This window comes from Agelaius tricolor, unplaced genomic scaffold (genome assembly GCF_023055355.1).
Source record: "Agelaius tricolor isolate 1412-34295 unplaced genomic scaffold, bAgeTri1.0.p SCAF_11, whole genome shotgun sequence".
In the NCBI taxonomy this organism is placed as follows: Eukaryota; Metazoa; Chordata; class Aves; order Passeriformes; family Icteridae; genus Agelaius; species Agelaius tricolor.
The window spans coordinates 27944056-28005790 of NW_027269271.1; the positions used below are offsets into that span (position 1 = coordinate 27944056).

Here is a 61735-nt window from a genome sequence, read left to right on the forward strand (position 1 = left end):
AGGGTGATTGAAAATTGCTTCTCTTCTCTCAGAGTTTGTTGTTTGTTACTATTATTTATCGCTTTTTAAAAACAGTTGGTCGAGCTTCAGCTGACCTTTCTCGGCTTCAGCTGAGCTTTCTGTTGTGTCAGACATTGCAATTTAAAATGACCAAGACATGGCAGCAGAGATAGGTGAGGAGGGGGGGATGTAGGTCTCAAGCAGACCCACACAAGTGCTCTAAAGCTTAGCACAGTTTTGCAGTTAGAAAATTGTATGAGGGGTATTTACACCATACAACTCCCCAGCGCTGGTGTCTGTACCAGGCAGTGTTTAGTTTTGAGAATACACTCCTCTTCTATCACATTTGGGTGAGCTCCAAATGCAGATCTCTAAGACCCTTCTGTGGTGCTCATTTAGGCTTGTTTTGAGACAATAATGACACATATTGAATGACTAATGTCCCACATAATTAATTCTGTAGCTCCTTATTTATCAAAATTTCAAGGGGAGTGGAGCATTTTGATGGAAAGCAAGAAATTAGCAGTTAAACCTAACATAGAGAAAAATCCTTGGAGAGATGCTTCAGGGTTCAGGCTACCTGAGAGAGCAGGAGGAGTCCCTGGGTACTCCTGGTTGTTTGGGAGGGGAGCTGAGGTGGAGGTTAAGCATCCCCAGCATTGCACAGGCCTCTCTCCCCTGTCCCCTGAATCATCCCTTCCTGATTGCTACCAGGGGGAGCAGAGCTGGGTGGACATGAGCCCTGGTCTGGAAAGCCCTGCCAGCCTCCCTGGCAAAGGACAGAAAGTGTAAATTGATTTTAATTAGGGATCACTCATGTGGCCTCTGAAGTATCAGTTTAAATCAAACATTAGCAACTGTCAATTTCTTCTTTCACCCAAGACCCAAATCCTGTAAACACAAGGACCGTAACAAATCCCTGAAGCAGGCTTTAGTGCACATATATGGAAAACATACTAAACTATAAATACTCTATACCATATGGCAGCGAGATTATCTAATTTCACTTCATAACTGGTGATAAAATGACCAATCAACTGACGTGCAGAATGAAATGCCCAGCCAAGGATTCAGATACCCTTAAGATGGCTCTGAGGTTTCATTGTATCCCACTGCATCCCTAAAAGTAAGCACATACCTGTTTCGCTGACATGAGGCTGGACAGGAATATGTGCAATGCTGGGTCTGCCTTCAGAGCCAGAGTCTGTCCTCATTTCTCTGCAGCTAAATTAAAGGTGGGGAAGCTGGACTGGGAAAACATCAGCAGTGCCAGAGGAGAAATTTTGAACTGTCCATTTGTTTCTTTATAGGAAAGAAGTGTTTGGGGCAGGTTACACTCATTCCTCCACTTTTGCTGAGCCCAGAGGCTCATCGTTAAGACTTACAAGCTTTACTGCAATATAGAAAAACAATATTTACAAACAACAGAACTTCATTGTGTGCTTATTATTAACATACCTTAATCAATTTCTTTCCTCACTACTAAAAGCATTTAATCATTGCACATGCTCTAGCTCTACTGTTCTGCTCCCCACAACTGTACAGGGCTCCTACGTCAGCAGTGAGGTATCAGTTCTCAGAAATAAAGGGTCAACTCTTTTAAGACCAAATTCAAAGTGACTGATATATTCCTGAGTTATCAGGAAAGGAATTTCATTGTTTGCTGAATTCATGGTGACAAAGAGAGGAACCATCAGGGAACTATTGAAGGTTGCCTCTAACAGAATTCACAAAGTGATCTGCAATGATGCCTGAACATACACATGTTTGGAGAGAACGTAATGTATGTGTATAACCTTCTAGGCACTAGAAGTTAGATGAATCTTGGAGTAATGCAAGAGTTTTAAACCACACCAAGCTTTAAAAAGTAGACTAAATCTGAAATCAGTTTGTTTCAAAGTTAAACCACCAGTGTCATCAGCTCAGATTTTGTGGGGGCTTAGCCCCAGAAGCAGAAAGATCCATCAGTCCACAGATTCATTTCCCAGGAGATTGGTGGAAAATGGCTTTGTTGGCTCATTTAAAATTAGCTTGGGTACAGCAGTTATGAATATACTGTGCAGAAAATTGTGCACTGAATTATAAGCAAATAGGTTGCTATGATTTGATGCTATTTTAATAGCTGGTGATTAACCAAATGAATGCTATTTGGTCGGCCTGATTTGCCAAATGGTTCCTCTCTTCTACCATCCAGCCAGCTGTAAAGTAGTGCCCCATACAACCAGGCACTATTACCATATTAAGCTCTAATAAAATATTTTTTAGAGGAATAGTAGCATATTGTGGGGTATATACCTATCAATTTCAGCACTGATCTTCTTTAGCCAGCTGGGGGAAGAGCATTTTCTAGCAAGCTGTACTCAGGGTTTGCCTTTAATGTGAAGTTAAGGTTCTTGAGGTCTTCTTCAAAAACACGGAGATATTTCAACTGGATACATGGTTAATGTTCCTTATTCACCCCAAAAGCACCTGCTGAGACAAACCCACATTAATATGCCTCTAGTGTGGACAAACTTCTTCTGTGCCACAGTTATCAAGAATGTGCCATCTGACAAAGCCAAGAGCTTGCCCATACTCCCATAGCATCTTGGTTTTCTGTGCAGTGGTTTTCAGCTGGAGGACTGCTGAGTGTTTGGGGGTTTGTATTATTAAATTACCTGAAACTGAGCACCTACAAAGGACAATGCACTGCTAGTGTTTAGCTGGAAGTAAAATAGGAATTTCTGGATTCTTGTCCAGTCCAAAAGAGGTTTATTTGTGTCCACCATCAGTGTAGGCAGAGATCCTTTCCCAGACACCTCCATACTTTCTGCAGTGGTGGCCCTGAGAGGTTCATCCTTGCTCTCCAGTGGAGTTTGCTCCAAGGTGAATGATGTGAGAGCTTTCAGGTCTCAGAGCAGCTGGGGTAAATGAACTTAGCAAAGATGCTGCTGCCCAGCCCATCAATAAAACTTCTGCATTTCCACAACAGCAGCTACAGCAGAGCTCATCCTGCCTTGTATTAACAAACTGGGGAGATGCATTACTGAATCCACTTGATAATTTTATGGCTAAATCTTGTTTTATCTATATTACTTGGACTTCTGCCTTTTTGTTATTTTTTTAACATGGGTTATTTTTATGAGAGAACAGTAATTGGCACCTCAGTGCTGACAGAAGTATGTCTCAGGTGTACAGGGCCAATGCCTCATTGTGTCCCCTCAGGGTGCATTAATTAGCACTGCTGCACTGGCTCCTATCGCTGCCCAGTTCTAGCTAATGCCAGAGGTTAAACTGTCCCCTGCCTGTGTCACCAATTTAGACTCAGAATAGCTCTTCATATGCACAATGCACATTAGTATTGCTCTAATCAGGGTGCTGATACTGAACAAATGAATTTCTGAGTGATATTTCAAAGGTTTGTCTTTGCTCCAGCATTATTTTTCTTTTACTTTACTATTTTTTAACTAGTCATTTACTCCTTACTACACGTCCACAAAAAAACCTCCCAAAAAACTAACATTTAATGCAAAAATTTCTACTTCCTTGAAAAATGAATTTTAAAAGAAAGAATGTTTAAAATAGTTTCTTAATCAGTAATTTTTATATTTGCTGTTAAATTTGTCCAAGTCCTTTAAAAATTACTCAGACCCTGTGTAAATAATGCCTTAGCATGTATATTGTTCTGTACAGACAGCTGGGCAACTTCTTGTGTACCTTAAAAAAAAAGTCCAGGTTAAAATGCTTTGCTGAATTTCACAAAAGAGGAGAGTAACTTTTGTCCCTTTTCCATGAAAGATTAAATGGGGTCATGGAAGGTTTAACATTGATGTTATCAGAGGACAACCCAAGTTGTAGTTTCTTCCAATTTTTGTGACGGAATGGCAGAGGCAGTGGTCAATACCACCCTCTTCTGCTCCTGCAGCCAGACAGTGTTTCCTGCTCCCGCAGACAAGCCCCGTTCCTGCCTTATCAGAGAAATTTGCATTTCATTTCTCTGTTACACGAGATGCTGCATTGTGTGGCTGCACAGAGAGGGGCTTTGTCTCCTCACCAAAGGCAGGGAAATAACCAGCTATTGAAACTGGAAAGGAAAAGAGTAACGTGACGAAATGCCACGTTGCTGGAATGCTTCTGCTCAGGAGCGTGCTGGCACAGATGGAGCAGAGCCTTGTCACCAGTGACCTTGTTCACTCTTCCGCACCAGTTGCATTTTTCCAAGTTCCTTATTCCTACTGCAGCTCTGGACCTTCCCTTCTCTGTGGTATTGCAACTTGCCAGCACTCATCTCTGAAAGGGATGCCTTGAGCAAATCATTTAAAAGGAAACAAAACGTATCACAGAGGGAAATGGTAGCATGTTGATGTGCCAAATCAAGGTATCTCTGTGTTGTGGCAGTGTGATTGTGTCACCTGCCCTGCAAAGACTGGCAATTTCACCTGTCTCATAATTGCAGACAGGTGCTCCAGTGCCACCAAACCACCATATCGAATCACCTGGTCCTCTCCAGCAATAAAATCTGTCATTCATAACAGGATTTTCTAAATGTTATCTTTTTAAGAAATTGGGATTAGTTAACTATTTCATAATTTTTGAATCATTAACTACAGTAAGCCCAAATCCAAATGACAAAACAGATCATGACATGCAAACCATTGGGAGTTTATTGACATCTCCCAAAACCTCAAACACAGCAGCTAAGGGAGCTGCTTGGACCTGCACTGGCAGAAGAGACACAGTGAATGAGCTGACCAAGGTGTATGTATTTTCTGCTCATTAGCCTGTACTGATGCTTACACTGCCTCAACATTATCTGTGCTGACATTTGCAACCTCACCTGACTCACACCACTGCAACACTTAGTGCTTGCACTGATAAATCCTTTTGGTCCATTTCTATTCTCCTGTACATCCTCTCCCTTCTATTCCATCGTGCTTGGTGTCTGGGATCTGTGTTTGGCACTGACAGCAAGCCTGGATGATATTTCTTCCCGTTGGGTTGCAGCAGGGGAAGGGTGAGATGCCTTCACAGAGGGGTTTGTGACAAGTCCTCAGTTATGAGCACACCAGCAGAGGAAGGGGCTGCAGCCCGTGACCCCATCAGCTCTGGCACGCTCCAGTGCTACTGAGCCACCATTCATAATCACCTGTGCTCACCAGGGCACTTCCAGGGCTGCCCTACATCCCTGTGCTGTGCCTCACCTCTGGCAGGTAGCAATGAATACAAATAGCTCTGAATACACGGACTGAGCAGCCTTGCAGCAGGAGAGCATCTGCACGGGGAGCTCAGCACTCGGCCCCCTGCGCCCTGCCCAGCGAGGCAGGAGACACAACATGTCACACCAAGTCCCCAGTATGCCTCATTTTTGCTCCAAGAGCCTCTTTAAAAGTCAGATTAAAAAGCATCAAGACAGGAGAATTATTCTCTAACATCAAGCCCTTTCTTAACCAGGTAAACTACTTCAGCCTGCAGCATAATCAGAGGCCGTGGGATCACACAAATTGTAATTAACTTGCTGAAGTAGGTCAGGACTGTGTGTATTGCAGTGCAGGGGTACTCTGGCTTTAATGATTTCAAATATTTTGAGAAGCAAACTGAAAACACTTAGTCAAATTAAGTGTTTTCTTTAAGCTGTCAGCATTGCGAGCACTGCCAAGATGAACAGGATAAATTGGATTAGATGCAGTCTATATGCTTCGAATCCTAATGGCAAGGGATCCAAAATGTAAAGTAGTGCACAAAGGCAAAGCAAATATTACATTATTGTCTGTAAAGCAGAGATCTCAGTTTACTGATTAACCAGATAGTTTGAAAATAGCATGACTCATCTCCAGAGGAGCTGAGGGTTGCTGCTGGCTCCCATGCAACCCAGCTTGTGACAGTGTGACAGTCTCTGCCTGCTAAATGATGGATCTTACAACAGGACCAACAGCACGATTTGGTTCTACCCAGGGTAAATCCTATCACTGCAGTCTGGTCTGAAACAATTCAGGCTTAAACTCAAGCTTAAAAAATTACATGCAGGTAGTAATTTAGGTTAAATTTGAAGGTGAAATCTTGTTACACAAGGTGCCCTCAGGAATCTTGATCTATTGGTTATCAACAGGCACGGATGCAGCATTCAGGTAACAAATTGGGAGAGCAGTAGGAAGTGTTAGAGGTGGATGAAGACCTTCCTAAAAAGAGAAATCAGCCACTGCACTCATCCCTTTGTCAGAGACAGTGTGGAAGTGTCTGCACAGGACGTGCCTGAGGGAGGAGCAGAGAGACCAGCCCAGAAATCATCCTTAGGTGAACACACAAACTGATTTGAGAGCTGGAAACAGAAACTAATGCCTTCTGGGGGGTTCATTCCTGTGGGAGGGATAATCCCAGCGAAGGAAAGGGAGCACCCAGAGCTCAGAGCTGCTCAGAATACTTAACTGGATGGAAACCATCCTTTAATTGCTGGCCTGAATTTTCTCATGGTGGTTTCAATCTGTTTGGGGTTTTTGCCAATATCCCCTATTAGTGTAGATAATTTAGGTTTTATTTAGCCCCTATGTTTATTCCGTCAAGATACTCAGGGGTAACTTATCTCCATCTCAGCTTTGTTTTGCTGAGCTCAACCAGCCAAACTCCTGATCATCTCTGAGGATAGACCCTCCATTCTTCTGATGATGCTGTTATTTCATCTCTGTGCTTGGTTTGGTTTGATTTTGTCTTTCTGGATATTCTTGCATGCTTTTTTACAATGAGGGTGGTGAGACCCTGGCACAGGTTGCCCAGAGAAGCTGCCCCAGATCTGGAAGTGTTCAAGGCCAGGTTAGATGGGGCTCTGGGCCACCTGGGCTAGTGGAAGGTGTCCCTGCTCATTGCAGGGGCGTTAGATGACCTTTAAACCCAAACTGTTCTGTGACTCTATGTCCACATGTCTGCCCAGTACTCTGCAACAGGTAGGACTTAATTAATACTAAATGGAAATTCATGATTGATTGGAGATATGAGCACTAAGATCCTCAGAGTTAAGGCTAAAGGGTCTCCAGGTTGCCTTGCTTAATCCATTCCTCATCCTACAGCTCCTAAAATAAAGCAGAAAAAACCTGGCCAATATCTTGGAAGATGAGTCTATGGCAAAATCAGGAATAAATTCCAAATAAGCCATTTACTTCAGCCATATGAACACAAATATCAAACAAGAGTATCTAAAACATCAACAAATTATGATAAGTAGCTAAAACACAGAAGTTGTCATCACCATGTCTGGACAGAATTTTGACAAGTCCTCAGATAAATCTTCTCCATCTCCCTTTTCCACGGTATGTTGGTATTTTGAACAGAAATTCTCAAGTCAAAAGACATACATCAATTTTTAGTTCTAGCAAAAAAAAAAAAAAAAAAAAAAAAAAACCCAACCAAACTAGACATACAAAGCAGATGCTTTTCACTAAAGCTTTTTTACATTAAAGTCTATTCTCTTATCACAAAGTTGGTTCAATTTTCTGAACAGCTCTAAACAGTAGCAGTAAAAATGGTTCCCAGTGGAGATAGACTACAGGTGCATGTTACATCTGTTCATCTGACAGTATACAAATCCTTTAAAAATCATAAAAATCTTTTGTTTAGTTAGAGAGGGCCACCAAGTATTAGAGAGGGATCAGCTTCAGAGTTCAGCTGTAAAAATGTACTGTAGTAAAATAATACCAGTTATGTAAGGAAAGGTGTTTGCATGTAGGATTCAATCCTATAAACTCAACAGGTCTCAGTGCTGTACCAAAGTGACTTTTTGTCATGTTCCAAATCAACTCCACCTCCAAAAAAATTAATAAAAATTGCTCTAAAAAAGAAAAGGGATCTCATGGGATAGATTTTAGAGGATCCAAAGGGGAAAGACCCAGCTTCCAGAAATGCTCACTGCAGCAGATCTCAAGGTAGATTTATGTTATTCAACAGCAATTAGAAGGCAATCCAATTATAGAAGTCCTGGCAATAGGAGGAGTATTCAGAAGGAAATACAACACTGGCAGTGATTAAAAAGTCCACTCTGCCTACAAGATGAGCAACTTCTTCTGGGAGAAAGAGCAAACCAGCAAGGAAAATGTTTTCTTTTCTCAAAAGATGAGACCACTGGAGGTGGGGGGGGGATTGGTGAAGAAGGAGAGAAGCACAAGTTGAACTTGAAAAAAGATTGATATGTTGAAGTAGAGCTCTTGTCTATGCCAGTGACTTGAGCAATGATCTAAGTTTGATAATAAATTTGGTATCTGTGCTACAGCTGAGTAGTTGCTGTGATAGAGAACTGAATGATCAAAGGTCTGTGCATGGAGACATCTCCTAATACATCTCCAAAGACATCTCCAGAATGCCAACAAACAAGGTGCTCCTTTTTTTCCTCCCTTGTATAATGAATGCATTTTACAAGATGATTCTCTTTTAATGATCTTGCATTTCTCCAAGCATGCATGAGAAGAGGAGCAGGGAGAAACTGTGTCATGTTCCCCTGTGTGTTTTATCGTGAAGTAAAGCCAGGAAAGTTGCAGAGCAAAGAATTGCCCAGAAAAAGATAATATTTAAATAGTGGGACCACTTAAGAACAACAATTGGGCCACCTGAGTTGAAAGAAGAACTTATTCTAGGTAATTCAGTGCAGCAGAAGGCTCTAGAGTGTAGCACCAGAAATGTAAATGGTTTGAAATCCCTCCCAAAACAGACTATTTAGTATTTATTTAGAACATTTGTGCCATAAGTGGTGGCCTTATGTCATTGCACAGTTGTGTGTGCAAGCCCAGCAAAACCAAGGTGAGAAAATGCAACCACCTGACTCCCAGACAGGAGCACTTCTGCAACACAAATTCATGAGTTAAAAGTCTCAGACTAAAAGAATTCTTATTATGTTTTTAAATTACTGTGAGACTACTCAATGCTGTGTTTGTAGTAATGATCAAGGAAGAAACAGGATTAACATTTAAAAAGGCAGCTTGTATTCTGATTTTCCGTTCTAAATGGGTGCCAAAAGTCATAACTGAAATTAAGACAATCTTTCATTGAACTTACTTTAATAAATTTTTAAAAATAGTATTAAAGAAGTAACTTTAGGCTAAACTTTTATAGAAAGATCAGTTATTTAATAGGATGATGTGACCCAAAATACTGGTCTTTGAAGGGATAAAAATCAGCTTTTGACAACCATAGCTGCTTCTGCAGCTGCAGGGAGAACATTTTCTTCATGTCAATTTATATTTCATTTCCTTCAGCTCAATAGCTGATTCATTCAAGTTCAGACACTGATGAGGAGTTGAGACACAGGAATGTTTATTTTCTCTCTTGCAAATGATGAGAGCAGACCAGCACTAAAGCACGATCCACTACATCTAAATCCTCCAGGAACAAATGGTGGAAAAAACATCAGATTGATTAACTCAGGACATTTTTCCTTTCTTAATAATTTATCAAGATTTGAATACCAAGATATTTACCTTTATTTTCTGATACATCTAGGAAACTTCACACAGTTTGAGCTAGCAAATAAAATGCCTTCATAAAACATGTGTTTGTGATTTTCCTTGAATTACAATTTTCATCCAAAGCACTCTGTAATGAATCACAAATTAAAAACATCATCACTTTAACTGGAAAGACCAAGCAGCAAATCCTGAGATGATGCAGGGCAGACAGGGACATATAGAAGTCCTGATGACAATGGGAAAGGAACAGAGGCTCTCCATCTTTCACAGGTACCAGTGATTTAAATTGCAACCCTTTGCTCAATGCTCTTGGGTTTAACTGGGGTTTGAGTATTTTGGAGCAAAATATAAGATGATTTATTAAAGGGAATATTTTCTCTCCCGTATCTTTTCTACAGACCTGGAGAGCTTCTTAATATGTTTTAAGTTCTATTATTATGTGTAAATGCAGTTGCTTACCCACCTGTTTCTCACAAACGGGTACCAAATGTGCTGTCCTGCTGGTGAAAAATGAGACTGAACCTTTCCCAAGCAACACAACTCTGTGCTACAAATGCAGAACAAGTTTTAAAAGACACTATTTAAATCAAAACTGAGACACCTGAAAATTTAAGTAATTTTTGATTCAACTACTTCTCATAAGCAAGGAAGGAAAAAAAAAACAAACCAGAGAAGGAGAATTCAAACATTGCCAGTAAGATGAAAAGTCCATCCTACCAGTTTGCACATGGAGAAATATCTCCAAATTGGAAAATGAAGGCATCATGACTCATGTCCTTTGTGTCACCTCTCAAATTCGTCAGCTCCGTGCAACACCTTCAGCTTCCTCTGCACAGAGCTCAGGGCGGTCGTGGCTGATCCCCCTGCGCTCACCCATCCCTGCCTGCACTCAGCCATCCCTGCCTGCACATTCCATCCCTGCCTGCACTCACCATCCCTGCCTGCACTCACCCATCCCTGCATGCACTCACCCATCCCTGCCTGTACACACCATCCCTGCCTGTACACTCCATCCCTGCCTGCACTCAGCCATCCCTGCCTGCACACACCAGCCTTGCCTGCACTCACCATCCCTGCCTGCACTCACCCATCCCTGCCTGCACATACCCATCCCTGCCTGCACACACCCATCCCTGCCTGCACACACCATCCCTGCCTGTACACTCCATCCCTGCCTGCACTCACCCATCCCTGCCTGCACTCAGCCATCCCTGCCTGCACACACCCATCCCTGCCTGCACTCACCCATCCCTGCCTGCATACACCATCCCTGCCTGTACACTCCATCCCTGCCTGCACTCACCCATCCCTGCCTGCACACACCCCATCCCTGCCTGCACACACCCCATCCCTGCCTGCATACACCATCCCTGCCTGCACTCAGCCATCCCTGCCTGCACTCAGCCATCCCTGCCTGCACACACCATCCCTGCCTGCACTCACCCATCCCTGCCTGCACACACCCATCCCTGCCTGCACTCACCCATCCCTGCCTGCACACACCCATCCCTGCCTGCACTCACCATCCCTGCCTGCACACACCCATCCCTGCCTGCACACACCCATCCCTGCCTGCACACACCCATCCCTGCCTGCACTCACCATCCCTGCCTGCACACACCCATCCCTGCCTGCACTCACCCATCCCTGCCTGCACTCACCATCCCTGCCTGCACACACCCATCCCTGCCTGCACACACCCATCCCTGCCTGCACTCACCCATCCCTGCCTGCACACACCCATCCCTGCCTGCACTCACCATCCCTGCCTTCACTCACCCCATCCCTGACTGCAGACACCCATCCCTGCCTGCACACACCCATCCCTGCCTGCACACAGCATCCCTGCCTGCACTCACCATCCCTGCATGCACTCACCATCCCTACATGCACTCACCATCCCTGCCTGCACACAGCATCCCTGCCTGCATTCACCCATCCCTGCCTGCACTCACCCATCCCTGCCTGCACACACCCATCCCTGCCTGCACTCACCATCCCTGCATGCACTCACCATCCCTACATGCACTCACCATCCCTGCCTGCACACAGCATCCCTGCCTGCATTCACCCATCCCTGCCTGCACACACCCATCCCTGCCTGCACACACCCATCCCTGCCTGCACACACCCATCCCTGCCTGCACACCCTGCTGCAGCTCTGGGGCTCTCTGCTCACCCATGGAATAGGGAAGGGAAGGGAAGGGAAGGGAAGGGAAGGGAAGGGAAGGGAAGGGAAGGGAAGGGAAGGGAAGGGAAGGGAAGGGAAGGGAAGGGAAGGGAAGGGAAGGGAAGGGAAGGTTTATTTCAAGGTATAAGTGAAAATTAAACAGGGCTTGTTGCTATCTTTACAGTCTAACAACAAGCTCCCTCCTCCCCAGAAGAGCAGTGTGGGACCTGAGTTACAAACCACTCATCTCGACTGGAGACACCATATTTAGAGCCATTTATACTCACAGCTTTATTTGATTACCATGGTCAATCGATCAGTACCTGTTTGTATCTCTGTGGAGTACAAAAGCCTGTCAGGAAGTAGACAGCACACTCATTTCACATCATTAAACACACTCACCTGTGGTTTCTAGTCATGCTCAATTTTATTTCCAGTCATGTTGAATTTCATTACCCGATCTTTTTTTTTCTTATCAGCCAAGATGAAGATACTGTATTGTCAAGTGAGAGTCAATTTTCCAGAGAGAATTCCAGTTTTTCATTACATTTTCAGGATTCATGGATAGCTAAAAAACTAAATAGTTCAGCAAAAGACTGCAACATTTGAGCAAAGTATTTTGTGGGACTTAAAACTTAGGTGTTGAATGCTTATGTTGTTGTTTACAACAGTCCATCTGGTCAGTCCATGGTCATCATGGAACACCATGGCTGTGCACTCCCACCAGGGAAAGAAAACCTCATAAGGAAATCAGTGGAGTTACAGCCTTACCAAATGCCTGAACCCACAGAAAAGAATGTGAACATAAACCATCCACAAAAAAACATACACGAAAGAATAATGTTTCTGTTGTCACCAAAACCCTGTTTTATATTCCTGGTCTAAAATAGATTTTTTCAAGAGCTGGAATTGTGCCCTACCACACTCCCCATTCCCTGAGTTCCCAGGTGGCACACTGGAGCAGGGACCGCTTTGCAATCCTACAAATGATATCCTGGTTATAAATAGCATTAATTAAAGAATCAGAGTCATGGCATGCAACCAAGCATCACTGATTACTCTGGTCCTTCATGGTCTGCTCAGAGCAAAAACTCCCCTGAATAATCTAGACTTCAAATACAACCTCTCTGAAGAAGTGCATTAAAAAAATCTCAGCAAGCTGACAGGGTTTATGGGAATAACAGCAGACATTTCTCTGCATGCAGATAATTCCAAAAAGTCTGTACTTAAAGAAAATAATGAGGAATGGCATCCCCCCCCCCCTCCATTTTGTCTTCATTCTAACTCTCAATAGAGTTACAGTTAGACTGATGGTTCACTTCTATAAGTGGAGCTTTTCGAATTGCTGTGTTCTGCCCCAAATTCTGCAGGCAGCCATTCCTGTTGGCAGATTTCCAGCAGCCCCCATGAAGGGAAGGGTCTGGGCTTTACCACTGACTGGTCACCAGCTGAAGCTTGGGCCATATGAATGGGGGCCCCTCTGACAGCCTTATTTAACACAAATGATTTTTGTTCTGCATGCCTGGGTAAGCCATGGGCACATGCCTGCAAGATCAAGGCTTCAGTCATTAATAATTTGGGCAATTGCTTCACCTAAAGCCACACTCTGTCTGCACAGAAATCTTTCCGGGAAGCTGGTAAAAAGATTGATGAAAATTAAACATCTACTTAGTGAAGCTGAAGTAACCAATATATGATTAATACTTTCCAATTATATTTTAGTACAGTACATTGCTGAGTTTGTTATTACCTGCACTCTTAACACTCCATCTGCAGTGTTAAATCCATCTGTTGCTGAAAATATGACTATATCTTCAAGGGTTTCTGAATCATCACGCTGGTACCTTTTAACATAATTATAATGAAAAGTGATATTCATTATCCAGCGGAAATTAGAAACCTATAAATATGAGGGGAGGGGAGGGAGGGAAGAGCTGAGGTCCAGCATTGCCCACTATCTCAATTGATCATGTTGGCTTCTCTCACTTGAAGTATTGCTCTGGGCTCTGGATTTAGCACTGCCAGTCCCGCTGGTTTCACTGATGTTTTGTTAACACGTCTCATGGGGACCTGGTCTCTCAGTTTTATTCTGCCAGGTGGAGGTGGGCAAGAGAAGTGACTTCATGACTGGCATCCACATCAGGGTGTGGAGACAGCACAGACCAAAGGGTGTGTCCCATGGCCAAAGCTTCTGGTGGGGAGGGATGTCAAACCTTGGGAATTGCTCACTTGTCTAAGGAGGAATGGCTGTGCTGGACCCTTAGCACTGGGCTGTCACCTGCTGAAAGGACAAGAGGAATGTTCTGGCCATTCCTACCTTTGAGAAGGATCTAAAGCAGAGGTTGCTATTTCTAAATACTCAGTTAAATTGTCAGAATAAATATATCATATTTTTGTGCATATATCTTAGATGTTAAAGAAACCCCCTCTTTAATACAGCAGCAGCTGGTTTAAATGTGCCTGCAGGTAACAGAAGGCAAAGCTTATGCCACAGTCTTCCCTGAACTCCCTCCACTTCCTTCCTCGTCCTCTGCCCTGTTAGGATTTGTCCTCACAAAACCACAACTCTCCTTTTTAAACCATTAAAAGAAAATATGAATTTTCAGACACCATTACATAGTTATGGATAAGATATAAGCTTCACTTCCACCCAAATCCCACAGCAGAGGGTCCATTTTTGAAACTCTGGGTAGTAACCAACTATGGAGAATTTTACAGGAAGAACTCAAACTAACTTATTTTTAAAAGCCTGCAAACAAAACTCCTTCCACCTTGGCAAGTCCATGCAGATCAATGAAACTGGAGAGAGGAGGTTTATTAACTATAAAAACTTTCAGATCCTCATGGGAGGATGAAGTAGGCTTTTCCTTTGCTGCATCCAGGGGGGACCATTTCACCAGTGCACCTTCCCACAGTTTGGGCCTGGAAGGGGTTCTCTGGTGCTCAGCAGGTGTGCCTATGCTGTTGGAATAGGAGTAATCCTGTCACTTGGTGTGAGAGATGGACAAAAATTACAAGAAAAACAAGGGTACCTTTCTATCTAAGACTGTTGAGTTAGAAGTGAAGCTGCTGTGCCTTCTCAGCAAGAGAGGACAGAGATGCTTTCCTCTGTGCCATCAGAAACAGGGGATAAGTGGGGTATTACCCCACTGTGGTGGTTTTTGAGGCTCGTGGATTTCTGAAATCAAAATCAATCTTTCTCCTATCTGAAAGAAATCGATGGGGTTAATAGCTAGAGGCACACAGCTAAATGTGATTTTGAGAAAAACAAGAATAAGACGACGCAGTATTTCTACAGAAGAGAAAATGGGCTCAGAGTTTTAAAAATATCCTTCAGAAAAAAACATAGAAATTAAAACTACTGAGCTGACTGAAGAAGCTTCAGAATTGCTTTCCTCTCACCAAGCTTTTATTGCTATTCTTTGGAATATAATTGGTGATAATTTTCTACTTGGAGTCTGACACAAATCTTACAAGCTACTAAAGGTACTTGGAAAACAAAAGAATAGGTTGTTTTAGTTCTCTTCCTAAACAATTTGCTGTTGGAAACAATGAAGCCTCTTGAATGACTCCAGGACTTCAACTGCTTGTTTTAATTTCTCAAATAATCCTTTCCTTTGGTTGTATTTTCTTCACTGCAAGTAACTCTCACTTCTTTTCTGCTTTCCCACTGTTCTGGGCAAATTGGTCTCAGGGCAGAGTTTAACCATTTAGCTGAAGAATATAGCCTTGAGCATTATAAGCTTTACACAGCACACTCAAAATTCACCCTCCACAAATATTCATTTAATACTGGCCAGAATTTTGCTGATCCCCTTAACCTACCTGGTATTTTAGTATTTGCTAGAACACTCAACAAAGAATACATGCACACATACAAACCCCAGATGGAATTATATTGATGCATAATTTGCATTTGTGGAGAAAATACTTGCCTGGCTCCTTTCAAGGCATGTAGGCACCTTGAATAAGCTTTATGTTCTGACTTTAGCAGGGGCTTGCTTACTCAATGGTACAATACAAATGCATTCCAAAACTATAGGAAGAAGTCAGGCAATAAATGTGTGGAAGAATCTCCAGGGCTTATTATTCAGCAAAGGAATTGCCAAATCTGGATTTTTCAAGCCATGCCATTAAAAGATAGAAAGGTAGAAAACACTTAACTGAGTGAACTTTCCTGCCAGATGTGTCAAAGTGCTGGCAGGGAACAGAAACACCAGCAGTGGGTACTGCTCGCCATTTTCATTTTTTATTGTGTGAAATCAGAGATGGGGTTTGACTGGTTTGGCACAGAAACTGCCAAGCTCTTACTCTGCAGAGATTCAGGATTGAGCACAGCTCCTGCTGTTTGTCATGGGGAACCCAGGAGCTCGTGCAGGTCTTTGAAATACGAGGCTCATCCATTATCAAAAAAGAAAGTGACTCATGTTACTGGAAAGCACTGGAGTCCTCGCTGGACAGATTTCAGTGAAACACTAAGAAAATCTCTAATTTTCGTCCATTTTTGCAAGAATCATGGATGAATTCTCCAACCTCTGTATGTGGAATGTTGTTTTCTGCAGTGAGGCTGCACTCCACAACACTCAGAAATAGGATTGAGAAGGTGATGCTAGGCTTCTGCCTTTTTTCTACTTTTGTGCTTATTTGTTGTATTTTAACTTAAAAATTTAGATTCCAATAAGCATAATTTGTTCTCATGCCTCTCCCAGCACCTTTTTATGAAAGCAGAGCTTTAAAAAAATGATAGTAATAATACTTGCAAATTATGTCAAAAGCTTTTCTTGTTTACCTGAAAGATGTCAGGTCTGAAGCAGCAGGACTTGTTTTGTTTGGTTGGCTTTTAGGCTGCAAAAATTATCTTCTACACACTGTAAAAATTTGTAAAAGGGAAAAAGAAATGTTAGATCTTTTCCCTATCACCTTATAAAGTGTAATTCAGCTTGACAGTTTCGTATACACGGGAGAAGTGAGAGAAACAAAGCATTAACAGCACACACGAGTTGATTGTCTGGAGATTTGGTCTCTGGAGAGCAGAGCTGACGCCTTGTGATGGTGCAAGTTTCTTTGACAACAAGTTGTGTGTAGTTCCAGGCTCCCTCTGGCTCATGTAACACAAGGGAACAGTCTAAAAGATGGCTGAAAAATGTGGAAATCCAGACTGATCCTACTCTACTGGTACCAGCTCAGGTCTCAGCTCATCAGTTCATAAAAATTCTCTTTCAAGCATTGTTTTTTTTTCCAGCGTCTTGACATTTCTATTAATTTTCTGTATTTGCTAAAGTGTTGCAAGGAATGAATTGAAACAGCATACTTCAAGAAAAGAAAAGAAGAAAAATAAAATTTCAATTGGTCTTTTTGCTTTTGCTTTCACCTGTTTTAATACTGGTGAAAATCCAGAGCAAGTCTTGATTTTAATCAAGTCATTTGTGTAAAACAGAAGCATTGTGCTATTACAGATGAACAGATTCAACTTTCTCATTCCTGCACAATTTCCTATTATGCAATATTTCTCTGCATGGCTTTCAAATATTTTGAATGCTATGTCATTAAAAAAGAAAAAGCCATACTTACATGAGCATCAAAGATTAGGCAGCTCTTGACTATCAGATAAAATGAATTTAAATGAGTCATGAAAAGACCTCTTCAAAATGGTGATGGTAGACAAGGCTGTAGAAGAGATTTCTTTGCAAGCATATTGACACAGGGATATCTTTAAAATACAAGGTCCATCACAGATCCTTTTAGGCACTTGTCTGCTGTTTTTCTTTTCTCCTTTTACTCCTGTATTAATTCAAGCCACAGATAACCCCATCCATCACACCTGGGGACCAAGAGTAGTTATGCATTTTCAGCCATGTGGACAGCTCAGTCCTGCACTCCCAAACATTTGTCAATGAATCACAGAATCACTGCAGCTGGAAAAGGTGTTTAAGATCAAGTCCAACCATGAGCCCAGCACTGCCAAGCCCAGCACTACTCACTCCATCACAGAGCAGTACCAGGGGAGCTCCCCAGGTTGCAGCACCTACTTGGCCCATCTACAGTGGATTCCTTGATAACCTCCAGCACTCCTTGGCTCAGTTGCTTCACTGAGAATATAATAATCACTTAAACCCACAAATAAAACATCAATATAGGTATTTCAGGAAGAACCATCTTCCCTTTAGCAAGCTTGAGGGTGACATTGCTCACCAGGTTGTCATCTGTTGGTGGGATGGCAATGGGACACCATTGCCTGAGGGAAGCCAGTGCCTAATGCTTTGCCTTCCATCAACTACTCTTAAAGCAGCCCAGACCTTGGCTGTGTCTCTCTCATCGTGCTGGAAATAGGCAACTGCATCCTCAATGTTTTCAAACTCGAAGCTTTTGCCTCCTGTTATATAAATGCAGAAAGAAAGTTACCATGTGCTCTTTCTATCAACACAAATTACCAATAACATTTTCAAATTTAAGTAGATGAGACACACGTCTTCTGTTCCCTGTGTAAAGGCTGGATCCACTTAAAACCAACAGGAGCCTTTTCATTCACTTCAGTGAACTTTAGATCACGTTCCAAAGAAGTGACATGATTATTTTTTCACCCTCAAATATACATTGGGCTGTTCTTAGTAACAAGCCTGAACTCTGCAGACTCTCACTGCAGAAATTTCAAAAGATGTGAAAATCTTATGTTTCTTTCAGAAGAATTTTTATTAATTTTTCTGAGACACATGCAAAAAAGTCTAACTTTGCCCAGGCAGATTATGGGGGTAGGTTTAACAAGAAAAAGTGTGCTTATATTCTGTAGGTGTTGCGTTGCATCCCATAGTTGAACTCAGATCTGACACAGCACCTCACACTATGATCCATCTGGGGACCTTCCTTCACCAGGAGATGGACAGCATTCAGGTAATCATGGGCAGAAATCTGTAGAGGATCAAAGAATCACAGAATCATCAAGGCTGGAAAAGACTCCAAGGTCATCAAGTCCAACCATCAGCCAAGTTCCACCTTGTCAGCTAAACCATACCATGAATTGCTATGAATTGTCTCTTGTTTTTTGAACACTTCTGCTTTTAGATGGTGACCCCACCACTTCCCTGGGGAGCCCGTTCCAATGTTTAACCACTCTTTCAGTGAAGAAATTTTTGCAAATACCCAATCTAAACTCTCCTCTGGCACAACTGGAGCCCATTCCCTCTTGTCCTGTGTATCCTAGGGCACTACTCCACAGCCCAGCCCTATGACACAGGTGCATATGAAAACTGAAGGCTGATAAAAAGCATTTGCATTGCTCTTCACAAAGAGCCACACAGCAAAATCCAAGATGTCAAATCCTCTCTTGCATCCACTTTAAGTGATTCATTTGGGGAAGGGAGGTTTTATAATGTTTATTTGCGCCTGGAGGAACGATCCTGTTAGCACACCAATAAATGTTGAGTGTAATACCACAACACTTTCCTATTTTTCAATACCAAGGGAATTCTCACAGCGTTGTGTCTGCAGCAGGCAAGGAAAAGCAACAGCTTTCCCCCCTGAGCCAGCCTGCCTGCCGTGTGCCAGGTCTGCATGAGCCCAGGGTCCTTCCAGAACAATATGTTAACCAGGAAATTGGAACTTTGGAGTAGAAACTTAATCCAAAATCAGAAAGAAACATGAAAATGTGTACAAACAGTTCTCCAACTGGTGTATTTAAAAACACACTTCTGGTTTTTTTCCTTTTTTTTTTAGTTTTTCATTTCTGCATTTTTAATCCCCCTTATTGTGAGCAGGAAAAGGTGCAAGATTAGGGTAACAGTAAAAGAGAGGAAAATTTCCAAAAACTGATAGGCAGAAAAGAATTTAATTATTACCCTTCTTTCTCCACCCAAAACCTTCTCGAAGTACATTCCTAATTAAAATTTAAGCAGAGGGTATATATAATGACCAAAAATACACTTTAAAAAAATACTGTTTTGTGTAGCACTACCTTTGGAGTACTCTTAGCAGAATAGATTTTATGTAAAACATTCATTCTCAGCAAAAGTTTGTAGGAGAAGCATGTGCACGTGAAATATCCACAGGATTTGTTTTATCCCAACACCAGAAAAATTGTCATTTTGTCACAGACTCACTGCCCAGCCACATTCTTTCAGACTATACAAGCAGGCTAAAAGACCTCAAGATCACAGTGCATCCTTCTGTTCTCACTCTGGGAGCTAAAATTCTCTTCACTTGTGAAAATGTTGCAAGATTTTTATTTTGCAAGTCATCAAAGAGCACGGAGTATCTTAAAATAAAAAACCACCAAAAAAAAGTCCAGAAAAGGTTCTGCACATACAAGAGTCTCCAGACTTGAATTTTCCATATCCTAAAATTTATTTGTGTGTCTAAATTCCTTTTTGCTTAGAGGAGCTAAATGCAAAAAGACTTGGAAGGATGGGCCTTTAAGTGAGAGCTGTAACCTCAGTGTTGCAACTGGACAGAGCAGTAACACAGCCGGGACAAGTGGGAACAAGCCAGGCACACTGTCATTTACCTCCCGAAATTCCAGGCATTTCAACACTTAAAACCCTGTGACCTGTAAAATGTTTGTCTTATCTAACCCTCAGAAGCCTTTACAGTTTCTCCTTCAGCAGTCAGAAGGTTTGGCTATTGCTCAGCAAACAAAAGTACATCTCATTTGCAGTGAGATAACTCCAACAAGCAGAATTAGTACCAACAGAGAAGAACCAAGTCCAAGGTATATTTTTTGAAACACTCATCAGACTTCAAAGAGCCACAACTCCAGTGTCCCAAATGTACCTGCAGATGTATTAACATGCACACAAAAGCGCTGTGAGCTCACACAGTGAAGCAAGACCATATATAACCCTTCAACCCATGTTCCACCCAACCTTGGGAGCTTTGGCCTCCACACTTCCTTTGAAAAATGGGCTGCAACAGGAGAACTGCTCATGAGCACATTATCAGTTGCTTGAAACTCAGCCTAGCAAAACAAGCAAAACAAACACTCCCTGAAAGATTAATGCAGCATTTTCTGACTGGCAAGCTTGCTTTGGATGTAGTACAGCAGTGCTGACTGCAGACAGCCAGGCTCCATTACTTCATAGACCTGTCTCGCAGCAGGAGACACATCGGGTGGCAGGTACCAATTCTCAGATCACAGAGGTCCTGCCGAGTGAGGGATGTCATGGGCTGTGCACAGCCCTCCAAACGGGTGAGCCACCCCTGCAGCAGGGGGTTAGCAATGTGCAGTGTTACTTTTCCCTTTGCTGTTTCTGCATCTTCAGCATCTTGGGCCACGGCCATCAGTGTGCAAGGGTGAGCTGCTGAGCTTCTGAGATGAACATAGACGCAAAGGCAGCTTCACATTGTGTTTGTAATATCTCCCTTTAACAGGACATAAGTCCAAACATTTTCTGTTTAAAAATAAGAAAGCCCAGTGAATCTCTGCACTCACATTAGCAAGGGCGAGGGAATTCCCAAAGGCAGGCGGGTGCACATGCGTGGGTGTGTGTATATATAGACATCAAGCAACTCTTGGATGCATCAACAAGTTACTGGGATAATGCTAGAGAATTAACAGTTAAACACAGCAATTACCTTCTAAGCTTTGCCTCAGACAGTCAATAATCTTGTCCCAGTTAATGCAGCTGGCAAAATTCCCATTTGAAAGGGCAGGATTCTCCAGCAGACTCTTGAACAACTGCACAAACAAAGGTGATACATAGGTTAGCATATATGCATTGAGCAATCCAGTCATGGATTTCCCAGATTTTAGCACTTGTTTTTTATTAGTTATGTCAGCTAAGTGTAGGAAGGCATGGCATGGATGATAAGCCCTGGAAAACTTCAAAAGTCCAGTTTGTGTTCTTTAATCTGGACAACTGGAATTCTGCATGGGAATGATGCATACACTCTCCACAGGGGGAAAAACCCATAGGGTTTTCAAATTCACAAAAGTTGAATAATGTGAGTAATTGTGGCCATGGCTACTTCTGATCAAGTCCCAGACAAAAAGCCCCATTATCAAGCTACCCCTTGTTTACTTTTTATAAATAAAATTAATTCAATTCAGACAGGTAATCACAGGCATATTTTTAGCTAAAAATGGACAGGGACTGTGATAGACCACTATTTCCTTCCTTTATTATTTAGTCATGACAAGGCACTGACAAGACACTGACAAGATTCATGACAAGATCACAGAAAGTTATTAGGTGTCCAGGTACCAGAAAGCCACAACTTTATTTTCTTTCAAGATCCATTAAACTCTTCCACATCAGTTTTTCTTTTGTTTTACCACTATTGTTTAAACACGCCTTCAAGATGCAAACCAAAGCTAGATGAGTTGCAAGCTAAGACAAATCCTTGTTAAAAATCTAGGCAACACTTCTACAACAAACACTTTTAAGTCCAAAAATAAGCTTATCCCAACACTGTTTGTATTCAAATCTTTCCTTCTAGTTGAATTTTTTTCAGGTATTCAGGTAGATGCCCCTTCTCCCTGCCACTACTTGACCTGAAGCAGGGAGCAGTGTCTCCAGAGCCATGCTCCATGCAGGCAGACTGTACAGGAAACGAAGGCTGGGATTCTTCTGCCTGCTCTGTCAGATGTGCCAAGCAATTCGTGGAATTCCAGAGGCATTTGCCCAACAGGAGGAACACTTGACTCCAGCTTCCTGGTCTGTATATGAGGAACAAGTATTTCTATGATAGTCTCCAGTTCAGCAGACCTGAAAGCAGAGGATTTATTACACACAAGATCAAGAAGCCTCTCCTTTGATCATTTATACAGTGAATGAAGGCATTCAGAGCCCAGCTCCAGCACAGTCTGAAATATTCCTGGACACAGCCAAGAACAATAACTAAGCATTGGTTGGAGAGCAGATCCTTTGCTGGGGGACATCACACAGAAACTTGGTTGTTTTTGGTGGGGAAACAACAGTTTACACAAGCTAAAAATGTAATCTTCTTACACATGGAGTTCTTCTTTGTAAACCATGCTTTGATACACATCTGGAAGCCAGATAATAAACACTTCAGATGAATCATTGGAAGGTTTAGAGAGCTTTATTTGCTCTCTCAGACTTTCAGTTGAAGAGCAGAGGCCAGAAGTCAGCAATGATTACACCTCAGTAGCAACTAACCATTATAAATATCAAAGTGGCACTCATTTGGACAATTTCTGGGAGCTTTCTGTTCTGTTTCTGAAGAGCTCTCTTCAGACCTCTGCATCTTTTATTCTGTGGTACTTAGATACTTACACCCCATGCTTGAGTAGGGCTGGATAGCCCCCTGAGCCTTGAAACATCTAAAAAGAACTGCCAGAACATTTCTTTCTCCTGTAAATCAAACAGCTCCATGATGCCCACAGCAAGTTTTCCCCATTACTCAATCCCTTATTCAGCCATGGCCTGTTCCAGAACTGGAACAGCACCTGTGAGTTATTGTCACCTTGGAAAGAATCATTCACAAAACCCAAGCAGTTGGGATTTTAAGGTGTAGGGAAGTCCCAGTCTGCTGGAGCTACCCAAGGAGATCAATATTTGTCAAGAAGATTTCTTTGACACTTGGCTGAGGTGTAGTTCTGAAGTGATCTTCTCTTAAGAGTTACCACAGCTCTTAATTAACAACTAAGATCTTTCAGAAGGACATAAAAAATGAGGTAGTGGACGTCTTCCAACAGGGATGAAAACCCTAGGTGACAAATCCAACCCTTCCAACAGCTTTGGAAAACCCTAGGTAGCAAAAAATGCAAGGACAGTAATCACTCCCAACTCAGTACTGAAACACAAAAGAGGGCACTCCCTTAAAATTTGAGTCACATTATCACAACTGAGTTCCCACCTCTAAGTTCTCAGACTCACACTGTTTTATTCCAAAAACTGGTCAGCCATTGTCAGTATTCTTAACTTCTTAGGAGCAATCAAAATCCTTGTTAAAATAAATGGTACTAACAAACTAGTAAAGAGAAAAAACATCATTATTTTATCAGCCAAATCCAACAGTGTTGTCTCAGGAGGCACCTGAAATTTTGCTTACATAAGTACTGTAGGCTTGAGCTCATGCTAAGACAATCTCAACAACATTTTCAGCTTTAGTAGAATAACTTTCATGTTATAACTTCAGTCATTAAGACAGCAAAAATTTAAGATAGGAAATAAAGAGGAAAAAAATTGTCTTTGCACAAGTTATTCTATGAAGGACTGGAATATTAATGTTATTGGGTACATGAAACCCTGTGCAACCATGGAAACCATGACATTGGATCCATTCAGCCTCCAAAGCTGAGCTGGGGCCTATGGTTGCTATGAGAGGATATAGCACACACCTCTCAGCAGTTCTGCTTAGAAAGTTCTATTGTGTGTTTGTCTACACTTCATCTCAGCATAAAGCTATTTGTGGAACCGAGGTTAAGGAGAGGGTTCTGAAATCTGAAAACATACCTTACAGATTAATTTAGGAAATCAGTTGCTCTTTCACAACACTTTGGAGCTTATTTGTGACAATTTAACTGATATCTTCCCTTGTTCTGAAAAGATAAAAAAAGGATATAGTGAATTTGACTTGGAGAAGTTAGGGATTAATTTATATTCCAGGAGCATATACGTATCCTTTTCAAGCTCATCCTCAGCCCAGACATCCTACAGACAGCCTGCAGGAGTTGGTATAGAAACATGCTGCTGGTTTATGGGTTTTTTTAAATTTAATTGCAAAATTTTAAGGAAAAATATAAATGTAGATATTTTGAAACACAATAAACTCAGAATTGTAGCTATTATTTAATCAATTATCTTTTCTAATTGCAAGAGCAATTACACTAGGAACAATAACATGACAAATAAAACCATCTTCATGTACAATAATAAAGCCTAAAAATCAAACACTAGTTTTCTAAAAGGTTTATGAACTTTCAATTCAGGGAATGATATCTGTAGCAGGATGGGGTGGGAGAAAACTTTCCCTGTGAAAAGCATGGGACTCACCTAAACCAACAGAACACTTTTGTGTCATTTAAAACCACTTTTCCTACCTTGCAGGACCTGCTCCCTCTAGGAAGATTGAGCCATAGCTTGGTCTCCGTAGCGTTCACCATCTGTCCCCTCTCCGAGCTGATGCCTCTGCTCCCCAAGATAAATTTTGCTGCTTCTACATATGCAGGATGCACCAGAAATACCAGAATATCCAACCTGAGAAAACTGAGCAGATCTTCGATCTTCTGAGTCCAGGTGCCTTCTTTAGTGTGGTTGAAGTGTTCAGCGGATGACAGTGCTCGTTCCTGGGAGTAGCAGCCAGGAGCAGCCTTTCTGCTCAAGAAAGGCTTGGAGTTGCTTTCAGCTTTACCTCTGTCAGAAGGAGTTTTGATTCCTATTTCATTTTAAAGTCTATTAAAAAGCCGCCCTGTTTCCTCCGAGCTGTTGTGGGTGCATCTCGCTCGGTGTCACTCGGCAGCCTGGTGGCCATGGCTGAGCAGCTGGCAGGAGTTGCAGGTGTTGGATGGGTGGAGGTCAGTAGTTCACCTGAGGAGTGTTCAGCAGATGGAGATGGCTCCCCTGACACTCTGACAGGCTGGGGAACACCCTCCAGAGAAATACTCAACAATAACATTAGAGCAGGCAGAAACTGTTCACCTGAAGGTGTTCAAAACCGTACACTCAGCACCAAAAATGCTCATTTGGTTGTGGCAGTAACCAAAAATTACAGAACATTATAAATTCTTTACTTACATAGCAGATGGCAGAGCACTCTTCTTCCCTTGCTTTTGTTTAGTGGATCATTATTTTGGAAGACCCAACTCCAAGGGCAGTTTCCTGCTCTATGCAAGACTTGTGTCCTGCACAAGAAGCCAAAGTGGTTCAAATCTCCTTTGCACCAGAAAGGGCAAGGCTGTTTAACAGGGAGTGGTGCCATATCCATGGAGGATGTCACATCTCCTTGGGAAAATGTTCTCTAAAATTCCTCAGGGCCTCCTTTTCATGTATAATTTTTCCAAATGTGATTGTAACACCTGCATCCTACTCCTGCATCACACTTTGCTCTTACCAAGCAAAATAGGTGCTTAAATGCTTTCATAAAAGTGCTTTTGGAAAAATCTATGTGAGAAATACCAGGCAAATGCTCAACTCCTGATTTACAAATGGTAGCAAATCCCTCAGCCTGAGCCTTTGCCATTGATTTACAAAATAAACATTCTTAGGAAGAGCAGAAGCTGTGAATGGGCTGGAGGCAGCAGGGAAGATGTCAGGGTTGGTGCCCTGGTTCAAACACCAGTACAGTCATGAACCACTGAAGGACCAAGGGCCCTGTTTTGGGCACATATCTGTTGTTATCTCCAAGGATCCAGATTAAAGGGCTGCCAGGAATTATGAATCCAGACATCCACTACTGGTTTATGAGATATCTTATGCCCACGAGAACCCTCACTTTAAGCCAAGCACAGAAGCAGAGAGGTGTCTTGTGGATGGCAAGGAGCACCAAGGAACACTCTGCTCATTCAGGATCAGCCTTATTTCAGAGACAGCTCCAAAGCTTCTGTTTGCAGCACGTTTGCAGCTATAACCTTAAAGTTTCAGAGTGTGAATTACTGTGGTGACATGATGAGGCACAGAGAAATGGCACTGACCTGCAAGCTACTGTTTGGAAGTGTGTTAACCCACTCCTACCCATAGCCATCAGCATTTCTCATGGCTGAAAGCACATTGTACAGGTAGTGGGTGCCCTGATTGAAGTAACTCTTTGGAATTTGGGCCCATTGAGACACACAAGGAGAAATATTTTAAAGGAGTAAAATCAGGAACATAAAATTTAAACCAAGGGCTATTTTTAATATTCAAGTAGCTGTAGTAATAGAGCCTTTCTCTTACTTTCTACCCAAACCATGTTTCACACAAAACTGAGTAGCTCTCAAAAACTGCACTCATCTATCAATAAATTGAGAAAGAAGCGGCCATGTTTAGAGAAAGAACAAAGCTTAGGACTTCTACATTAGTGATTAAGCAATATCAGAATCTCTCTTGACATTCTGATTTACTCACTAAAATTCAGCAGACTTCCTCACAGCAGGAAGTAAATCTCCATTCTGGATGGCAAGATCTCCACTCTGCTAAAGTCAAAGTAACTTTTCCCAATGAGATACAAACTTAAAGAGGATTTAATCTACTTCTAGCATTAGGCTTTTGCATCTAGCTGGGATTGGGCCATGCTTTTTTATTTTAATGTCTAAGTTCTAACACTCTTGGAAGTCATGCATGTTCCAAGCTTCCAGTCAGTGTGTAGGGATGGCAATTGTGATATCTGGCCTAGGTTCAGGTACTCCAAACTCTTATCTCTGCTATGCCCTATACACGTCCTTAGGCCCTCAGAGCTACATAGGCAATATGGAATATTAGTGAAAGTAACTTAGAATTTAGGCCAACACAATCTTGGCCTATGTCACATCTTATAAATGTGATATATTTACACGTGATAGTTTGATGTAATATATAAAACACATAAGCTCTTACTGTATTTAATAAATGCTGAGAGCTAGCAATATCAGGATAGATTTATGATTTCCCCCATCCATTGTTTTACCAGTGATAATCAAAAAAGACTACTTGATTTAGACCATTTAGCTGACTTTTTTGTCATTATGTAGTTAACGTATATTTTAGTATATTTTCCCTTACTTTTAACAAACTTGCATAGGTGCAGGCTCACACACAAATCAGAAAGTTGCCTGACTGTTTATTGCATCTTTTTAGGAACATGTTGGTATATCTCTATTCTGGAAAACATTTCACAGTTCAGTGATGGAAAATAGTTTGCACTTCATTTGTGCATGTACTAATTTTAGATTAAGCAGGACCACATAAATCCTGCTGAAAAATGATGCAATTAAGCCAGACCTATTTGTAAAAAGGACAACATGTGGCTGTAATTATAATGGCAAAGCGTTTGGTAACACATTGACTTATTAGTGCGCTAAGAGGAGTTTGTGCAACATGCTGAGTAAGTCTTTACAGGAATAAATCTTAATATTCCCCCTAAAGCCATTAAAAACCATCCTCTGTTGCATTTCTGATCAACTTCCAGGGTGATTTGCTTTTCCAAAATGGTCACTTTTGTTCTAAGATTTGCCGTCAGTGTGTGCTGTGCCTACTGCTATGGTGGGAGTAGCTGTAGTTGCTCCATTTGATTTTTTTCAGAGCAAAACTCTTGCCCAAAATTGACTGGATGACTGGCACAAGCACTAAAGCTCTCAAGTCTATCTATTTAGGTGACCAATAATCTGTAAAGATTTATACAGCTCATACTTCATGATGCTGTTGCAGTTTAAATGAGGATTTTGATTTCTCAGCACATTTCTAAAACCTTGGCAGCCCCCGAGAGCCATTTGTGCCTTCACCAACACAACCTGTGGTAAAAACTGACAGTACACTCCTTGTCCTTATCTATGACCACAAAGACTGTGTCCACTATGATGCCAAGGAAGTGAACAAGCTAAGTTTAAGACCATTTTTAGTTGTTTAGAGCCAAATTCAATTTGCCATCTGTACTTCAACAGTAGAAATCTGCAGTGTTCTGCAAGTATCCCTCCCTTCCTGCTGCTCGCAGGTGACACTGTCCCTTGTGGTGACATTTATGGGAAGGATTTTGTGCTCTTGGGACATACTTGTGAGGGCAAGCAGGACAGAAGAACTGTCCTAGGCCATCCCATCCAGGGCATTTCCCAGGACAAGGACCAGCAGTGATGCAAGTTTCTAATTCTCACGTTCAGCAAAAGCCCCTGCAAGCTCAGCTCCACAAAGAGTGGGCTGAAGGTGAGTTAGGGCTCAAATCCAGGCTCAGGTCCTCATTTGAAGTGCAATACACACATACCAAAATCCCTGTTCAGGGCTTTTTGGGCAGTGGGTCCTTCTATCACCTCCTCCACATTCAAATGTTCGTGTGAGGTGGGTGCAGGAGATGTGAGATTTTCAGGACCCCATGCCACCAGGCTGGCCAGCAATGGGAAGGCTCTTTCCAGCCCAGACATGAAGTCTGGCTGTCACATGCAAAAAAGAATGAATTCATTGTTAGTCTTTCTTTCTCAAATTCTTCTCAAGGATGCTGCAGATGATAATCTGGGAGAATTATATAGCTTTGCCAATCACATGTGGAGCATTTAAAGGTAAAAATAAAAATCAGTGTAAATATTTTTTTACTTCCAGTCCCCAGTCTTTCTGATTTGCTGCTTTATTCTTCAACATAGCAGGAAAGGCTTATTTTCATAGTTGCATGCCTTGCCCTGAAGTAGATCAGAAAGCCCCTCTCATCTCCAAAGGGCTCATTTCCTTCAGAATTAAGACACTGAGTCAGTTGTTTCTTCAGTTTCAGTGACCTTTCTTCCCCTCCTAGCTGGGGGCTTGGTTCTTTCTCAGGAGAACACGTAATATAAACATAATCAGCCCTTTCACATCATGGAACTCTACTTCAGCAGGAGATTCCTTACTCTGATATATTTTTTTTCTGATATGCTCCAGCTAAAGTAAGATCCATAGGAAGGAAAAACATATGAAGGGACCTTAAATGCTAACATCCATTGAAACATCACTTCAAGTGCACCTGTGTCTTGTCATTTCAAAATTAATATAAGGCAAGTTATGTGATCCCTTTTGGCAATTAATTCAGCCCTCTCAGATTCCCCTTTCCCCTCACGTTTATTAGCACAGAAAAATCCTCATGCAGACAAACAGACAAAATAGCCACAGGACTCCTGTTGGAGCAAAGCACTTGGAGGAGGAGAGAGGGGCAATGCTCTGCCTTGGTGATTAAAACACCTGCGTGCCTGAAGCATTCAGGTGTGGGGAAAATGGTGCTGAAGTGATGCAAGCCTTTAAAAATGCCATCACAGTTTGCCTGGAAATTCAAAATCCTCATTAGCTGTATGAATAATTTATCAGCTGCTCCACCAGGCAGGGAAGGGATACTTGTGTTGTGTACTCGACTAGCAATGAGGTTGGTTACCAGAAGCAAAAAGTTTCTGAGAAATGGAAATTGACTCACAAACTGGTCATTCCTTGCCAGAACTTTTACAAAGATATCATAAAGAGACCAGTCACAGAGGCACAGGGTACCCCTTCCAAGGACTGCTCAAAATAGTTAATGCACTTTAAAGAATTGCACTGACTTTAATCCACCTCTTATTTGGTTTAAATAACAGGTATGGCATGGGCAGAATTTAAGAAAAAAAAAGTTTAGAAAAATCCAGTATTAGTAGTTAAGCATCCTCAAAAATGTCTTTTAAATTAACTTGAGGAAGTTTGAAAGTACTGTAAGGAATAAATGTTGCTTTTAATCTTTCAAAGCCCAAACTGTAGCATTCCTGTTATCTGCTCCTGCCAAGTGTAAGAAGCATACAGGTCTTTAGGCACCCAGCAGTGATTCTTGGAAGGGCAATGAAAGAGGGAATGGCAAAAGCCTGCCAAAAGGAAAATCAAAGCCATACCTGCAAGCTGCAGTACAGTTCTAGGAATCCCTTCTGACTTTTCCTTTTCATGTGTTTGAAACTGAAACTTTTCAAAATGTTGGCGAGGTTCTTTAAAATAATTTTAATTTCTGAAAAACCTAAGCAACTTGGAGGGATGGGGGAAAGGAAGAAAGAGGAGGCAGAGATGGGGTTAACCAACAAAAAATAAATGGGAACTAAAAAGGAAGAAGCAGTATTAAATGGAACTGAATTGTCCCAAAGCAGCCTCTTCAGAGGAAAGGAGCCCTAAAATGCAGGAAATCTGTCTAACCCCCTAACTATTCCCACTCAAGCTGCCCTGAAGTCACAGATGTTACTGATTCAGTTAGATAGCAATTCCAAGCTCCCAAAACAGATTCCAAGTGAGAAAATAGGAAAAGTCCTTGGTTGCTATTAGATACGCATTCTGAAGTAAAAAGAAGTATGAGCAGGGAGGAATTTGTGGCCTGGATTAGAGGTTCCACAGTAATTAAAGAGCAATGACAAATGGGGTTTGGGCTGACCTATTGAACGGGAAGCCACAGGGCTGGGAGCTCAGGCAGCAGAGAAAATTCCTAGGGAAATGTGTCAGGGTTTTTTCCTGCTGTGATTTACTGACATGTTTAACAGGAATGAAACCCATACAGGTCTCTGCAAATGTAACAAGGGCCTACAGAGATTAGATGAAAAAGTGGAGAATTTAGAAGGGCATGCTAAAAGCCTTGTAAATGATGTTTTTAACTGTGCAATTAAATTCTATGTCGGGGTAATAATTTATGGCATTGTTGCTAAAAACCTGGAGGAAAGTTATCTCTTACTGAGACACTGAGGACATATCCCTCCAATGTGCCCAGCAGCCTTCAAAATTTTAACAATTACATTAACAATGTGGGAAGGAAAAAAGGAACTGCCTATAACCTGTGAGAATAAAAAATAAATAGAATGCCACTAAGGGCTCCAAAGGAACAAGCAGGTACCCAGGTGGGTGATGCAGGTAATGCAAATTCTTCTTGTGATGGCCATCAGAAGTTGTCCCCACCCCACACTGCTCACCTGGGGAGAGCAGGTAGATAAGGAGGAGATGTTAAACAAAGCCAGGCAGAAGGGGGGTTGAAAGAGCTGAGGACAAATCTGGGATCCTGTCATCCCAGTCCTGGGGGACACAGGGCTTGGGCTGCTGCTGGCTGGGTAGCAGAACCTGAGTAGTGACTCCATCCCATCCCGTCCCATCCCATCCCATCCCATCCCATCCCATCCCATCCCATCCCATCCCATCCCATCCCATCCCATCCCATCCCTCCATCTGCTTCTGTCTCTGCTTCACTCTCCTCCCTTGCAGGGGAATTCCTGAACTCCTCTCTTGGGAAGCAGAGATGAGCATCCTCTCTGGACACAGCCCTGAGACAAGTCCTACCTGGGCTTTGAGGGCCAAAGCTCTGCTCCAGGCTGTGCTGCTGGGTTCACAACCCCAGCCTGCCCTAAATTCCTTTCCCATTCCTCCCCACTCAATAGCTGAAGAGGTTTCCTTTTTAAGATGTTTTGTGTTGTTTGTTTACATTAAGTTTTTGTTTTGTTTTCATGAGAGGTTGTTCCCAAGCTCTGGGTGCCTGCCCTGGCAATTAGCTAGATTCACTGTCCAATTGGAATAAACACCTGGCAACATAATGATCCTCTCTCACAACAAAGCAAATTAATATGACCAGCCAATAAATCAAGTGGCAGAATCAAGCCCCTTCCACCCAGCTCCCAGTCCCATGCCATCAGGCCTCCTCCAAAGCTGTTGCATGCAGATGGTTTTTTACCTCAGGCTGGAAGGGTCAGTAATGTTTGGGCTGTTTGACACCACTGGGGCTGGGAAAGGTCTCCAGAGCCAGCAGGCATCTGCAAAATGTGCTGTTGGCAGCTCTCATCATCCTCAGTCAGGGTCTTCTAACTGGAGTGAGCCTAGCCCTGCATCACCACACAGTGATGTAGCACTTGCAACTCCTTCAAAGTGGTGGAGAGTGGTTTCAGGGAAGCTGGAGGATCACAAGGACACAGACATGAGCTCACTCCATTCTCCAACTTCTGCACCTCTTCGGCAATCTCTAAACTGGTTTAACTTTACATAATTATTTCTCAGGTATGTTTGAAATGGAGAATTCAAAATCTTGCATACAAATAGTTCCCTGAGTGTGGAAACCAGAACACTTCTCTTCCTGAGATTATTTCTATCAGATGATATTCAATCTTCAAAAAACATCAACACAAGGCAACTGCATTTCTATCAATAACACCAGCATTTGCAATATTGCTGTATCAGTAGCACTAATAGCTCAAGCACACCAAAACCCAATACAAACCTGTACAGTAACAGCTTGGAATAACAATGGCATTAATCAGCTGAACTCAGCTAAACTGAACTTAGCCAGGTTGGGCAGGGCTTTGAGTAATCTGGTCTAGTGGAAGGTGTCTCTTGTTCAAGGCAGGGGTTGGAAAAAATGATCTCTAAGGTCCGTTCCAACCCAAACCATTCCAGGATCCTATAATGCCTTTGAGGAGAAAGTGGGACTGAGCTGACAGCATGTCTTTCCTGCACCACTGAGGCAACAGGCTGGGGCTCAGGGGAGGAAATTTCTATGTGACTGATCCTGCAGCAGATAAGGCACGAGTCCTTTGACAAATAAAGAGTTAACTCCTGCTTAGGAAAGGTAGGTTGGATTACAGATAGGTAGGGGCTGAGTTTCAGGCTGCATCACTGGGAGATGAACAGCACCAGAACTAAATAATCCTGGGCACTTTACATGGGCAAAGCAGCCTCTGGAACATATTTTTTCCTTGAAGGCAGCAAAGCTGAGGTGACAAAAGGAAGAAAAATGGGTGGAAAATTAAGCAAATATCCTTGTCTAATGAAAGACATGAGGGCAAACTTCAAATGATTCATAGTTGGGGATGTGAGAACCCACCCAATATTAATGCATTTGAAAAAAAATTCTGACCAAAATATTCCCTCTGCTTGAAATGAGTCTTGTACTACCTTCCTCTCTCTCATCAAATTCCCAGTTTTCAGGTTAGGGGATGTAAAGACAGGTCTTCCAGCAGAGGTGTGTCACCCCCTGCCATCCCATGGACATGTGATTCCATGGTTATGGGAAGCAGTTTTATTCTAATTCCAGGTGAGTTTATTCCCTTGTCCTTAGGCACAGCAGATATCTGACAGCTCCTTGAGTATCAGTAACACCTTTTTAAAAATTGATGTGCAATAAGAGTTGGATTTCTGGAGGGGAAAGTGGTGCCAGAATAATCAGTTTGAATCCCTCTAATTGAAAGCTCAATGCAAAATTCAAGCAAAGGCAAGCAGAGTCCACAACACATGGACACCCATTAACATAATGAGAGGAAACACAGAGGCTGCAGAGGACATGGAGAGAAATAATCTGGACCTAAGATACATTGAGGGCACACATCTGTGGAGCAGTTCTTCACTGGCAAAGGGGAAATGCATTTTCATAGAATTATGGAATGATTTGGATGGGAAGGAACCAAGCCCATGTTTTTCCAACCCCCTGCTGTGGACAGAGACACCTTCCACTATTCTAGATTTTCCAAGCCCCATCTAACTTGGCTTTGAATTTTTCCAGGGATGGGTCATCCATCCACAGATTCTCTGGGCAAGGAGGCCTCACCACCCTCACAGGGAAGAATTTCTTCCTACTGTTTTATCCAACCCTACTCTGTGACAATTTAATTTCAATAATTACACATAGCTTTAGCACATACCCATGATATTCAGATTTTCAGATCTGTGCTCATGCCTCTGGAAAACTCAAAGTGTACCCAAAGTCAGGCTCAAGCAGTTAGTCAAATCCTGAAACTGGAAAATGTCACTGGGATGGTCCAGAGCAAACTGGGATCTGCAATACCTTGGGTGATACCCAAGTGGAGGGCACAAGTGTTTCCTCCATCCCTTCAGGTGAGGAAATGGGCTGTGCAGTGAAGCAATGCAATGATAAAACTTTCCCAGATATTGCAAAGGGATTTAGCAGCTACTCACACACAGAGAAAAATGCAATTTTCTGAACATAGAGCTTGAAACTTGCCATAATTTTTGTCCCTTTTTGCCAAACAGGCTAGTTCAAGTTGTGAGTCAGGTATTGTTAATTCAAGAAGTATTACTGGATCTATTTTTTGTCAATTTAATAACTTATTAATAACTATTGGGTGACCTGTCATAAATTAGTTAGTACTGCCCCAGAAGATAGTTCGGGATGTACAGAGTGATTTACATAACAGATCTTGTCATGTCTCTGTCTTCTCTGTTTCTTTTCATTTATTCATGTGTAGAGCCAGGCAGATAATGGAAAAAGTAATTAATAGATTTGGCTTGAAAAATGTTTTGATATCAGAGTATATTTTATTAATACAAACTACCTGTCCAAACTCCAGGAGCTGGATGAATAATCAGCAGAGAAAACTTTGCTTACTGCAGGTACAGCATGAAATTTATTGCATCAATCTTCTGACAGTTACCTTTTAACCAGATTTAGCAAGGTGGATAAACCAAACGAAATATAGAAGAAAAAATGAAGAAGAAGGCAAACATACCTGACTGCTTGCTCTCACAAAAAGAGCAGATTGCTTCTAGAAAGCCAAATTCCCAGCTGGAGAATGATCCCTGGCTGGGGACCAGGTCAGCCTCACAGATAGGCAAGAGACGAGACACAGCAAGGTTGGCTGGGAGTTCCCTGATGGCAGCAGTGATTTACCTGCAGTGCTGCAGGTATCAGGATGGCCTGAGGCACCAATTCCACAGACTTGCACAGGAAGCAGGAGTCAGCAGGGAGAGCTGGCTGTGGCTTGTGCCTTTCCAACCAGGTCATTTGTCCTGTGGAACAAAGAGATTTGGAATACAGAATAAGGGAATAAATAGGAGGAAGCTGACACTGTTAGTGGTTATTTATTACCTATTTACTAGCAGGCAAAGTCTGACCTGCAGGCTATACTAAAGAAACATCCTCAGCTAACTCCTAAATTACCAATGGCTTCTACTCCTGCCACTGAACTCCAGAAATTTCTGTCTGGGAGTCAGCTTAGCTTCTTGGCTCCTGCTGAGGAAGTCACTGTGTCTGATGACAATGAGTTATGAAACCAGAAAGTGCATCAATAAATATGATGGGCTGCCTGAGTATTTTGAGTGCCTGCATTGTATAACTGGGGGTTCAGGTACCCAGCAAAAGAGATACACTACTCTTTTAGAATAATCTTTTAAAGCAAGCAAAGATACTGTCCCTTGACTACAGATTTATGGGAATACCAAAAAAACAATAGTCTTGGAAGGGCCTCTCTTTGGGCTGGCAGAGATGCTGCTCAGAGATGGTGAGGTGCATCAGGTCTTGCTTACATCCACTTTCACCCTGGTGCCGTTATGACTGCCAACTTTCTTCATAGATTCATAGAATAGCTTGGGTTGGAAGGGATGTTTTGAGTTCATGTAGTCTAATTCCCTACCATGGGCAGAGACATCTTCCACTAGACCAGGTTTCTCCAAGAACTATCCAACCTGACTGACTTTCAGGAATGGGGCAGCCACAGCAGCTTCTCTGGAGAACCAGTTCCAAAGCCTCACCATCCTCATTGTAAAAACATCTTCCTTATCCCTAAATCAACCCTCTTTTAGGTTAAAACCATCACCCCTTATCCTATTGACAAGGTTCCCTTTTCTCCCTCCACCTTTCCAAAACAGTCCTTCCCTAAGCAAATCTGTGTTTTTCAAGACCCCAGGCTGTTTTCCTGGTGTGTCTGCATATCCTAAGCTACACAAACAGAAAGAGAGCTCATTTGATCTAAACCAGAGCACAAGGGAGTGTGACAAACAAGCAGCAGGACAAGAGGCAGACTGTGAAACCAAAGGAAATAAAATAAGGTCACATAGCTGCATAATTGAGCCAGTCCCTGTTTCCAAATCTTATCGAGGGTCTACTTCCTGATGTTATTACAGGGAATTGCAGCTGGAGAAGCCAGCCTAAACACCACAGCTATAGGCACAGCAGAAACTTGGTCGTGGAGAGGCCCCTGGAAGAGGACAGGGAAGTGGCCAGAGGATTTCTGGACCCAGGCTTCAAAGTGCCCTATGAATGCTCTGTCTGGTCCAGTAGTTAAAACAGACTTGGATCATTTCTGCAGGGGCACATCTGCAGGACCCCAACTCTTAGGAAGAAACACCTTTTGATAAGGTCCTCAAACTGTCAGCTGTCCTGCAAACTTTTCAGGTTCCAAGTTTTCAGCAGTTCTGCTTCCTGGGCTATGTACATATAAAGACAGATGTTGTTCAGGGAAGAAAGGGAAGTGGTGATCTGCAGGTAATGTCTCCACATGCGCACTGTGGATGAACCCTGGGAAATATCTACAGACAGGCATGAGATGGGTCAAATTCTGCTGATAAATGATCAGAACAAATACAAGGATCATTTTTCATGACAACTGAGGGCTGTTTTGCAAGGGAAAAGGTCTTTTGAGATCCACTGCAGAACTTCACAGAGCTACTTATTTGTTCTTACTGGAGTGATTCAATTTTTTGTAGTGCGTTGCTGATTCAAGGCCAGAGCTTTGCTAACCCTAAGTGTAGCATGATTAATAACCTCTTACTCCAACAAATTGCTGGTTTGTACTCTTCAATAAACCCCTCCTTTTGCAAACCTTGATCTAATGTTTACTGCAGAGCTTCGTAGTTTGCATAGGATTCTGCTTCAGGGAAATTGCATTTCAGGTTTCTAAATCATTTCAACACAACCAAAAGAGAAAATCTGATTTTATTTTAATTTAACATAGATCACATTTCAAGTATCACCAAGAAAGAAACCTCCTGCAACTCACTTTGTGATTTATGACTACCCTTTTCAGAACAATTACTATTTATACATCCATTTATTGTGTCTCTGGGTGTCATATCTTTGGCAAAGTCATTGGACAGTGTAGTGTGTCCCAATTCTCCCTCCATCAGAAAACATTCAGCAGAACTGCCTTTTAATAATGATACTGCCTTTTAATTTTTCAAAATGAGGATGTGGATTGTACCACTTTACTCAACTTTTCCTTTGATTAATGGGAACACGCTTCTGCATACTGAGACCAGGGCAGCAAGCTTGCTGGCCAGAAACAATTCCAACAGAACTTTCCAAGTATTAAAAAAAAAAAAAAAAAAAGAAGGAACTTGAAATGTATTGTTTTAAGGTAGATTCAGGGTGAATTGAAAGATAAGACAATGGAAAGGTACAGGAAGAAATTCTGTTGGAAACAAGGATGTTTACAAGAACCAAGTCAGTGCCTGGACATACTTATTGCTTGGATAGGAAGAGATGAAAAGAAATACTCTGCTGATAATTATAATAGATGATCCTGCTTCCCTGCTGTCTTCCATCATAAACAAATGGCATAAGCCAACAGTTAAACATCATATATTTTAATTAGTATTTAAAGCACTTAGTTATCTATGTACTGAGTAACTCCAACAAAACTTTGTCAGGCTGGAATGCAAAGGGGGGAGTTTAACAAGGAAAAGCAATCTGATCTGTGCTCATGCTGTGGCCTCCCTTCAGATACCTAAACCCTTACATGCCAAATTCCAGGTGACATTTCCAAAGAAAAATAAAGTGAATGGAGAACAAAAACAATTGATGTGAAGTAAATAACTCCTTGGTCCTTGACTTTTCAGTGATACATGTGTCGGGCAAGCAGAGCTGCACACTGGCACTAAAGCTGTGCCTGCACAACTGCTCTGGTTGAGGAATGCATGAACTGATTGCTAAATGCTGACAAACTTCTCCAGCATATTCATTATTCAAAGTATAAGGTATTTAGACACTTATATATTTTTTTTAAACCATTGCCATTGTGAAACATTTGTTAGCATCATCAGTATTCAAGTATTCTAGTTATGATTTTTTTTGGGGGGTGGTGTAGGATTATGTTGACCTCTTGTTGCATGAGCTTAACTTGACCATAAATGTTTGCAATACCTGATGAATACCGCTGGTGTGAAATAAGCCCTGCTTGACAGCAACACAACTGTCAGTCCACTACAGTTTAAGCTTATTAGGAAGGTGGCTTTTGGCCCAAAACCTGCCCTAACTGTGCTGGTTTGGAAAATGAGCCCAATGCGCTGCATGGTGGTGGGGGCTCATTGACCTACAGTGATTGTAACGAGTGTAAGATTAGTGTTTCCTGGAAACTGAACCCATAATATTGAGGAATTGAGACTTTTGATTAACAACCAAACTAGAAGGTCAACCTGACTTCATGAAGACAAAGTGAAGTTTTAGCAGAACTGAAGCCAAGAGGGAGCTCACCAGTTGCGACTGCTGACGCAGGATTCATCTCCACAGGCTGCCTAAGGAAAGAAATCCAGTGGCATTTATAGTCCCCTCATCCTTTAATCTCCTTGGGATCCAAGCAAACAACTGTGTGCATGGCTTAGAATGGTAAATTGGAACAGGGTCCTATGGCATTTCCTATGGGAATCAAAGAAAATTTAAAAATCGGAGGGATTTTTGCTCTCCGAAAGCAAAACCAACAATTAATGGTACGCTATAATTAACACAACTTCCTAAAGTTTAGAATAATGTGAAAAGAACATGAAAAGAAGAATGTGAAATTGCATCCCTGGGTAAAGGAGGCTTATTTTGCTGTCTGTTTAAAATCATGTGAAAAGAACATGAAAAGAAGAATGTGAAATTGCATCTCTAGGTAAAGGAGGCTTATTTTGCTGTCTGTTCTGGGGGACCGTGCATGGCTGTCTTCTAGGGACAGGGTACATGCCAAAGAAAGGTGATTTAGGGACACTCAGCTACATTGCTGTCCTTTAATTGAAGCACAGCTTCCCCTTTATCTTCTGGGGAGTGGACAGGGACCACAGCCAAGCACAGAGTCATCTCTGCTCTCCTCCAGGCTCCCCTGAGTGGGTGCACTCCCCTTTTCAAAGAGCCAACTTCCCAAACGCTCCCAACAGCAACAGCCTGCAGGGAGGCATTCAGTGTGCTCCCAGGAACCAGCATCCTCTTCCTCACACCCAGTGCTCTGGGTCTGGACACACACCCTGCATTCCTCATGCCTGGGACTCCAGTGGGGCACGGTGGTGCTTCCAGCAGTGCCCCATGGCTCTGGCAGGATTGCTGCTGGGCATTGCCTTTGAGGGTGGATGATTCCATTCTGACCAGCTTGCCTGGCCACCATCTCTGCTGGCCATGGGGAGCTTCCCTAACTAACAGCCACGTTTCCAATGACCCTGGAAAAAACTTGAACTGCACTTCTGAGTGCAAGGCTGCTCTGAACAGCTTGGCCAGTTGTAGAGTTATTGAAAACATTTACACATGTAATTTTATTGCAAGAACAGACACGACTGTGACTTTATTGATTGCTTTCCTAGTTATGGAAATGTTTCACTGCTTTAAACCCCGCAGCTCACCCTGCAACCTCCCCAGCTCCATCATGCCCCATTTAGTGCTGTTCTAATATTAGCAGACCTTTGTTTCCACAACCTGGATTTTCCATATTTTCATCCCTACGACCAAGAAAGCTCATGGCCAAATAACAATGAGCTCATCTCAAATGCTTAAGCAGCCAGTGCCAGGTGAACAAATTGTCTATTATTAGACTCTTTCATGCTCTAAGAGCTTTTGTTCCCTACTTGCCTGCCTTAACACCTGCTGTTGCAATGTATATCAACTTTCAGAACATCATTCTCAGTAACAACAGAATGTAAAAATGTATTCGGGGATTGCTCAAACAGAAAGTGATTAAGTTTTGTAGAGGGAGCTTTGTCAAGCACAAAAATATAAAAAATAAGGCATGTGGTGATGGGACTGGAATAATTATGAATACAAATCAAAAATCTTCACTGAATCAACACAATAAAAAGTTAGAGATTGAATTGCGGGGAATTCATTCAGCAACATTCAGGAAAACACTAATAGTTGTGAGAAATGAATTTGTATTAGTAGTAGTAGTAATAGGAATTTTTTTCCTTCAGTGAGTTTCACACAAATATAGAGTGTTTGACTGGTGTGTGAAAGCGTTGATGGGATTGTGTGGGTTGGGCATATGGAAAAGGTGTAACCCAAACCCAGCAGCTTAAAAAACACATATATAGATATTTAAAAATATTTAGTAGTGTGATCCAAATGTTAGAGAAGGAAATCATAATTAACAGGTTATAAGGTATGTTAAGAGGAGGTCTGGCTTTTACTGGAGCAAGAACAGTCATGGTTCATGGTACAGAAATGGACTACAGTTCATATGTGGGATGGCTTTTTTTTTCTTTGTATATTTTTCTTCTGTTCAGAAAATCAAACTTAAATTGTTGCTTTTACAGGCATGAAATAGAGTTTGAGAGAGCAGCATGACCTGGGAGAGGAGGCTCAGCAACCACCTGGAGTGGGCAAAATTCTTGCCCACGGCTGAATGGGTTCCCCCTCTCGCCAAATCAGATGTCCATTTATAACAAAATTCCCCGTTATCCCCTTCTCACCTGCCACATCTATTTAGATTGTAAATGTTCCAGGCCAGGAACTGTCTCTCACTGTGTGTTCATCCCTTGCACAGCACAGGGGGGGCTCCAGGCTGTGTTGGGCTGTCACAGGATTGTGCTGCACACAGTAAACAACACAGAGATCCACAGACAGTGAAACCCCAAAAGCATTTGTTACCTCGTTTTACTCTGCAATAAATTCTGACCTTGGTTTAGTGTTGCTATTGAAAAGAGCTTAAGGCCAGTTCCCAGAAAAGCATAGTCCAGGCATTGTATCACTTATTAAATATTCAAATAGCAAGTAAGCTTCTCTTACAAATAACCCCAAAAATATTCCTACACAGAAGGCAGCTTTCCTAACAAACCTTGCTTCACTCTTCCTTTCAAAACACACAGTACAAACAGCTGTATGCACTGCACCTCCATGGGACACTGCTATGTACCATGATACTTGTACAGAAAGTCTGCTGTGGTTCTGGTTGCATTTGGATTTTATAATTTTCAAATCAGAATAGAGGAAATAGAGGATTATTGAGTTTTCTTGCTGCTTATTTAATACATATGACCTGTCCCCACCAGTTAAAAATTCTGAAAAATATTACTTACAAGAAAGAGGAGGACACAGAGCAGTCTCTGCTAAAGAAGGAATTGCTCTGCAGAAGTAGTTAGTCAAAATACATCTGTTAAAACAGGAAAAAAATCATCAGCAAAGTTACTTAAACATGTACACCACATTCAAATTCGAGGAAAAAACGTTATTTTTGGACCGTAACTATGGTAAGGGTACATTAGATCCTCTGCTACAGTGCTAATAATGAATAAGAAATCTGGAGGCAGAAAGTGAAGTGTTCATCAGAGTTGTTTTAACTTGCTGTGTGATACCCACAGCTATCCCTGTGCACGTGCCTTGGCTGTCCCTTGTGTCCCTGGACAGACCCAGGGCAGGAGAGGCAGATCCACCACAGCGACTGGTGTCCTCCAGGGACATTCTCTGCTTCAAGTTGTTCCAGGTGCCTTTGCACCACCTTTGTTCTGTCAAGAGATGAAACCAGCCATGGGTTTGAGGGGGAAATAGGTCAAAATCATCCCCTTTCTTTAGAACTGAGCAAAGATTAGTCCACAAAGAAATCACCAGCTTGGATTTTCAGCAGGAAAATGCTCTGCTCTGCTTTCACAAAAGGCTACTCAAATGTTGTATTTTAACTCCAATAAAGATGCATAATCATGGAAATATTAGGGTTGGAAAAGATCTCTCAGATCATCAAGTACAATCATTACCCCAACCCTTCCTTTTGCCAGTTATGGCCACATGTCTTAACAAAGGCAAACATTGAAGCACCAAAATTCCCTGAGTTGTAAAAACCTAAAATATCAAGGAACAAAACAAATCAGTAGAACTCAAATAGGGGAAAAGCAAAAGGAAGAAGTTCACTTAGGCAGCCCAAGGTCTTACTGATCTATGATGTTTATTTGAGAGCTCTCACAAGATAAACATTAAAAAATTCGGGAAACACAATCATCCATATGAAAATCTGGTGAGTACACGACACAAAGCCTTGTTGTAAGACATAATACTCCTTATTTCATATGCGAGATTTGTTCTGAACATTTGTTATTACACCTCTGAACATAAACATAAAACACATATGAAAGATAACAGGCAGGACAATTCACTCATATAGATCATCCAGAACACATCTGACATGATGTCTTGTGTCAGATGGCCAAGCACATCTCTCTTAGAAGATCTTATGTATCCATCAGCATAAGAGAGACGTTTCTGCCCCTGGTGTTGCACGCTGGTATCACAGGGCTGGTGTAAAATAGGTTCAGGGGGCTCATGAATCTGCCTCAGCCACCAAAGATAAACAAATCTGGAACTCATTAGTCTTCACACGGCAGTGTTTTGGCACACAGAGGAAAAGGAGTTATCAAGACTAAATTCAGAAAGGTTGATATATGTATCTACATCTCAAAATGTCTGTTAAACTGCCAACATGCTTCACATAGTCCCTGTGAGGTTTGTATTTTTTCCTGCATTGTTTAAGCTGTCAAATGTTAATGTGTTTCTGGCTTAATTTATTACACTGATATGACAAGTTATGAGCAAATGTATTCTTGTTTACTACTGTTAATATTTTGGTTATACTCATTAAGAGCAGTTTTAAGATTAGTCTTTTTTGTTATTTTGCATAGTGGAAAAGAAGCAAAAGTCTTCAGTGAGGACTGCATCCCACTGCTGCTTGCAGCACAGGCTCCAAACTGGAGTGCTCCAACTGGCTATTAAATCATCACCACAGATCAGAACAAATCCTAATGAAAGGGTGTCCCAGAGCCTGCCTGATGGATGCACTGCCCTGCTGCTTATGAGATCTCTCCTGGATGTGAGAGATGGACATTTCCAGTAAGTGAAATTCCAGAACATGCCCCTAAACAGGTAGAGTACTTTTCTTCACTAACAGGAAGCCAAGATACATATAATTTTCTTAAATTCTAGCAGGGTCCCCCTCTCCAACTTCGGGGATGGCACAAAGTATTTCCCAGACTGTCTTCTGCAGGGTCCAGTAGCATTTTGTCATATTTAAGATTCTTTAGCTCTTGAGCTTCCTAAGTGAGAACCAGTTCCATTGGAAAGGCAATGGAGAAGTGATGGTACAAGTGCCATGCTCTGGTGAAAATGTGAGAGAGCCAGCTGGCTGGGGTACAGAGCACAGGGTCAGTGCCTTCCCTAGGAACACCTGGAGATGTTGGAGATGAGCTGGAGATGAGCTACAATCATCTTGATACGTAAAAGGCACTGTGATGAGCATGAGCAATGTCAGGCTGTTATTCCCACAGCCTGATGCAATATGACACAGCTCAGTCCCAAACTCTATTGTGACACAAATTTAGAAGCAGACTTGGATGAAGATATGAAATTCTGGCATGGAAATTATTTTAATATTCTGGAGTTTGTTTTCATTCTGATTTGGAAGAGGAAGAAGGAAATCTAGAAGGTTTGAAAAATTATCAGGCAATTTGGATAAGTCTCCAATTAAAATTCCACATGGTTGCATAATACAGAGACAGGAACTTGGAAGTCCCAGATGAATGGGAGTCTCAGTGCCTGGGAGCCAATGCTCCTGGCTTTCCATGAATGCACAGAGCCCAGAGCTGCAGCAATCTGCTCAACGGGCTGTCAAGTTGCCCATCAGCTGAAACTCCAATGCCTCTTCCACTCTACATTTACACAGCTACAAATCCTGCTCAGATCCTCACAAGACAGTGTCCAAGTAACTTTCTAGGAAGTCCACATCTGTCTGGCCAGGAGCAAAGTCCTTGACAAATATGATCTCCCTAACTTGAGGGCATCCCTGTTTATGTCCAGAAACAAAAGTACAAAATTTCATGATCGTTTTCAGTGATTTAAGCACATCCAAGACAACAGGAGCATTTCTGCTACCTTCAGTTGCCTTTGGGCACAGAATCTACATCTACAGCACCTTGCAGTATTTACTAAATATTGGAAAATTCATTGCAATAGGGGTAAATTGCCCACAAAGCCTTAGCTCAGAAGTATTTGCTTATCTGGCAGGGATTTTTAGTAGTCAAGATGAGATTTTTCTCTTTCAGTAGCTGAATGAGGCAGATGGTTTGATTCAGTGTGGCTACAGAAAGAGAGCCAAGGCAATTCTGGGGCTATGGGTGCAAAGCCTTCACATCAGGGCTCAAGAACAAAGCTGCTGCAACGTTCAGTGATGAAGAATGTGGCAAAGAGAAAGCATCAAGCAATTATTGGAACGACTTCTGCAGAGGCAGCTCACCTGGACCTGCTGGCCTGGGGGGGTCTGTCCATCCATACCTCACATGGTTCATGGGGGTACAGAGAGGAGGGTTCTGAACTTGGCCACTTCTTCTCTTGCATTATCAGGAATGTGTTTAAAAGTGTGGGCTTTAATGACATGTAATGCCTTGTGGTAGTGTGCCTCCAGAATATCTCTGGGTATCCTTATCCCTAGCACACCAAGAATGGCATAGCAGGATTTTTATAGCATTTCCTCAGGTAAAAAACAGCAGATGAACTCCAGGCCTTGCTCCTGTCCATATGTGACACAGGAATAATGAGGACATTGTTTTGATTGAAGGGACTTATATTTCACAGGATATGGTCCCCTTTTGGAAACACACAAGCAAGAACTCCATTCTGACCTATTGTTACATTCCTACATCTTCCACTATTCTAGCACTGCCTGTATATTTCATTACATTTCACTGTATCAGCAATCCTAGATATACTTTTCTAATCACTTATCAGATGCAGATAATAGATATATATTTATTTTCAATTTTCTGGCATGCAGTCTAAAACAGAATCAAATTTCTTGTTGCTACAAGCCAGTCCAGGCACCCTGAGCAAACATGCCAATTGACAGAGGTTATTTCTATTTCGTTTGCAGTGGATACACAAATTTGATCTCCTTCAGATATTTTTGCCTGGAAGCAAAGAGGTATCCCAATGTTCAGGTAACCCAGATTTCCAGATTAGGATGATGAGACAATCAGGCTACAGATCTTTGCTTGTTTAACCTTGGGAGGCACCAATCTCTTCTCGATATTTTACAGTAAATACTTGGTACAGCTTTCATTCATTTTCACTTCACTACCATTGTGGGAGCTGTCCTCCAATGCTGACTTTCCTTCTGCCTAAGTGTGCTTTCTCCCTTTATTTTTTGTTGTTATGCTTCCTGACATTTTTATTTTCTGGGTCATACCCCACTCCATGACGTATCAGTAGCAAAGCAATAAAATTACTCACATAAAGCCCCTGCAAGAACTGGACCCCTTGCTTTCATCAGTGAGCTCCCCTCATGTTTGATTGTTCAGATCTGAATAGCTGGAATATGTTTTAAGGCACAAAAGCACATTGTTTCATATGCTCAGGGAAGTTGGTGATGATGGGTAGATCTCAGGCTGCGTTGGAAATGCAGTACCTCTCTAACAAGTTGTCAATCTCAATTAAGACATCAACATGTCGAATTAGGAAGGTACTGCTGCACAGCCTATTGTTGAACTGCATGTCAGGTGAAATAAGCACTAATTATACACTTAGCCAAATATGTCTGCTCAATATTACTTCAAAACTAAGGTCACTGAGTTATTGTGAAGTGGTAGTTTACACTATTTTGGATCCCACCAAATGGCAGGTGGCCATACAAATATGCAACTCAGCATGTTCTGCTTGGTCCCCACAGCTGTGCTGCCAATCAGTTAAGGATGGCTGCAAGTAAATGCTAATTAGCTTCTGTTGATCTGCATATTCCAGCAGCCTCCCAGGATTCCCATTTTGATATGCAAGATTGCCAGTTGGGTATGTGATTGAATTAAGAACCAGAAAAGATTTTATCTTCCATGCAGGAAAATGTGGGTCTCAATCCCCAGTAGAGGCTGTTATCACTCTGATTTATGTTTGGCAGTGCCTGTCATTGGAGTGGTAGCAAAGGCTCAGTGCTAGAGGGTGCTACCTCCCTTCTTTTGGAGGATAAAGACTCTCCTCGTTAAGAGCAAACACTCACCATCTGGGGCCTGACCCCCTCCTGGCTTTTATATTTGCAAGGCTTCCACATGTCTGCTTCTCCACGAAGGGTCCAGCAGATGCTCTTCCGTAGCTTTACTGGTCCTCAAAAAATAATAGAATTAAAAAAAAAAAAAAAAAAAAAAAGAAGACAGCAAGGAAATGAAAGAGCAGAAAGATTTTGAGTGATAGGTTTGGGTTTTTGCATTAGTAGGGTTGCAAGGGGCAAAAAATAAAAAAAAAGATTTCCCAAGGTTGTCAATAGCCTATTAATAGCTGGCTGGTTACATTTGCTAGGACCACTTAAGAAAGAAATGGCTGGAAAGTAGCACTTCTGGGAGCAAAGTGCTTAGATTTTGCACCTGTACTTCATAAGGGAAAAAAATATGATCTCATTATGTAAACATTACAATAACAATTTTCAGAAATTTTGCTTGGCTCTGCTATTAGTGAGCACTGGTTCCCTGCAGTGAGAAAATGATATTTCTCAGAAACCACTCAGTGCATATGAAGACAAAATAAAATTTGTCTCATCTTTGTGATTTTTCACCTTATGGCTTGATTGGACATTGGAAGAAAAATGATTATTTAATTACCCTGCCAAGTTTCTGTAGGTTGTTATCATATTGTTTCTTGTCTTGAAAATAACTCAAAGAAAAGTGGCTTCAGGGTGATGGAACATTGTATACTGCCTTAAAATGCTGGGAAACTGTTCTTCCTTAGGGATTTGAAGTTATTTTCTTTTTTTAATGATGTTGTTCTCCCATTCATAAAGTTTGTCAGCACTCTGCTGTAAACAAGACACCTAAGTATGTGAGCAATAATCCCGTTCAATAAAGTTTATAGGAGAAAGTCATAGATAAGAATTCACTGCAAATTTCAGTTGGCATATTTTATGCACAAAACTATGAAAGCAAAACTACAATCACTGTTTTAAAAGGTCCTTCTGTACCCTGACACAGTTGAAAACATTCTCTTCTAAAGGATATTAAAAAATTGATGGATTAAGATATAACATTTAAATGAGTTCTAAACATTTTCAAAATTCTTCTCTTTCTATGATTGTAATGAATAAAATGAAGGAATAGGAGGAAAATACTTAAAAGAAAGAAATAACTGCCAAGAATTCTAAGTCAAATAATATTTGCTATCCCCTCTATTAGATGTACTATTATGCATTTAAAAGGAGTCTTGACCTAACTGCAGGAATAACCTACATTTATATATATCACATGTAAATATACACAGATGTATATTTTATATATATCTCTGTGGAATCAAAACCAAGCTTCAATAAGGAGAGAAACAGAACTATTTCATCAGATGCAAATTCATCCTATGGCCAAAAATCCTTAAGTTTTTTGTGTATTAATGTTTGTATACTTTTATATGTTTATATAAAAGTGGAATTATTTATAAATGAAACTGAAGACTATTAAAACCTTCTAATCCCGTGCTTTTGCCAGGTCATTTTTTAATAGGTTGTGCATTACCACTAAATATATGGCCCCAATTCCACAAGGCAATGAAGCACACAGTTAACTTTAAGCATCCTTGAAATCAAAGAGACTTATTTGCTTTGATAAATTCGGGCCCTAGGCTTCTTGAGATATTAAATAATATATCATATTTCTATCCATTAAGCAAACTGCAGGGACCAGATATTTTGGGAGGTGTTTTGTTTTAACTTTTTTGCAATGACACTCTCAAAATAAGTATCTTTGTCCTCCAATGCATATGGGCAAGAGTACCTTTGTGCCCTCACATATTGCACAGGCTCCAAGGAACTCAGAAAGTGACACCGAGAATAGCTGTCAGAAAATGTCAGTAAAAATGCAGTTCGTTCTATTTTTATAGTTTTATTATCTTTTTGGCATTGACACATTTCAGAAGGTTCTGAAGTGCTTTGTGGCCCCAGTTTGTCAGATCACGGAGAGTTACGTCACTTGTCCAAGCTTGGCCAAAACAGGCAAGGACTTTACAGTCTGGAAAGGAGTTCAGGAGAAAAGAATAAATATTGCATTGCATAACAACTAAACCAATGGGGGAAAAAAAGAAGAAAAGAGAAAAGCCAATAGACTTTGCATGTCTCACAAAACTGCAGTTAAAGACTCTAAACAAGTTATCTGGCAGCTAGTTTAAACTGAAGAATATAAAATGCTTTTTTATTTTTAATATGCATATGTGATAGATGGGGTGATAATGGGTAATAAACAGTACACTTGGATGTGCTAAGAAACTCATGAAAAGTCTTTGTTTTTAAACAAAATTCAATCTAAGAACAAAGAAACAAGCTTAAGCTATTATATTTGGGAATAAATGATGTATTAATCCATTTTTTACTATCAAGTGAATTGCTGAAACAGTGTGAATACTGCTTTGCAGGACTAAACAAAGAAAAGATGTATTCAAACAATATATCAGTGTATTGTTCTTTACATCAAAATATTAAAAGATTTTTGTCCACTTATTTCTAACATTCACACTCCAGTTTGTCTGTAAATACCTAACAAGGGAGAGTCTGCTTTTCAAGCTAACTCCACAAAAGTAAATACCAGAAAGTGACAGTTAGGGTACATATGAAGGAAAAAAGTCATCTTAATCAGAATTATTAACTCTTGGACCTGTCTTCCACAGGAAAAGGTTATTCTAGTGAATTCTTACTGTCCTGTTAGTTTAGCTGCAGGACAAAATCCTCCCTCAGCAGTGAGGAGTGAAGCAAGGACAAAGATTTCTGCGTATGAACTGGAAACATTGATGATTGAAAACAGAAGATGTACCAGAAGGAAAAAGCATAAATCTGAATAATCTCAACCTAAGCATATCAAAGCTAAAAGCTATTCAAATTCATTTCTGGGAAGGTAGAAATAGACAAGCTTCAAACAGGAAACTCCTTCATTTTTTGGGTGTGAAGTAATATGATTCCTTTTCCTGGTTCTATGGAGACTGAAATAAAAGATAGGGCTGCAAATATGATGGGGATAAAGATGGGGATAATCTTCCTGAGGTGGCTTCAGTGTCCCAGAAGCTCTACACAGGCAATATATGACATCTGCTCTTGTCAAGTCACCAGAAGTTGGTTGCTTGATAACAAACAAAAGAAATAAATACACTGGTTTGCACCTAAATAAAATGTCCCAATCTTACTTTTTTTTTTTTTTTTCAATTTTACCTTTTTCATGAGCATCAGCCATTAAAACTGACCAATTGAGATCCCAGCTTCCCTGAACTTGGAAAGCTTGTAGGAAGTTTGCTCCAAAGCCACACATCTCTCAATGAGAACAATGAGAGGGGACACTCAGCTTGACAGCTAGGGCATAAAACTCCCATTCTTTCCTTAAACACAAAAATGATGAAAACATTTATTATGAAACATATTTTCCATTACTGTATTGTAGAATGTAAACAAGTTCTCATGACATATGGGGCCATGTGTTTCCTTAAAGAGGTGTTATGTATGTCAGAAGCAGCATATGTACCGTGTGATACAGCTACCACCATGGTAAGCATTTGTTATTGCCTAGTGAACAGGTGCATAAAATCCCCATGTAAACAGATGTCATAGCTGCACTGACATCTCTTACTCATGTCTACTCCTGCAGGAAAATGAGGGGGTTTGTTTCCCCCTCTTGGGTGTTTAATGTGGATGGCCTAGACTTGTGTGTCTGCATCTTCCCACTTTCACGGATCTCCTCCTTGACTGCACAGTGGCTTTTAGGAGGAATAATCACCCAAAGAAGAACCTTTTTCCATAAGAGGTTCCACAGTCATGCTCTTTCCAGAAGTCTCCACCTAGATACTATTGACAGGCACCACCAGTTTCATTAAGAAACTAATCTAACATTGAGAATCCTGAAAGGCACAACCAGATTTTCCACTGATTTTTCTTTTAGCCCAAGAAGATGGCTTTTCTTCATGAAAAAAAATTTAAAAAATCAGACAATTGAAGTGAAGCCCATTAGAAAAAAGACAAAGCGCACAGAAAAACACTGCTCCTTGCTGTCTCAGTTTGCAAGGTGATGCTTGCAGGTGGATTAACATGACCAGGTAAAACACAGCAGATCTCACTGGGAGTCTCTGCATGGCCACAAGTCCCTGCAGTGGAACCAACCCAAACTCACTGTACTCACGTGGGAAAATTTTCCTTCCCCACTAGTGATCTCAGAGATACCTGCACATCTCATGAGCTCCAGGTGCTCTTAGATTTACATATTGTAATTAGTGCAACCCTGAGTTATCAGGTCACTTTGGTGAGAATGAACCAGAAGCTCACAGAACCCTCTGTACCAACTCCCTGAACCCTTTGGAGACTGAGTAATGTAAGGAGTAAACATAAATATGTCATTTCCTTTTATCAAACATATGCATTCAAATCAGGCAAAAAGTCTCGAAAGCTAAGTGTGGTACAGCTTCACACAAACATGAAGGGGCTGGTGTGCCAGATCTGGCTCTTCCCTTCTCACACCTTCTTTTAAACTGAGATATTTGCCAGAACTTTTCAATGTAAGCCAAGGCTGTGGCTCTCTGCTGTTCTCAGACGTGGCCACATTTGTGCTTGTCCTTGCCTGGTACATATTAAAATAATAATTTTTCCTTCCTTTCACCCTTCCAGAGCAAAGTAGTCTGTTTCTGCTCACATACTAAATTTTTAATGCAGTTTTCATTTTAAATTCCTTTAGCACAGTTTCTGTGGTTCTTTTTGCCTTCCTTTCTTCCCCACTCCCCTCCACTATGGCTTGTTGCACAAAAGAAAAAGCTATTCTCACAAAATTATGAAAAGAGACAGTATATTAGGAACATGAATCTGGGCTTGATCCAAAGCCCATTGGAGACAAGGCTATTCTTCACATTTATTTCAACAGGCTTTGGATCAGTCACTCCCTCAACAAAAGTCTCTCAGCATAGATCATTTAAGTTATTAACCATGGCATGTTTCTCTCCAGTGAAATGCAGCACAAATGGCACCAGATAACCCACTGCAAAAAATGTACATGGTAAATCTGAGCATGCTCAGCACTTTATTTATGGCAATTTCTTATAGAGCAGTCAGGCTAACCAATATCCATAAATTCTGTGTAAAAGGAGGTGTTGTGTGCACTGGGAACAGCATGGCTGCAAGTTGTGGCCCTATTCAGGTGCCTGAGATTGTATCATTTCTTGGCTTCCTTGGGGTTTCTAGGAGTTGGTGATGACAAATCACAGTGGGAACCTGTCCTTTAGAGAAAACGTCCTTCAAGACTCATCCTGCTAACAGAGATGAGGTGATACAGTGAAAGGAGTGAAGCACAAGCCAAGGAGATTGAGGGAAATCTGCTGAAGACCACCTGGCAGAAATGATCCTTTCATGAAGAGACAGGCATAGAGGAAGGAAGAGAAAAAGTTTGGCATGATTGGCATCTCCCACACCACAGACTGCTAGTTTGGGTGCAGGTGTGGAGCCAGAGGTGGCAGGAAGGTCTCTTCCCTGGCCAGGGGGATCCCACCCATCCCCAGCCACCTCAGTCACCTCTCACTTCTGGAAACATCGCAGGTTTGGGTTTTTTTTCAGGAGCATCTCTCTGCCATCTCTCCCTGTTCTGACTCAGCTGAGCTGGAGATCAGACAAGGGCACAGCCTAGAGCTAGTGGTACAGCTGCAGGCTGTAGCAGGATCCATGGTACACCCTGGGATTAGGGAATCATCCTCCTTTCTCCCCTGCTTCTTGCAGTGCCTTTCCAAGATGATGTGACACAGAGAAAACACAGCCTGCTGGTTTATGATATGAACAATGATATTTAAATTTCAAGTATTTAAATACCAGTAAGAGATGCTCTGCAACCATTTCCCAAGGAAGTTTTCCACAGCCCCTTATTTCTGAGCAAAGGAGCAAGTTAATTTTCAAATTAAATGAGAAAACTAACCATCACATCCAAATGCCCCTATCTTTCTCCTCATTCCCTGATCACTTCATTAAGTTTGAACAAAACCATCTTTAGCTGATACCAGGAAATTCATACCAGAGTCTTTTAAGACAGTGCTTTTTAGATCTGTATCAAACCAGAATGCTGGATCTGAAATAAAATATTGAAAATTCCCCTCTGACCTTACTCATTGAGTGTGTATATTTTTCCTGGGCTGTCCTCACCCCTCTGGGAACCTTTCTACTGTGAAAGATAGATTACTACACCTTTTTTTTTTTTAAGTGGCAGGAAAAATCTTTGGAATATCAGTGGCTGGATCAAAATAAGGGATTCATCCCAAGATTTATTCTGTTTTCCATCCCTCATCTGTTTTCATCTCAGCCAGAACTGTGCAGCAAGAGTGGGACAGGCAAATGCAGAGTGGCATTGGTAACCTGTTGTTACCTAACATGCAGGTACTAAGGCAGCAAAAAGAAAATATATTCTTTCAGAGACAAGAAAAATAACTTTGTGTCACAGCATTCTTTCAGTTTGTACACTTTAATATACAATTGTAAATTTTTATTAGAGTTACTAAAGAAAAATTATGAAAAGAATGTCTTTTAGGATCCAAAATCTTGATCCTAGAATGGGAACTTGTTAACAGGGGTTTTATTAACCTTAGTGACACACAGCTCTGGGTCTGCTTGAGGCCTTAGCCAAGACATAGTAGCAATAATAGCAAAAATATAAATAAACCAGAGAGCAGATGATCTGCAACTGTTTTGTCATCATGAAGTAAAAAAGTAAATGGGATTAATAGGGAAACGTGTTAGAAACTGTAAAGCTCATAAACGTAAAATGATTGGGGAAGATGGAAGGATAGAAAGCCAGACAACCTCCCCATTGTTGAAGAGTTGGATTTCTAGAGGGAATTAAGTATTATGGTATATGCTAAACCATGTTGTATCACCCAAGGTCTATTAAAATGTCATTCTAGGGTCCAGATTTTATCTTCCCCTCTCATTGCTGGTGTTTGTTTTCGTAGAGTCTTGACTTGCTCCTTAATGCCATTACTGAGTAGGTTCCCTTGAGAAACTCCAATCCTCTATTTTATTTTTATAGTTTTCTGTGCTGATTAATTCCTGAAAACATATTTCAACCTTTCAATTTCTAGCACATATCTCATTTCACATGTCATGGGAAGCAAAAAAGTATTGCTTATTTTGGGGGGGGTCTTACTTCCCCTCTCTCCCACCCTATACATTTGACTTAATTTCATTTTCAGCTGAGCAGAATTATTGAAAGGTGTTGGTGTGTTGCCACAGTTTTTAAGCTTGGTAAGTCTTGGATACCACAGACCAGGCTGACAGCTGCAATGACCACAGCAGGGTTCACAGTACTCCTCCCAAACAATGAATGATCCAGTATCCCTGTATTTCCCACTACCAGTATCACCCACTTAGCTTTGGCTGGGGTGGGTTGACAGAAGACTGGAGAAAGCGTGTTCTACTTCAGGTTTTTGATAGTTGATTTGGACCCATGCTGTGATCAAGTGCTGGATGCTGATATGCATCAAATCAAACAGCGCAGAGGTAAAGCTGCATGACAGCTTAGAAAAAAAAAAGTAGGAGAAATAAAAGAGAAATAAGTGATCCTTCATTTCCAAGGACTTCCGTGTCTTATCTTTCCAGAAGATTGCTACAGCTAGCTCAATTATTACTTTCCTGGGATGTCTTGCTTGCTTCCACCAGACGGAAGTAATATAAAATTATGTAAATCAGCTTTCTTGAAGTAAAGAATCATGGACCAGTCAATAATGTTTATGCATTAAGAAAGGGCAGCTCCTCCTGGAAGAAATAACACAGGGAGCCGATCATAAGCAAACATTTCTAAACAGACAAAGGGCTGGTCCCTGCAGCACAATATATTATCATATTTCCACATAATTAGTTTGTTTTCCACTTGAAATCAGAAAACGATTCGACATTGCATTCTGTGCCTCAGGATGGTGCATACAGTACAATTCTCATGTGCAGGTTCATATGTTGAATAATTAGTAAGAATTAATCTGTTGAAATTAAAGTTTGGAATATTATAGAACTCATGAATAGTGCATGGAACCATCAAGTAAATTAAACCAGAAACAGAATTTAGGAAGCCAGACAATAGCAGATGACTGCTGGCAATCTGTTTTTTAATCAGTGCGTTACAAGCCAGAGGGATGAATATTGTTACTGACTTTGGAAATAGTGTAAAACGTTAGCAGGCACAATAAAGAAGAACTTAGGAAGTGAGCACATTTTTACTATGTTTGTTAAAGAAGGACACTTCAAAAGGACCTGGTCACTTAGATGTGTATCTGTTCTCCACGATGCTCAGATCGGAAAAGATTGGACTTATGGAGGGTCCTGTACTTCTGGTCTGCACTGCAAGTGCACTAAGGACTTCCGAGAACTCCATCCCAGTCTATTTTAAAGTTTTATTTGATTATCTGAAGCCAAAAAAATGTGTAAGTTTCTTTTTAGTTTCTTTAAAATTAGAAATTGAGTTGCTGTAAGTCTCGGGCAGCATGAGACCAGTGTGATGATTTCTCATTTTAAGAATTTAGAAAAGCCATGCTTTAGTTCAGTTTTATTTTAAATTAATTTAACCATCATAAAGATTTTAGGGTTTTGCTTGCTTTACTGTGAAGAAAGCACTGGTAAAGGCTTTAAAAAAAAAATTGAGAGCAGTCAGAAATCCTGTGAGGACTAGGTTGATTCATGCTGAAACGCATATATTCCTTCCCTTGAAGGGAAGAGCTTTAAATCTACTAGCACACTTGACTTTTTCTGTTCTGTATGATCCTGTTAAATTGGAAGAGGTTTCCAGATCTATTTGAAAAATGGCCACTACAGTTAGCTGAAACTTCAATCTTGAAAATGAATGAATGGAGCTGGTCCAGTACATTGGCTCTGGACCAGTCTTTAAAATACAGCAGAACAATGAATAACTGAATTCACAGCCAGCTGGTATCATAGTTGGGCAGTGAAAGTGTCAAAATATTAGTGACTTTTTTACATTTGTCAAAATCATTGCCAATATGGGAAGCATGGGCAGCTTGCAAATGCGAATCTTACACCAAAATAGTTTTAAAATCTTGCCTTAAGAATGTGAGCGCAGCTCCTGGTTTTATCTCACCCATCATGGAAAAGACGGAAGAGAATAAAATATCTTTTACTTAGAAGATAAAAGCTATTATTGATTTATCATCAAACATCAACTACTAATGTGGTTGAGTGGTGCTATATGCCCTGAAGGAATAATGGATCAAGCGGCATTTCTGTGCCTTATTTTCTGGAGTCTAATAAGTCCCTTCTAATAAGTCCATCACTGGATTCATTTCTAGAATTTAGCATGTAAAATCTCCATGAAAAATAGGTATAAAATTTATATCTGTCTATACATACTCACACGACATAAAGGAGAAGGAAAGAGAATTTGGCCATGCTTCAGTTCCAGGAGAGAAAAAGAAAAATAAACATATGTTAGTGGTGTCTGACACATCTTTCTGCTCCAATAATTTGAAAAATGTTTGTTTTATTTTTAAAACAAAATTTTGCTGGCATTCACTGGATGCTGCAGTTGAGACAGTTTCGCTCTTTTTGGAAAGAATAAAAAAGCATCTCCATGACCGAGTTACTCCAGTGCAGCAATGCAGAAAGTGCCTGTGCTCGTGCACTCAGTTTGTTCTCCAGGAAGATGCTGGGGAATTTTCAGTGCCCACATTGTGGGTGCTTCCTTACCCCCATGGACACAGATCCTTTTGGGTGTCATCATTCCAGAGGGCTTACATCAATTATCCTGTGATGAGTTACACAGCAGCCCAGCATTGCTCAAACCAAGACCCATCTCTCATGGAACACAATGGATTATCACAGAGAGTTTTGGTGACCTGTATCTGCTGACAACTTATTGATGATCTCCAAAGGCCTGATGTGCAAAAATGAGTGAACAATTAACTCTTGTGACCAGTTAAATTAGGATCTATGGAAGCAATCTCGGAGCTAATGAACTTGGGAGCCGCAGCACTCCATCAGGAGCAGGTAGATTTGTGGGAGGACAGTGCAAAACTCCCACTGATGCATATTGGACACAAATCAAAACTCAGCTTTTAAAGAACAGGACATACCTCCTCATTTTTTTTCACTTTAAAAGGCTAATTTCAAAATCAAACACGTACATAGCTAGATCCATACTTTATATAGGCAAATTCACTGCAGTGATTAAGAGAATCTTTTTACTGTCTCTGTGCCCAAATTTCTGATCGATTCCTTTTTTTGCCCCTTTGGAATTCATTAGTTAAGTGAATAATTTCTTTATGCTCCTTTATTAGTTATAAACAGAGAACCAGGAACCTGTGCTATTTTCCCCTGCTCCTCTGCAATGTTCTTATTTCAGCAAAGTAAGGTTTGAGCTGGAAAGTTTCCCTGAGAAGATTTTCATTTCTCATCTTGTCTGATGCAAAGTAAAGAGTATGCCAAGTGCCACTGACCTTAACTCTCCTGAATCAAAAATATCTGATGTGATATATAGAAAACTTTGATGTGTAGATATGCTAATCAGCAGAGAAATGTCAAATTTGCATACATTTCAAGTGACCCAACAATATTTACCTTAGAGCTAAGTTTCATATTTTTCTGACAATTGCAGCATTGAACAAGTGACTCATTTAGCATATCTAAGCAGCATTATGTCACAGGGATTTACCTCAGAGTTGTTTGAAAGCATCAAAAAGATGAACATCACTGTCTGAAATTAACAACAAGCCTAATTTGATTTGACAAATGATGTTGATTTAGATAGGGTCACTAGCTATTGAAGATGCGGAGGACAAATAGTGCCTTGAAGCCTTGATAAAACTGAATATTTAAACAGTTCATTATGCAAATTTGCCCTCTACCTGTCAGTAGTGACTAAAGTATAGGGTTAGAGTGCTGCAGAGGCTTGGTGCTAAGGAGATGACTACTGTATGTGTACCTGGATCTGCTTATAAAAACAACTCCACAGACATTTACAAAGTGGATATACATCAGCCCCATCCTCCCCAGGTTTGGCAGTGACAGAACCAACAAAGGCTTGATTCTGAAAACTTTCAACATCAGTGCAGAAAACTTCGCTGGTTTCAAGGGAGCAGGTAAACAGGGTCATTTTGCTGTTGCATATTCAAGGACTTGTTCTCCAAGCCTTTCTCACAAGATGCACTGTCTGGGAGCCCAGTGGAGCTACCTGCATTATTACTGGTGCTGCTCACATGAGGATGCTGGATGGGAGCCCTGAAGTGTAGGCAGGTGGGAAAAGATCTCCAAATCACTATGTCCAACCCTTGGCCAAATACCACCATGCCCACTAAACCATAGGGACTCATGCATAAGGACCTGGGAACCACAAAGATCCAGGTTGTTTACAGCTGTGTGCTACACCTATATATAAACCTCCACTATTGCTCCCATCAGCACTTGGCCAACTGGTATGCATTAGCAGCAGAAAGAGAAAATCCTATCCAAGAAAAGACCTTGGGGTTTGAAAAAATACCTTGAGATATCATTGCCCATTCAAAACAGATGACTTTGGCTCTTTAGGGTCCACTCTAAAAAACAAAATATACCTAAATGCACCAATTCTGGATGAGAACACACATTGTACCAAAGGAACAAAATGTGTAGTAACTTGGAGTGGATATATAAGTGTTCAGGAATAATTAACAATATTTACATGTTCCAAATCTGCAGTACTAATAAATCCTTATTTTGAAAGGAAGTGCTGCAGAGTAATTAATCTATACAGCAGCAACTCCTTAAAGTTATTTTCTTGGTTGGTTTACTGTTGGGTTTTATTTTTTTGGCGATATACATGCACACAAACTATGGGTTTAGTATTTAGTATACTTCTCTTTACCACCACACTGCATGGCCATAGGTCAGCAGCTTTTAAGATACCACATAATGTTTGGGCAATGTTACGCTTTACAAGTTAATTTTTTGTAAGACTCTTTCCACCACATTTTTCTCAGAGCTCAGAAAAGCCCACTGGCGTAAGCCAGGCTGAATTCTGATGCAGTGCCTTTAGAAAACTGTATGAAAATGTCAGTTTAAGTATTGGCAAGTAGATTACATCAGAATAGCAGACAGAAGCTATTTAATTAAAGAAGTATGGGAGAGCAAGAACAATACAGAGGGCAGATAGAATATCTGTTCTGATCCCAAGAAAGCCTTGCCTGGGGTGAGCTGTGCCCCCATGGGCCAGGGTGCCTGTGCAGCAGGTGAAGGATGTGGTGTCAGCAGAGGGGCTTGGACCCACCCTGCCCCACAAACAGAGCTCCTGGTGATGCTGGTACAGAGGCCAAGCCAGATATAAATCAGGAGCAGCACTGCTCTTGCTCACAGCCCTGTGCGTGAACACAGCATACTCACCAAGGAATGGGATTTCTTAGGGCTGAGGAGCCAGGGAAATGTTTATACCACATGTGGTAGACTTGGGCTAAAGTATAGAGCAGCACATTATGCAGACTTCCCAGCTCAGGAGCTCATTAGCACCCAGGAATGTAAGCCAAAAGCATCATGAACCTTTTGCATTATGTACTTTTATCATGCAATCTTATTGATTCATTTCCATGTGTTTTGGAGTATTTGTGTTTTCTTTATCCAGGTTTATCCCATCTCCCCCTTGCTGGTCAGACTAATTGGGAGATGGCTATATTTACCATTTCACCGGATCTGAGAAAACATGCCTTGTGAGCAACCTTGATTTGTTTATAAACTACTCCCCTAACTCTGCTGAGCTTGTAAGTTCTTGGCTAATTGCTCTCATGTCCATGAAATGGGAGAAACCCAAGTCTGAAATACATGGAAACAATTAGGGCAGAAAAAAAAAATAAAGGCTTTCCCTGTAAACAGATGTCTATGCCAAGATACCCTACCTAGAGCAACTGGCACGTGGTATGTTTGCAGATGGATCCACAGTAGGATCTAGCCACTTATATTTAGCATGTAGTGTTATTTGTTTCAGCTTGCCAGTGAGCAATGGGCAGGAGTTGGAATGGGAACCCATCATTTTTGCACCGAAGTGCACCAGTACACCCCAATCACATACCTTAACTCTTAATTATTACACATGCACAGCCATTACAGGAATATCTTCCTTTTTTCCTCCAAAGTTGTCTTAGAAGAGCATAGGTAAGATGATTTGTAATGTGCTATCTCATTACATAGTTTGAGATGACATTTTGTTCCTTACAAGTGGAAAAATAAAGAGCAATACAGCAAAGTGTTCCAGCCTGTTTCATTATGTTGGTAATTTCCACTGCATGGATTTACTGTAAACTCTGGTTAGCATGCATGAAGTAATTCAACAGTCTGAAGGCCAGGAGGGATCATTTGTGCATCTAGTCAGATCCTCCTCCATAAACTGTGTCACAAAATTTCTTTATCTTCATCCACTATCTGTATTCTGCCTTCTTGGTGAGTGAAAATGAAAGAAAATCCTTTTGAAGATTTGAAGCCTAAAAATTATGAGAAAAACCTATTATCCTTTTTCTACATATACTGTTCAAAGGTCAAAATTAGTTGCTGTACTTTCAATGTTTTCCCTATTCAAATGCATTGATTACAAAATCAGAGCTGTTTTGAAGTGGACATAATTTTAAGCTCATGCAGGACTCCTGAAGCAAAAAGTTATTATTTTTTATGAGATGAAAAATCACTTGAAGGAAATGAGAGCACTGAAATGTCAGACAGACATGGTCTTTGGGCTTACATCCAAAAGGAATGGCCACATTTCCATGACCCACAAAGCAGGCATAGATGGTCATATTGACCCTTTCTGCCCTAAAATAATCAAAAAGTTTACAAGCTGATACCTTGGAGGGGTTCCTTTAGCAAAGTCTTGCTAGTATTTGCTCCCTGCCAGTTTACATATGACAACATTAATATTAAGGTTTCTTTCTTATTGGAAGGTGTTCCAAGCACTGATGATTTTTATCTTTATGAATTCATAAGTTAAAATGCGTTTTCTGGTAAAAGGAAGGGGACTGAAGCAACAGTTTTGATGGAAAAACTAAAAGCCTAGTCATTTATGTATATATTTAGATGCAGAGTTCATTCTCTCTTGTTCTGCTGAACAAGCACCTCTGCAATCTCTGTATGAAAATGAAAAGGCTGCTTTAAAACATCTCAATATTTCTGAGTTATTGCAAACGCCACAATCCAGAAATCAATAATTGAACCAACTTCAAGGAGTGCTGATTTTGTTAAGAACCCAATTCTCTTTTTCCAAGTATTGTTATTCAAATATCATTAATTTAATGACTCAAAGTGACTATGGATTTATTTTTGTAAATCATAGTATCTTCGAAGCAGATTGAGTGGTTTTGACTCCTCTTTTGCCACAGGACAGATTTTTCAAGTCCTGCTAAATATACCCAGTGTTCTCTAGTCTGCATTCTATCTTTGAAGTTGTTTCTGAGACATTTCAGGGTGCTTTATGCTGCAGCTGCTCTAATACTTGGTGTTACACCTCCAAGCATAGGCAGGATAGGTAAGCAAACACTTATTCAGATTTGAATATCAGAAAAATATGGTCCTTCACTTTCTCTGGAGCTCTCCAGAAAATTAAGTTTTTCTCTAGAGACATGCCAGTAATGGTAACATTGGAGTATTTCGTAAGGGATAAAGATCAAAATATATCATCATACTCTGGCTTTACAGCCTCCTTGCTTTGTGAAGCTTTAAAGGTCTGTGAAGGTTTGTGAATAAATACAGGTAAATAAATAGGTTTTCTCATTAGACTTTATTTCTTTTTACTAGAGGAAATTGAAATCACACATAATTTTTCAATTAAAAAGAAAAAATAAAGAAAGGATGTCTCAATTGTGAAAAGAACAAGCAACTGACAAATACCAGGAGGATGAACAGCAAGCAGTGGTCTTCAGAATATTCCTGGAATGAATATCGTACTGGTGACTGGATTTCTGCCAAGACTTTTTATTCTGTTTTAAAAAATGCATAGACTAGTAGAGTCATAAAAGAATGTTTTGTCTCTGGAATATGCTGGAACAAAAGCCAGATATGCTTAGGCTTTGACATGGACATTCATCATGTCCCAAGCTGAATCAGTTATTAATTCTGAAAGTATTAAATATGAAACGGGCTGAGTGTCTAACAAGTCCACCATGTTGTTCAGTTATAACTAAACTGATTGAATTTTGAGAAACATCCTCCTGTATATTAAGTTGTGTGAACTCAACCAAGCAGCTCCTCCAGTCCCAGGCCCCATGGGGACCTCCATCACTTTGCCTTAAAGGGTGAAGCTGAAGCACCAGGATTATTTTCATTGGCATGGAAAGGTTTTCCACACACAGAGCACAAGCTCCACACAAAATTCATAGAAGCTTCTTATTCTGAAATCTTGCTCTGCACGGGCTCCTTCCTGCTGGCCAAATTGACACGTTGGTGTGAAGGCTGCTGTCATCAGATTGTTGGAGCAATATCACAAGGGTTCAAGACATCCTCCACCTTTTCAGCCTCTCCTCTCTAGCCCTTCAGACCACGTTCAGGGACACACATGCAATTATTTCTGCTATTTAGTTACACTCTTCAGCAAGGTACTGGCTCATTGGTACTGGCTCATCAGTACTGACTAACGTAGATGTAGCATTATTATATCTTACAGTGCTTAGAAACCCACCAGTGTTTATTGTAATGGTTGTGTGAGCAGCACTGCTGGGAAATTCTGAAGTT

The 61735-nt window shown here is 41.1% G+C and overlaps 2 long non-coding RNA genes across 2 annotated transcripts; both read right to left on the reverse strand.

The window, feature by feature from the left end:
* Nucleotides 1-18351: 18351 nt before the first annotated feature.
* Nucleotides 18352-25671, reverse strand: LOC139594045 (uncharacterized). Its single transcript, XR_011680497.1, has 5 exons — nt 24590-25671; nt 24003-24088; nt 22076-22289; nt 21157-21259; nt 18352-18498 (listed from the first exon to the last, which is right to left on the reverse strand). It is a non-coding gene; the product is annotated as an uncharacterized lncRNA (long non-coding RNA).
* A 5853-nt stretch (nt 25672-31524) lies between these two features.
* LOC139594046 (uncharacterized) lies at nt 31525-38500 on the reverse strand. Its single transcript, XR_011680498.1, has 3 exons — nt 38350-38500; nt 34610-34889; nt 31525-32043 (listed from the first exon to the last, which is right to left on the reverse strand). It is a non-coding gene; the product is annotated as an uncharacterized lncRNA (long non-coding RNA).
* Nucleotides 38501-61735: the final 23235 nt, after the last annotated feature.